Raw genomic sequence first — 70,059 nt, 5'->3', positions numbered from 1 at the left:
AAGGTCCTACTTTATCATAAAGATTATAAATATATTTAATGATTTTTTTTTTTGGTCAGGTAGTTTAGTGGCTAAAAATTCACTTTTAAAGTGAATAAGTGGGGTGTCTGGGGTTCGAACCCCGACCCCTGCATATAATAATGCATTATCCCTGCCAACTGAACTATGCTCACGGAGAGAGTGATTTTTTATTATTAGTAGCATAAATATTTTTATAAGCAAAATTATTATCAAAGGAAGTAAAGATGCTTTAAAGTCCAAAACCACAATATACAGTCAGAAAAGCAAAAAGATTTTAAATAAACAAATAATACATTCGTGAATGGCCTATATATAGGTGATAGAAAAGTGGGATAAGTCCAAAAAAATGTCTAGAGTCGTAGGGTGTATAATTTTGGAATACATCCAACTTTGTTGAACTTTCTACTTGCAGCAAATGATTTTGATGAAGAACGTAGTAGCACCAAAAAAGCAAAGATGCTTCATGTTTAAACGCAATTGGATTTGGAACGTCACATCTTTCTCGTATTTTATTTACAAGCCTATGCAGCTATCTATACATTGCTTGGGATTTATATGCCTTGCCCAATTATGTTAATAATCAGCTCATAGTTTATACCAAGGTTTTTTCATCGTGAAATTGGCCTCAAAACACTTATGTGATGGACAAAAGTATCAACGGCAACCAATAACTAAATATAGGATCAGAATTTGGTGCGGTAAAAAAGCATACAGTTTGGTGTGTAATATATCAAACAATACTAGTATATAGATTTAATCTAGCACCCTATATGTAAAACAAATCCACGGTCAAAGCAAAACAACAAGATAAAAATAATAGGTTTGATTTTAATTTAGTGAATGTTAATACATCCTCTTTACGGTGCAAAAGATGAGCAAATCAATAAAGTTAATACATGAATGATAAACTGGTGGTAGGTTTAATTTTAATTTAGTGATATGTTGCAATAAATTTTCAAAGCTTCTTCCCCACTAAAGTGTTGATAATCTTCGTCAATCTCATTTTCATCATCATCATCAACTTGGCCTCCATCTTCTCCATTGATTCACTCTTACAGTACACTCGGCATAGTAATCTCCATGTCATCGACTGTTGTGTTCACCTCCTCACTCAAGTCAAAGTCATGTTGTTGGCAAATGTCCTTGTGGTATCACCGTAATCATTTTGATTGAGAATAAGCAACATTTTACTATGTTTTGTGGCATATAAGAAGAAGAAAAAAAAGATGATAATGAATATTTTCATCTGTCAAGCAATAATAGAAAAAACTAAAAAAAAATAAAATTTGTCAAGTAGTCTGGTGGCTAGAGCTCACACAATTTAATTGTGGAGAAGTGGGGTGTCCGAGGTTCGAACCACAGCCGCTGCATATAATATGTAATATCCCTACCAACTAAGTTAAGAACACGGAGATAGAAAAAACTAAATTTATCAATGTCCTTATATATTAACAAAAAATTGCTGCAGCTGTTTTAAATATAAAATAAAGATTTATCAATTATCGTAAGGTGTGTACTATTATTTGGACTCTTTCAATACTTTTTTCTCTCTCTCTCTCTTTATACTTGCGATTATTTCTTTTTAATTAAAGTGTTATTATTATTATTATTATTAATTTATTGTTGTTGTTACTATACCATTAGCAAGGATGATAATAGATGTCTATGGATATATATAGTAGTTATCTCTCTTTGTTTGACAAAAAATGATATTTATGTTGTTCTCACATTTGTATATGAATATTCTCTTGACGAGTATTAGTTCATATTAAGGTATTTACAAATATTAATGTGTAAAATGATTTTTTTTTTGTACAAAAAATGCATTTCATATAACTATTCCACAAATAGTCTCATGGAATGCATTTTTATCAATATAGACATTCCCTCCGTCAACTATTGACAACACACAATATGAACCTTCAAAAAATTGCATTTACAACTATTCCATGTGAGACTTAGACAATGTCTTTTGAAGTTATAAAGTCAAGCACTCACCACTGAGGTGACACCTCTTTTCTATTTTGATAAGACAAAAATATTATACCACACACTTTCACTTTGACAACAAACTAGTAGTAAAATAAAAATCATTAATTAAGAAATTCATGTATATTTAACTTCATGACGAGAATATTTGTATTTAAGTACCACAATAATTGTATAATTTTAGTAATTTAATAACAGGTACGGATTTATACATATTCTATGTGTTAATAATTTAGTAATTTTAGAAAATTACTAAAATTTTAGTAATTTTAGTAATTTACTAAACGCGGTTAATTTCATCCATATGTGTATCTATTAATGTATGGGTACTTAAAATATAGTTTATTTTATTCTATTCGTGTGTACCTATTAAGATATTTGATCTGTATCGGTCTGGGGTGAATTTTAATAACGGATACCATACATGCAGAATTTTGATCATCATTAATCATATGTCTAACCCGAACTACGCCGAGTAAATACACCGGTAAATATTATTAAAATAGTAAAGAGAAAGGAAGGGGAGCATTGAAGAACATGATAACATCATTCATCCAACGGTTTAGAGAACTCATCCACCGTGAGATCCTTGCTTCATTAATCAACCCTAGCATCCACCTTGACAAAATAGTAATTCCAACGTAATTCCACTGCTTTGGAAAATACTGATCATGTGGACAAATTAAAGTCAATGGTTACTAGATTTCCACTGACGTACAATCATATAGACAAATTAGTTAATTTCTTTAAAAAAATAAAAAACAGTTCCCATAGAAACTTCATTTTGGGAAATATTTAAAACTCCATTTGTGCATCCATGCATTTAGTTCCTTTCAAAACACATTCAAGTGCCATTTTACGTGCTAAAGACAATTACATCCAATCTTTGCAATTAATTACTTTACGTCACTACATTTTGCTATTAATATACAAGCAAAGATTTATCATCCGATTTGTAACCATATATAGAGCCAACAAATTAACTCTCATTATTTTGGTAGTTAGCCATATAATTTACTGGTATGAATGGATGAACTATTCTTATTTCTTAAAGCACAATTTGTGCTAAATTAGGAGTGACAAAATAATTATAAGACCACTTTCACGTAATTGATGTGTTCCATAAACTAACGAAAACAGTGCAACGACATAAAATTGGTGCCGTGGCTAAACTAGTCATATAGTATAAACAAATGCATCTTTTTCATGATAACATTTGTATCAAGTTAAATACAAATTGAGAAGCAAAACATGCATAATTGAAGGGTTTAGATTTGATTTGTTGCAACACAACACATTCAACATTGACGCTAAAAGTCTCTGAAGGAAATGGAAAACAGAGCTTTCGTGAGAGGCTTCTAGGGACAAGGTTGGGGATTCGCACGTGTGTTTTGCATGGAGTTGGACCGTCCTATATATAGCTAGAAATTAGTTACTACATATCTTAAATAAAATCAAAGACTTTTTTTCTTCATATTATACTAATCTTTGAGTGTATTTATGCTTTAAGATATAGGTTACATACTACATTTTAGGGGGACCGAACCAAACCCAACAAAACTAAGCAAAACGATAGTAGATATACCAAACTTTATAGAAGTTTCATTATCTGATTTGAAAATTCAATTGATTTACTACCTCTAAAAAAATTCAAAGAGATTCATTATCATTCGTCACCGTAAGTCCATAATAGTATAGTATAAAATACACTTCCCTCATACCCAGTAACATGAAAACCTTTTAACATTTGTCAATAGAATATGATATGTTACTTATCAAAAATCACATAAGATCAAATTTGACGTCTCAAACATGTCATGATGAAAGTCATAATATATTATAAAATCTAAATACAAATTCAGGTTAGCTTCAATCTGAAACACCAAAAAAAAATCATTAAAATAAAAAAATAAAAACAAATTTGGTATATGGGAATGGGTAGATATTTTGTGTTTTACGTGTTGCTTATGTGATTTACGTTTTACTTTTAAGTTTTGCGTTTTAGCTAATGAAATATTGGGGGGGATGAAAATGATAGTGTTGGGTTGGGGGTGTGAAAATGAAATGTTGTTGGGCTGTAAAAAAACGTGCAACGGTTGATGGGTTGAAGTCTTGTAACCGTCTGGGCCCTCATTGCTTTTATTGCTATATATGCCCCTTTTAGATCAAGTATTCCTATATACGCACCCTTTATAAAATAAAATAAAAAAAAAAAAAATTTGACCCCTTACAAGAATGGATCTTAGGCCGCCGTACCCCCACCATATACCTAGGGTCGGCCCTGCGAAAGAACCGAGCATTTCTTCCAGGCCATATCACCCACATGCATGTTAACCAAATGAGTTGAAAAGTAGCGCAGATATTTTTTGAGAACCCACCTAAATTTTCAAATTGAAGATAGTGGACTACAACATGTGCAAGGCGTACTGAAATCAAGCCAATTAGAGATACCAGGCCAAATTTTTAGAAAAAATTCGCAATAGAGAAAAAAGATGATCAATATCATCCATTATGCCACAACCTTCCCCACAAAATTGGACATTAGGATGAAAAACATGCCTCCTGATTAAACTATATGTTGTTGGTAAATGATTACGAAGCAAACGTCAGGCAAATAGATTGACCTTCATAGGGACCTCCTTATTCCAAATTACGTTAAGAGACAAGATAAAATAAATGTATCATATATTGTCTCAATACTCAATGTTTGATGACAAAATAGAATTGATATGTAAATCCTGAAACTTATTTTTTTTATTCCTCAATAATTGCAATTTTTATTCTAAATATGAGTTGTGTTAGAAATCAGCACGATATTATAGCTACGAGTTGTGTTAGAAATCAACAGGATATTATAACAATAGATAAAAGAAATACACCATTTTAGGCTGGATTTTTTCCTTCTATTTTTAACCTTTATTAAAACTATTTTAACATTTTAATATTATTTAAATTATCAATTAAAAAATCAGTTGAATCTCATTAAAATAGGAACAATCAACACTAATATGAATAATAATATTGAACATCCTTTTCCGTCAATTCTTTTTTCTTACAATTTTACCCTTTTTGATTAACTCTTTTTTCTTTGTTCCATGCCAACTAAAAGCGGAAAGACATTCACATTAGTGTCATCTTAACGTTAGTGACAATAAAATAATATATTGATTTTTTATTTAATATCAAAATAATTCTTTTTTATTGGAAAAAAATCAAGACTGCAATGAAAAAAAACACCGTGGGTGGATCCATGTTGATGCATTTTCCCTCCCTTGTCTTAGTTTGAATCATTTTTTTAGGGAGGTCGGTTAGTTTGAATATTTTTTTTTTTTTGAGGGAGGTCGGTTAGTTTGAATTAATCATTTTGATTTGCAAATAACATGATTTATGATTTTATATATTTTTTTTACTATTATTATCATGGATAACATTTAAAACTATGGATTCTTCACGCTTCATGGCTTAAAAAATGACTTAAGTATCACGTTCACGTAAAAAAAGCAAAGCAAAGCGTTATTTAAGTTCCTAGGTTAAAATTAAATGAAAAGAAATGTAAACTATGATAGATAGGGTGTTGACCAGTCGTTCCCATACATGTGGGATACAGATAACCCTCGTGACTGCCACTCGTACTGTGAGCTTTTATTTCTGTGGTAAAGTAAAGTTGTAAGTCACGTGTTTAGCCTCATCGCATTTAAATGCTTCCCTTGGTTTAACTATGGCAGTGGTCCCTTTAAAAAAAAATCATGGTACTGATATTTTAGTTGATAGAGACCGTGCATTGTAATATATAAAGATTGAAATTTGAATTCGACACTTCATTTATTAGTCTTATAAATAAATTATTGTGTCTAAAAGTTTTAGTTTAACTGACAAATGCTGAAATTGTAAGGTCGAATGTTGTGATTTGGATTCGAATCCGGGATCTCACAGTTGTGTGTGAGTTTATTTTCAGTGGATTATCACTTAATCTAAGACAAAAAAATAGGTGTTTATGGAGCGATTTGAATTGATTTTGAAGTAGGAAAATTTAAATAAAAAATAAAAACTATCTACAGTTTAGTCTACTCTTTTGAATTTTTGTTTTGATTTGATTCAATCAAATGCAATTTAATTAGATATGTTTTTGTATATTCAAAATCCAGTTGTTAAAAATTCTACTAATATTAATTTCACATATACACGATAGAATAATAAGTTTGATGTAAATTGTAACATAAAAATTATTAAATATTAATATTATGGAATGAAAATGATTGATCATATTTAATTAATAAGTGGTAGTAAAAATATAGGTTAAATTAAATTAAAAAGGATCATTTTAGAAAATTATAAACCAACAAGCAAGAGAATAATGCAATATATAAACTCTTGTAAAAAAAAAATACAACATACCACCCCTCTAGATCATTTTCTATTTTCTTTTTATTTAAATAAGTGATTTTCACATGGATTTAGTTCTTCCATTCATGATTTCGTCGTCTTAGTATGTGACATTGTTTTGATCGTTGTCTTTGTGTATCGCTTATTTGTTTTCCCGTCTTGTTATCATCGTCTTAGTGTGACATTGTTTTGATCGTCGTTTTTGTGTGTCGTTTATTTGTTTTCCCTTCTTCTTATGATGTTTGTTCAATTCAAATTGTTAGATAAACTTTAATCAAATGTAGATCTAATAATGACCTTGACGTCATCAATGTTGCATATCCATAAACATAAGTATTTCCAACACTTGAATATAGTCATATTTATAAGTTCATGTATTTCGTCATTTTATGCTATTAACATGAATGGTAGGAGTAGAGTTGTCAAAAACGGGTCAAGGCAGACCATTAACCCATAATTCGGGTTTTTTTTCATCCCACTTGACTAAATTTGAAAACGAACTAGGATGGATTGACCCATCGGGCTTCAAACTTGTCCATTTAAATTAAATTTAAAAATTAATCTTTGTGTAATTAATCCTTTTTGATGTGTGTGAAAATATAGTTGTGTTGTACATTTAATCATTTTTTTAAACAATAGTATATGACTCGGGATGGCTCATCGGGTCGCATAGCCCAATCATGTTTGGGTCAGGCTCACATTTGATAGTCCACGATGTAATCGGGGCAGTCCATTTCAATTCATTTATAAGTGTTGGTCTATTGCATCTGGTCTGACCATGTCAATTCATTTGACTGCTCTAGTTGTGAGTATGCTCACAAATTTATCCTTTTAAAAGTTTTATTGATTTTGAGAAGTTGAATCAAACATGTTAAAATTGCTAGTTTTCATTTTTGGATCTATTAGAAGTGCACCAAACAAATGCTCAAACACCTTGAGTGATAAGTCATGTATAGTAAATAAAATAAAATAAAAAACCCTTGGATTTAAAAAGTTTTCTTTGATAGATTTTATCTTTTGGTAAGCTTTCCCGTGAACATTTGTTACGGCTACCTTAACACCACCACCATCGTTGATATCTCCTCCTCTGGTAAACAATGAACAATCAACTCTAAATATCTTTTTCGCACATGTTGTGACTAATATGGTTGGTATACATATATTCATCTAAGGCAAATGCCTTGTGTTAAGGGTGATGTGAACTCAATAAAAATCACCGAAGAAAATAGGCTAAGGTAAATGTTTCTTTGAATTCAGATTTGCATCAATTGATGACCTTCAAAGAAAATGGTACTTGTAGGAGGTTGAAAGCTCAGGTATGATATTATATGTATATCTTAGTGGACAAATGATTTTAATCCCAACAATAAAATCAAAGGGCGATATATGTGTAACCAAAAAAAAAGGGTGATACATGTGCAATTTTGAATTAGAATCATGACTCTTCCCTGAGAATATTGACGAATGAAAACACTATTTTAAGTTATGTAGCAAGCGACATCGGAACTCCAATGTTTTTAGATGATACAGTCTATAATTATTGTTTGTCTCCTTTCAGACATTTTGTAGATTTGACCCGTAAAATATTGACGGAATAATGGTGATACATAAGCAATTTTGAAGGAATCATAAATCTTCTCTAAAATATTGGCGAATGAAAACACTATTTAAAGTAGCAAACGACATCAAAACTCCAATGTCTTTAGATGATGCAATTCATAACTGTTGCCGGTCTCCTTTCTGACCTTTTACGAGCCTTATCCAAAACGTCAAAAAAAGACACCTTCACATAATACACAATAATCTATTTTTGATAAACTATGAATGAGACATATATTATATCTGAAACTTAGAAGCATCATCTAAGGTTAAATAGAATACATAATTTTTGACATTTAATATTTTAAATTTAATGAGTGAAATGAGAATCCGATAAAATTGGTTTAACATGTATAATTTTATACATTTTTAATTAAAATTCAAACATTGTTTCATCATAATATGTGATGTGAAAGTCTAACTCTTTAAGAGTTGGTTGGTAGGTGTGACTTATACAATTCAAGTGTGTAAAACATACTGTAATTTAAAAACGTGACTTAGTTAATAATAAAATTGAGATGCATTGTCTTCACTCACACTCAATCAATGAAGCGTTACTTAGTCAACATAAAACTAACCTCAAAGTCTAGTCAAATAATCATTTCTTTCTTTAAAACAAAAACATTTTTTATATATTAATTTGTTTGTTACTCCAATGTTGTTTTTGAACCAAACCCACATCCCGCTTCCCCTCTCCTCTCTGTGACTGTGACTGTGACCCTTCATCTCTCTTCTTCAACAATGGTGGAGCAGCTCTCAGCATAATTCTCAGCTCAGGTAATTCTTCATGCACAAATCTCTTTAACAAATGCCACATTCTTCTTCAACACTCTTTTTTTGTTGTTGGGTTTCTTGGATTTGTGATTATTTTATCTGGGTCCATGAGAAATTGTTCTTAAAAGAGAAGAAAATTATAAAGATTGAATCTTTGATACACATTCTCAAATGGGTAATTTTTACAATATTTTTATATGAACATTAATGGCACTTTTTGTTTCTTGTTCTGCATTTGAAGATTGTTTCTGATGTAGAAAGAAAAATGGGTTTAGTTAAAGTAATCTGAATTTTGAATTTCACATCTAGATACTTTTGTTGCATGATTAAGGTTTGCCAATTGCATGGTGTTTGATTTTGAATAAAAGTTGTATTGTTGTTTGTGCATTTCAAGACATGGATTTGGAGATTGTTGATTGCATCAAGGAAAGTGTGTTTCTTGGATGTTAGGTTGTTGATCAATTCAAAATTATAAAGATGTGTCTTTTATGTATTGTTTAATTACATTTTCTTGTTTTTGGTTCTTTGATATTGATCCAATCTATGTTTACATTTACTAATGTAGTAAGTAATGTACACTACTTTTCTTGATTCCTTTCATTTGGCTCATAACTGGCTATTTTATTGCAGAATTCTCACATCAAGATTTTGTATCCATTGCTTCTGGATCTTGTAGAGATGAAGAAAGATAAGAGTGTCAGTTCGAAAGCTGGAGAGGTCCCGGTTAGATTAACTCGCGCACGAGCTGCTGCTTTAAGTGCAACTGGACAGTTGCCACCATTGAAGGATGTAGCACAAGAAAGTCAAAAGCATCCGCAAGGCGCCAATTCAGAAAGAGCAGTCTCTGATGATACATGCCTTCCGCGTAAGAAGAGGGCAGCTCTTGAGGATGTCACTAACATTTATCAGGCTAAGAAAACAAAGCTGACCAAGCCGGATCAACTCAATGTTTCAACTGAGGTTCCATCCGTTTCTTTCGAAGACAATGCACCTTCAAATCTGATTGGTGGCCAGACATCTGAACCATCTGCTCAGCCTTTGATTTCTCAAGCTAAAGGTTTTTCTTCTACTTTTGTCCAACAATTTTGTAATATGAGTTTCCTGCATATTGTGATATCAAACACTTTTGTTTTTATTAGTTGATGTAACTTTTGTGTTGCTATTTTTGGGTTCAGCGGCTTCACAAACTGATGCAGCTAAGAAAGATAGTGATTCCAAACTTCTGAATGCGCCCAAGGATCCGGATATTCCTAATATAGATGCTGATATTGAAGATCCTCAACTATGCAGCTTCTATGCCGCTGATATATATGACAACTTGCGTGTTGCCGAGGTTTGTGTTGTAAATGCCCTGTCATTATTGTGTATACTCAGCATTCAACTGACTCATTTTAACATCCCCAATGGTATTATATACAAAAACAGAAATGTCCATTCTTATCAATGGCTATATAAACAAAATTTTGAGATGTTGCAGCCCCTAAGAAAAATTTTCAACTTGATAATTTTCTTAGATACTTGTTATCCCTTTACTGTGATGAACTTTGAGTTCAATTTTTTTCATGTGTCATGCACTCAATAATACTCTAATTTAGTTATGAACTTTATAAAATGCATAACAATCAGTAAAGAGCATATATTGAACTGAATCATTGCTTTGATACTTCACCTTTCTGCAACCGTTTTTCTTTGATCTTGCCTTTTATGCTGTGTTGTTTGCCAAACATTTTATTTTTCAGCTGTCAAGAAGGCCTCATCCTAACTTCATGGAAACGGTACAGCGAGATATAACTCCAGGCATGCGTGCGATACTGATTGATTGGCTTGTAGAGGTTTGCATTACTTGACTTTCGATATGAACTAAATTGAGTTTGTGAAGCTGCTCCTTCTGATTCCCCTCTGACTTTGATGTTTAGATGTGTATTGAGTCGATGAAATATGAATATTACAATTTACATCGAATTTGCTTGTGTTGAACTTTGTTTTCAGGTTTCTGAGCAATTCAATTTGCAAGCAAACACTCTTTACCTCACTGTGTATCTCATAGATTGGTTTCTCTCCAAAAATTCCATTGAAATAAAGAGACTTCAACTGCTAGGCATCACTTGCATGCTAATTGCCTCGTAAGTTCTCAAATTCAAGGAAGTTGACTGCCTGTGTTTTCATTCATAGTTTCACATTCTCTGGTAGAGCATATGTATTGATGTTCACAATATGAAAATGAAATTGTTTTTTTTTTTTTGGAGTAGCTGTATCATTTCCAATATACCAAAAAATTCCATTATGCTTACGCTGAGAAGAAAATATACTAGAATCCTTGTTTTTTTTTTTGTTGATAAAGCTAGAAATTCAATAAAAAGCCAGGTGATGCCTGAACCTCATACAAACAATCCAAAACAACAAAACAAACTAAAACGATCCCAAAACAAACAGGGAAAGAGAAGAAAAAATCAAGTCATAACAAGTCTAGAGTATGGTAAACCAAGCCTACCCCTTAAAAGAAGAGATGATAAGAAAAGAGGTGGGGCAGGCCACCACTGTGTGGAGTGGAGAGATAGACCTTGTCCATGTTTTGGCTAGAGCATCAGCAACCCTGTTGCCTTCCCTAAGGATATGAACACAAGAACAGGAAATGCTTTGACAAAAGCTCATGCAGTTCTGCCATCTTGCTCTCATCTGCCAAGGAACTCCCAGACCTTTGTTAAAGGCAATGACAACCTTGAGAGAATCAGTTTCTAAGCAAATATGCATTAGATGCATCTCCTTTGCTTTTTCCATAGCTAACATGCAGGCACTGAACTCAGCTTCTAAAGAAGATGCATGGCCAATGTTACTAGAAATAGCCCCTAGAAAGTTAGAATGAGAGTCTCTAAACACAATTCCAAGGGAACCACAAGGATGACTGCCAATGGAGGAGCCATCACAGTTAAATTTCACTATGCCATCAGAGGGAGGGCTCCAAACAATTTCCTGAGAGGGTCATTGAAGAAAGATGGATTTATCTTATTCATCCCCTGGCAACATATAACTCTATTTGCTTCTTCCTTCTTGTTCTACAATGTAGCAACTAAGATAATGTTTAAACATAATATCATTCAAATTCTTATAGTGTGACATTTGTACTTAATAACATTCTTTTGTCTTCTTTCATATATGATTGAAGGAAGTACGAAGAAATTAATGCCAACCATATTGAAGATTTCTGCGTCATGACGGACAACACATACACAAGAGAGGAGGTGTGTCTCACACTTTCAATGATAAATGTTGTGAAACTTTTGTTATTAGTGGATCCTAGATATTCATAAATTATGTGACTGACAGGTACTAAATATGGAGATTCAAGTGTTGAAGTCATCTGCATATCAACTGTCCGCTCCCACAACAAAACATTTTCTCAGGTACTTCTTGGAATTTTCATCTTTTTTAATAGTCTTCATTAAAAAGAAAAGGAACTTTTATGTGTTATTTGGAGATCCTCTTGCAATTATCTTAGCACATTCTTGGTTTCTTAGGAGATTTCTTCGAGCAGCACAAGCTTCATACCAGGTGAAAAGTTTGATCCGCGGCAATGCTGTTTACTCGAAGACATGCCAGATTTGTATTGAGTATGACTAATCACTTGCCAACTGAAAAACTTGCAGAGACCTAGCGTTGAGTTGGAGTACTTGGCAAATTATCTGGCTGAATTAACACTGATGAACTATGGTTTCTTAAATTTCTTTCCTTCTATGATTGCTGCATCTGCCGTGTTTCTCGCAAGATGGACATTGGATCAGTCAAGGCACCCATGGGTTGGTGTTTATCTTTCATGTTTTCCTTCCATACAAAGTTACATTACTCAAAGGAAACATCATGATCTTCATTTATACGAATACTTCTTTTGCAGAATCCAACTCTTGAACACTATGCCTCTTACAAAGCATCCGATTTGAAAGCCACAGTTCTTGCATTACAAAATCTACAGCTGAATAGCGATGATTGCCCTTACCCTGCGATCCGTACAAAATACCGACAAAGCAAGGTAAGGCACAAAGAGAGGTTTTATGTTTCCTCACAAATCATGGTTCTGTACATTATGATCATCATGGGAATTTTTGTTGCAGTTTCATGGTGTAGCAGTTTTGTCTTCACCAACACTACCTGAAACAATGTTTTGAAGATGAAGATGGACACGTGAATGCAAGGGACGGGCGGGACCCCTAATTTGTAACTGATATATGATGATCTGTACAAGTCACAGAGGGAGACTTCATCATGTCTAATCTAATCTTCCTTCCAACCATTCTTAAGTTGTATGTCTATTCTTTGATATCTTTTGTATATACATTTTATGACCTATTTGTTTAGGGTTCTCACTTAGTTGTCTGATATCGACTAAGCACCAGAATGAACCATTTTGCCAAGAATGTCTTGGATTCATTCAGATTCAAATGTTGTAATTGTTTAAGCAGTGAGAATAGATAGATGTCTTAGACTAATATAGTTGCTTCCTCTGTGAGTTCTATAGTTATTAGTATTAGCCGATCTTCTATTTAACTGCAATTTTTTTGCTATAATATTTCACTGGCATATTGTTTTCAACACTCATGCATAGATTTTAAAGTAAACTATCTTCAAACCAAGCAAAAATCTATCAAGTTGAACAGGCGAATATCACATTTTTTTTTTCGGGGAGTAGCTCAAACCAGTTTAAAGCCAAGGGTTAAAACAGTTTGAGATCCCAGATTCAAATTCAGACAAGGAAAAAAACTAATCTAACAACTAAAATACTAACATCGATCGTTGATGAAAAAGATATCACATTTTTCTCAAGTCCACCATAAAATCCTGTTATGTTTAGAGGATAAAGGTTTATTCAAAAATACCAGAATTTTGTGAGAGACACATCTTGAAAAAAAAAATCTTGCTGATATTATCATTTGTCGGGGTATTGTGCTCTATTTGGGTTTTCAAAATCATGTTCTTGGATGCATTCTTATAAAATGACTTGAACTATAATTGAGATTAAAAATTACATTTTTTTTAATTTAAACATTAAAAATACATTTAGAGATCACACCATTAAACTAGTGTTTAGAGTTTTACTTTTTTATAAAAAGATTTCAAAACCAATATTGATTGGACAATTTTCTCGCAACCCAATTTAGTATCAACAAAAAATAATATCAAACTAGTCTCTAACATTTTTAAATTGAGTCAAACTAATTTTTTGATATAATGAGTTGGGGATTAATTAGTACAGATTTCTCTGTATTAAAATGTTACGTACTACTGCCTTCGGTTATTAATATAAAAAAATGTTCCAAAAAAAAAGGTTTTTATTATAAATAAAAGTCATAACTTTTAAGGTACGTTTATTGCGTAAAACACTTTTTTAAATTTTTATTTAATGTTTATCTTTTTAATATTAGTGAATATAGTTAATACTTTACAAAATTTTCCGAGGGTATATTTCTAAAAACATTTAAAAAAATGCAAATATTATTAAATAATGTTTTTTTTTTGTTTTTTTTTTTTTTTGCTTTTCTTCTTATAATAAAGATCAGACAAATAATTTGAATATCATTTCTCACTATAAAGAACTAAATTGAACCTTTCCTCAAAAAAAAAGAAAAAACTAAATTGAACCAAAAATCAAATCTTTACTCTATAACAATAAAGTCAAACACAAAGAGTAAAACTCCAGATCTCAAAATCTCCATCTCACTTACCATAAATAAGTTCCAATAATCCTACTTACTAGTATATTATCATATCTCATGTCATTTAGCAAACTCGTGGGTCCATCTTTTATTTTACTAATACTAGTGTTAGCAAGAGGCTATCCAACTTTTTGTTCATGATTTATTTTGGAGGAGAATGCTAACCATTGTTTTTGGGACATTTGATAATATGATAAAAATAGAAATATAGCATTGAAAAATGATGAAAAATGATAAATTTAATTTTTTAAAAATTAAAATGTTGTTGAAACCAATACAAACATATTATTTTGGCTTCTTTAACCGTTGTCCTGAGAGTAATGGTTAGCAAGACTAATGAATAATTCACATGAATCTCATTAGCTTGAAAATGTGACACCTATACATAAATTTCAACCAATCAACTGCATACAAAGTGTTGCAGAAGTAATGTCAGAAACTGTATGTAGTACATTTATACATTAGTTACACTTCTCTCACTTTATTTTATTGAGTCAACTTAAAAAAGTTAACTGAAAAGTCTAGTCCAACTATTTATCTTTCATTTATTTATTAAATCTGTTTTTTTTTTTTTTTTGTTCTTTTCTTACATTTAAACCAAATAACTATCCCGCTTTCACTCACTCACTCTTTTCTTCATATCATAGCTGTTTTCAACAACAACAAAAAAACTTTTTTTTTTTTTTTCTTTCTTTTTTTTCTCTATGTGACTTTTTATCTTCCTTCAATGGAACTGGTGAAGTTTGCAGCATAGATCTCAGGTCATTTTTTCGTACCCAAATCTATCAAAGCAAAGACACATTTTTTATCAACTTTATTCTGGGTGGGTTTCTGGGTTATTCTGATTTGGGTTTGTGATAAAATGAGCTTAAAAGATAAAAAAATAATAAAAAAAAAAGTTAAAGTTTGAAACTTTAATCTTTGATACATATTTTAAAATAGGAAACTTGGACAACATTTTAAGGAACAAAAAAAAATATTCTTTTTGTTTCCCATTTTTATGTTGCTGAAATGAAGAGACGACCATGTATGTATGTTGTAATTGTTTGTCTTGTCTTGGTTTTTTTGTTATTATTTTTGGCAATGTTTGTTGTGTTCTTTCCAAAATTTGACATCCAAACATTTTTTTGTCATGTTTTATGGTTTGTCAATTTCATGTTTCATCATTTTTAATTAACATAAAGTTCAAGGGTTTCTATTGTTCTATGTGCATTTGGAAACATGGTTTTGTATTGTGATTGCTTCAAACATCAAGGTTTTTATTAAAATTGATGAATGCATTAAGGATAGTGTGTTTCTTTGATGTTACTATTGTTGGGTTCTTGATCAGCTTAAAAATGTTGTCACTGATTGCAGATAGTAACATAAAAATGGCCCTTTTATATTTAATTTTTAATTTTCTTTGTTAAATTTTATTGTTGTTGGTTCCTTTCCATTTTCTGTGTTTAAATTTAGTTATGTACACTTTTGTTTTCAAGTTTCATGATTTTCTCTTGTGTTGCAGAATTTAAGCACCAAGATTAAGTATCCAAAGTTCTTTTGGATTTTTAGATCTTGTAGAGATGAGGAATAATGTAACTTTGAAAGCTGGAGAGGTTCCAAGTCGATTGACTCGTGCTCGAGCTGTGGCTTTGAGTACAACTGGACAGTTACCACCAATGAAGGAGGTAGCACCAGGAACTCAGAATCAGAAGCAGCCCCTAAGAGCCAATTCAAAAAGAGCAGTTTCAGATGTTACATATCTTCCTCATAAAAAGAGGGCAATTCTTCAAGATGTCACTAACAATTGTGGCGAAAATACAAACATGAGTTGCTTAAATCCAACTGAAATTCAGGTTGATATATCCAACATCAAATGGTTCTTGTTTTGGTCTTGAAATGTAGTCGATCGGTACTTTCTTTTTTCTTCCCATACTAATGATTCTAGGACTAATCCTGTAACTTTTATGTCTGCTAGGCTAAGAAAAGGAAGGTGGCTAAGCCTGCTCAATCTAATGTTTCAAATGAGGTTCCATCAGCTGCTGAGCTACCGCCGTCCATAGCTGACTCAAAACCAGTGAGTTCGTTGGAAATGCGGCTTAGATCATCAGAAGATTTCAGGTGCTTAGATGATTTGGAAGACAGTGCATCTTTTAGGATGAGTGCCAACCAGTGTGGCACAGACAATAATCTGATTCAGAGCCAGATGTCTAGAATATCTGCTTGGCCTTCAAGTTCTCAAAAGAAAGGTTTTCCTCTATTTTTGTAGTACATTGTTCATGCATTGCTTTAGTACTACCATAAAAGAAATCTGTTCAAGAACTTGATAAAATAAATGACTTTTTAGTTAGTTGATGTAACTTAGTTGTGGTTATGTTTGGTCTCAGCTTCACAAACTGTTGCAGCCAAGAAAGGTAACATTTCTGAACTTTTGGATGTGTCAAAGCATCCAGATGTCGCTGACATAGACGCTGATTTTGAAGATCCTCAACTATGCAGCCACTATGCTGCTGATATATATGACCACTTGCGTGTTGCTGAGGTTTGTCTCGTTAATGCCCTGTCATTATTGTCTCTACCAATGTTGTTTTATGGCACATAGTTATGAACTTTATAAAATGCATGGTATAGGTGAATCAAATATTCAACTGACGCATGATTTAATATTTAGTCTTTCTGTCAACAGTTTCTCTTTGATTTTGCCTTTTATGCTAAGTTGTTTGTGTAACATTTCATTTTTTCAGCTGTCAAGAAGGCCTTATCCTAACTTCATGGAAACAGTACAGCAAGATATCACTCCAAGCATGCGTGCGATACTGGTTGATTGGCTTGTTGAGGTTTGCATTATTCGACTTTCTCATAGTCATGTTGTAACTGCGTATTCAAACTTCCAAGTTTTGCTGAACAATATGAACTATAAGTTTGTGAAGCTGCTTCTTCTGATTTCTTTCTTACATTGATGTATATTTCTTTTGAGCTACTTTTCAAAGTACTAAAAGAGATTGATATTAATGTTTATTAGATACTATAACCTTGATGTATATCATATTAGTTGATTAAATATGAATACTGCATTGATTTCCCATGTGTTGAATTCATGTTCAGGTTTCTGAGGGATACAAATTGCAAGCAAACACTCTTTACCTCACTGTATATCTCATTGATTGGTTTCTCTCCAAAAATTGTATTGAAAGAGAGAGACTTCAGCTGCTTGGCATTACTTGCATGCTAATTGCCTCGTAAGTTCTCAACTTCAGGGAAGTTGGCCTCTTGTGTTCCATTATGTTTAGTAATGCTCATTTGTCTTCTTTCATATGTGATTGAAGAAAATACGAAGAAGTTAACGCCCCTCGTATTGAAGACTTCTGCTTCATCACAGATAACACATACACAAAAGAGGAGGTAAGTCTTACTCTTTCAACAATGAATGATTAGTGCTTAAATGATTATTACTAAAGTGCCAAGGAAAGCATACATCAAAACTGAAAGTAGCAGATTCATATGGATATAACAACACGAGAACGTAGAATCTCAAGTACTAATAATATATCCTCTAGTCATTAGATTTCATTTAGAGTCTTAAAATGATTTTTAACTATTTATAACAATATATATGATGTTTTGTAATGTCAAAGTATGTGGTTTGAAACTTCTCATTCTTATCAGAATATTTCAATGTATTGATTGACAGGTGGTAAAACTGGAATCTCTAGTGCTGAAGTCCTCTTCATATCAACTATTTGCTCCTACTACCAAAACTTTCCTCAGGTGCTTCTTGTCAACCTTTCTTCTACCATTCAGTAGTCTTTACAAAAATATGATTAATTTTGAGATCCTCTTGCAATTATCTTAGTACATTCTTGGTTTCGTAGGAGGTTTCTTCGAGCGGCACAAGCTTCCTACAAGGTAAAAAAGATCGATCTGGGACAATGCTGCTTATTACAAGACATGCCAGATTTGTATTGAGCATTACTAATCACTTACCAATTGAATAAAACATGCAGAGACCTAGCATTGAGTTGGAGTACTTGGCAAATTACCTGGCTGAACTAACACTGATGAACTATGGTTTCTTAAATTTCCTTCCTTCTATGATTGCTGCATCTGCCGTGTTTCTCGCAAGATGGACATTAGATCAGTCAAGCCACCCATGGGTTAGTTCTTTTCTTTCATGTGTTCCTTTCATATGAAATTACTCAAGAAAACACAACCTTAATTTCTACTTCTGTTTTTAACTTTTTTGCAGAATCCAACTCTTGAACACTATGCCTCTTACAAAGCATCAGATTTGAAAGCTACAGTTCTTGCATTACAAGATCTACAACTGAATAGTAATGATGACTGCCCTTTACCCGCCGCCATCCGCAAGAAGTACATACAAGACAAGGTATGTCAGAAAGAGAGGTTTTATGTTTTCAAGTTTTGTTTCCATATACATATTGATATTTTGTATAAAGTAAACCTGTTTACTTTATAACATAACTTTCAAGATGATCGTAATTAGTTTTTTTTTTTTTTTTGTATGTAGCTCAATTGTGTAGCAACTTTATCTTCACCAAAACTGCTTGAAACAATGTTCTGAATATGATGGACAAATGATGAATGCAAGGGACCCCTAATTTGTAACTGATATATGATGATGTGTACTGTGTCACAGTGGGAGACATGTTTCAAAAGAGCTCATCATGTCTGAACTTTTTTTTGAGCACATGTCTTGTCTGTCTATTCTTTTTTGTATATACATTTTAGTGACCTATTGGGGGGGTTCTTGCTTATTTAGTTTGTGTGAACAGTGAGATGAAGAATGTTGCCAAGAATGTCTTGATTTCGGATGGTTTAACTGTTGCATTTGTTATTAACTGATTGTAACAGTGATATGATATTGCTTAAGACTTTTTTTTAACCAAATTCTAGAAAAGTGAAAAAAGGGATTGAGGTGAATTGTGTATTCAAATTGATAGCAAAATAATTGTGTTTGATTTAGTGTTTATTTATTACATTTCTTTTTTAAAAATAATATGCGTGTATTACTTTCTTTTCATTTAACCATTGAATCAAAATAAAGTTGCTTTCTTTTTTTTGTTAATAAAAATATTCTCCATTATCCAAACCTTGGATTTTCCATTAAGTGAAATTCTAACCATTAGATTACTTGTCTAAAAAATTCCCTCTAAATATAACTCAGTTGGTATGAACATCGCGTTATATATGTAGAGGTTGGACTTTGAACCTTGAATTTTTCAATAAATAAAATTCTAGTCATTAGACTACTTACCTAAAAAAATAAACGTTCTCGCTTAACTTATTCAATAAATTCCATCCCCGATTAAACTTTAATATAACAAAGAATATTGTAAATAATAATTAAATACCATGTTTAATATGGTAGTTTCATATTTATCTTCATTATTATTTTTGAAATATTATATTTAATGAGTTACTTTTTAATGACAAATGTTCGTAGTTAATTTGTAAAATTAATATTTCTCAAATTCAGATCTCCAACTATTTTTATGTATCTTTTATTATTTTCCTTTTTCTCTTGTGAGCCGTCACACAAGCCCTAGTTTCTTCTCCTTCATCCACCAAAGAGGGGTGATATATGGTCAATTTTTGACCCAAAATCACCCCTCTAACTCGTTTTTCTATTTTCCTTTAATTGAAATAAGTAATTTCACATCTATTTCGTTTTTTATTTTGTGATTTCGTCGTCTTCGTGCGACGTTGGTTGTTCGTCGTCTTTGTGCGACGTTGTTTGTTTTTCTTGTTTCGCTCAGCTATTTGATCGCTTCAAATTGTCAGATCAGCTTCAATCCAGTGCAGATCCAATCAATGACTTTGACGTCATCCACGTTGCAGATCCGGAAACATGGTTATTCCAGAGATTTAAATATAGTCATATGTGTAGGCATTTGTACTTTGCCGTTTTATGCTATTAACATGGATGATGTGAGCCTGTTCACAGATTTATCCTTTTTGTTTTTAGCGAATTTGCATTATATCGATGTACTCTTTCAATTGAATGAATGAATATCTTTTATTTTGTCAAAAAAAAAAAACTATTTTTCCCTTAACTCAAACCATTGGCACTAGGTATCCCTAATCTTCTTTTCACTGTGAGTGTTGTAATCGTTAATTAAATGTTTAGTATGTTAGTTTTCATTAAAAAAGAAGAAAATTTGTCAAAAAGAAGAAATTTGTCCTAGCCTGCTTGTTGTTATTGCATGAAAAACCATTCTACTTTTTTTTTTAAAGAACTATTCTTATTTTTTTTATAATATCCATATTTATTGTTGTGATTATTATAAAAAGAAAATAGAATACAAATCAATCTAAAATCTAAACATTACATATTCAGCATATCAACAAACATTTCCTTGATTTATGTGAAATAAAGTTTAAGAGAGATAGAGATGAAAAAATATTTAGAATGAGATGACGGTTATAATTTATGATACCTTGATTTGAGTTATCAATTCGATGTTCACTTAGCTAGCCTCGACTCTCAAGAAAGTGATTTGCAAAGAAGAAATAGATTGAAATTAAGAAGATTATTTCTACTCAATCACCATGGATCAAGGTAAACCTAATTTTCATTTGAGAATCATAAATCAGTTTTTATGGTTTTGTTATTAAAATACAATCTTAGACATGGTTTTTGCCGAATACATAAGAGGAACAATGTCTCTTCTATGAATGGTGTGTTAATTCTAAGAATTGTCTTGTTTTTTCGAATTTACGGTCTTTGTTTTTTCACGACTTTTTTACCTAGTTTACTTCTACTTTTTTGTGTTAACCTCCGATTCTTAATGGAAAAGAGCTCTAGAAAGATGTATTTTGTTTTTGTTACAAATAGTTTGAAGTTTGGTACAAATTGTTACGTGAACCATATGAAAACAAAAACGTACATACACTATTAACTATAGATATAGATAGAAAGAAGATAGAATAGAATAGAATTGCATACACAAATTCAATATATATAGATAGAATAGAATAGGTTCTCAAAAAACAAAGAATAGAATTGTTTATGTAAATATATTATTCTATTTTTTCTGGTGCAAATCTGTGGTTGGTTGGGCCAGAGAGCAAGAATAGGCAAAGATTACGTGGCGGCTAAGATCCTTTGCTGACTTTTTTGTTGCAAAAGTAGATAGAAACAGAAAAGAGAGACACAAACATGGCTACTTTGAATGTTTTCTCTCAACCATTGCACCCTACAACTATTTCATCTTCTTTATGTTCTTCTTCTTCTTCTAATTCTACTTTTTCATGTCACTTTTCTCTTCTTTCTTCTCACTCATCCCCCACACTGTCTAAGCTCTCTAATCATGTTCACACCCACTTCTCTAAGTCAGGTACATTTTTGTTCAACCTTAGTTAATTCAAATTCATATTTCTGATGAACTAATTTGTATTTTTAGTCTTTTTATATGCATGTGTTACTGTTATATTAATTATTACTTAGATAAGTTAAAAGGTCTTTGAATTGAATATTTCTCTGCTAGTTTTGAGCTTGTTTGATGATTGATGCATGTCACACTACTATGTCTCTCTGAGATAAGTTTTGGGCCCTTGTTAACTTGGTAGAAAATTCTTATATTTGGTCTTTTAAGTCATAAAAACAATACTAGTAGCTATGTTTTCTTGTTTAGAAACTATATATGGTAGATACTTAGGTCCCTTAAACATTTGGTTTGAGGTTTAATCCTGTCGTGTGCGTATGAAAGTACACTTTGAATGAATTTTAGTTAACTTTGAAGGATTAGTCTCTGTAGGAGTTTGGTTCTGTGAGCATTAGGATATTCATCCTTTTGCAGTTATCTTTTATTTTCTAAAGTAATATACATTTGTTTTCCTATTATTGGTCTAATTTCTCTGTTAATTGCTACCGTGTGAATCGAATTGGCATCAAATTGGTCTGACCTGCCGGATGGGAGTTCACAAGTGGTAGTCAGAGGCGTGCAGAAAATACAGAACTCGTTCTCCCTTTCACTGCCACTGAAACCACCAAGACAGTGGACCACTAATCGCAACATTTCAACGGCTGGTCCCACCACCAAAGCCGCCAGATACGTTGGCACTGATCGGTGGCTCACTGTCGACAGTCCCTCCTCAATCAGAACCTTTAAGGACCACCTTGGGTGTGGTGGTCGGAGAGCCACATATAGCACAGAAGCCGGTTGCTGCTACACTTTCTCATTCTGTTGGAATTAGGATTAGAGTTAGCAATCATTTTTTATTTTATTTTGAAATTGGCCTAGTGGCCAACACATACTCAAATAAACACACACACGGAGAGGGGGAATGTGGTGACCTGAGATTCCACATAAAATGTCCTCGCAGTGAAACCACTAGGTTATAACAATGAAGGCAGTTGGCAATCATATCAATTAGACATTTATTGTATTTACCGCCATCCTCTTATGAATGCACTGCGGTCTTATTTTAGACGCACATAGAAATCACTATCTCATCTTATATCATCTAAATCTTTAATTTACACTTACAATACTTCCTGCAGGCAATGGAAGTTCATGGCTGCAAAGTAGTTCCACCGCTGACAGCATTGCGCACAAGAAGGGTCCTGTATATTCAGTATTTCCTTCATCACCTGCCCAAGTTTCATCTGTCCAAGATCTGTATGAATTTATTTGCTCAGGACCTTTGCTTTACAAAATTGGTTTGACGCCAGAGAAGGTGGCCGAGTCTATAGATAAGTGGTTGTCTTATGGGCGGCAACTATGTCGACTGTTTCAGCTTAATGAATTGTTCTTGACAGAGCCTCAAAAAGTTAGGCTTTATCATTACTATATACCAGTCTTCCTCTGGTGTGAAAGTGAGATTGCTCAGCATCAGGCCAAATTCAAAGATAAAGAAGATATTCCTCCTTTAGTGGTACATATAAATATAGATTTCTTCCTTCAATAAGCTTTAACTGTAAATATAACTATAGGATTTTGTAAGGGAAAAAATGTTCAAGGGCCTCATAATTTTTTCATTTTGTATGACTCAGATTGGATTTAGTGCCCCTCAAGGCTGTGGAAAGACGACCCTCGTCTTTGCTCTTGATTACCTTTTCCAAATGATTGGCAGGTATGCTTTTAGCTTTGAAGCAATATTGATCGAATTTATCTTTTATTTTGATGACTACATAAATTTTCAGGAAGTCTGCAACAATATCTATAGATGATTTTTATTTGACAGCTGAAGGCCAGGTATACAAAAGTGTTTTCTAATATATTTTTATCAATTGATACTCCCATCTTTTTCGTTTTCTTTAAAGATGACAAAATGTGTCTGGATTGTAGAATAAACTAAGAGAGGCTAATCCAGGAAATGCACTTCTTGAGGTATTTACACACGTATATGAGAAGTAGCCAATTAAGTATAATCTGAGAACATTGCGCTAATGAGAGCTGAAATATGTTTTCTTTCCAGTATCGTGGAAATGCTGGAAGCCATGATCTTCCTTTTTCTGTTGAAACTTTGACAGCTTTAACCAAAATGTCTAGAGAAGGTGGTTATTTGAACTCTCTTTTTTCTTCCTTTATTATCTTGTATTTTAAGTATAATTTATTTTTATTTGAAGTATCCAGGTACCAAGATGAAGTTACCAAGATATGATAAAGTAAGGGCAAGAATTTGCATATTTGTACTATTTAAACACTTTTGAATTTATAGTTTCTAATGTTGAATTACCTACTATTTGCAGTCTGCTTTTGGTGGAAGAGGTGATCGTGCTGATCCTTCGACATGGCCTGAAATTGAAGGCCCCCTTACTGTAAGAGAATCTTTTAATTTTAACTTTTAAACTGCTTTTGAAATGTTAACTTCAATTGGCAAAAAAAATGATACAGCAGAGACCGTAAAAAAGAGGGGGGGGAATGATATGACTGAAGTAAGTCTACTATTTTTTTCTTACTACGAAAAGAACAAAACATTAACTTTATGAGTTTCTTTGAGATAATCCGCCTTTGAAATAATTTGATTTGCTATCAAAATTCAATGTGTAATGAGGGAGGGCGTATGGAAAAGCTTATTTGGGCTTATCTTGTGAAATGAAGACTTGCGTATGTCTTCGAAAAAGCTTATAAAAATGACTTATGATATTCCTCTTAGCTGTTTTTAACTTATTTGGATAAGCTCTCTAAGATAGTTTATCTAAACCACTTCATGTGGAGCTTATTCTCATTCATCCCCAAATCCTATTTTTATAGTGAAAACAATACCTGAGAATGCTAATACCTCTTCAATGTGCATATCCATATTTAAGTAGCTTATTAAACATATGCATTTACGGCATAAGCTTTCACACGAGAATCACTTATTCAATAGATATTTAAGTTGTTTGCTCAAATTCCCCAAGATAGTTGGTAATGTAGCATTATTCTTGACATAAAAAATTGGTCCTTTACCTCATCTGAATATATACTTTCATAAACAAGTGTTGACCCTTCTGTTAACAACCACGAATGATACTTTTAGGTTGTGTTGTTTGAAGGCTGGATGCTTGGTTTCAAGCCCCTTCCAGTTGAAGCTGTAAAAGCTGTTGATCCGCAGGTTAGGATCAGTAAATTACTTTTTTGTTTCTTAATATACACCTTGTGTTTATGTTGCAGAATTACTGGTTATGCAAATTCTCTACCTTTTTTTTTTATAAGTTGAGGAATTGGCAATGAATTACGCTTTTGTATAAAGAAATAATAAACGGTTCTTAATTTGCAGCTAGAAATTGTAAATAAAAACCTCAAAGCGTATTATGATGCGTGGGACAAATATATACAGTCATGGATAGTCATTAAGATTAAGGACCCAAGCTGTGTCTATCAGTGGCGCTTGCAGGTAGGGTTTTTTTGTATTCTCTCTCAGAAATTACAAAGTTTGTGATCAGAACCTGGTTGTAACATCCATGCGTGCATCGTTCCATTTAAATTGCAGGCTGAAATTGCTATGAGGGAGGCAGGCAATCCTGGAATGTCCGATGATGAGGTATGTTGCTCGCACGGTTTATGTTTTTATTAAATATGAATATATGATGATTTTTCATCGTTTGTGCTTTCTTCAGGTGAGAGATTTTGTTTCTCGCTACCTGCCAGCATACAATGCATACCTTCCTACTCTTTACTCGGAGGGTCCGAGTGGATCAGACCCTCAACATCTACTAAACATCGAAATAGATGAAAAGAGGAACCCTATCCTAGGTGTCTAGTCTCACAAGATGATATGACATTTCTGGCTTTTCAATTCTTTTGAGAGAATTGGAATGGCCCTTTCCAATCAGTTGCACCATCGGTGGAGATAAGTAAATGTATCAGCGCTATTTTCGTTGAAATGTATAGAGGTTATTTTTATCAGCACATAACAATGCCAAATGCTTTATGGTTTTTCATATGAAATAACTGGATGTAGGAACCACAGAAAATGTTCATTGCGCGATTTATTGAAATTGAAACATTGTTTTCTAGTTATTGATAGATAATGTATTGTTAGCAACATTTTACGCAGAAACGAAAAAAATCCTCATGTCAAAATAAAAACTAAAATTTATTGAAGAATACAAAGATTATTCCTTAATGGCTCCCAAAATCATCAATTCATACAACAGCAGAAAATGAAACATAAACTTGTATATGTATCTTGGAAATTAAGCAATCTAGCGACAGCAACAGCAGGTGCGTTCCGAGCAGCACCGGCAACAGCAGGTGCGTTCCGAGCTGCATCGGCAACAATCATGGAAGCAAAAAAAGCAGAAGAGTCCAAAGAAACTGAATAAAAGAGTCAATTGATCAGTGTGCTGTGTGTAGCAAAGAGAGAAATTTGATAAACAAGAAAGAAAATAAAGAGAATTAGAATCTTAAGATCATGTATACATACAAAGCATAAAATCTTCCTTTTTCTTTGGGACGTGTGCAGACATGATCATTATATTGTGATTTCTGCTGCTCTGCTGGTGGTGTAGACCCCATATTATCTTTTGGAAAGAGTTGAATCTGATTCATGTAACAGCATTTGCCCCTATATATATATATATTAAAATTGATATCAAACTGATATGACTTTTTAAATGCTTAGTAGATGAACATATTTAAGGCTTCCTTAACTAACTACTTTCTCCTGTCCTTATTATAGAAAAAAATTTAAAAATTATTTTAGTCTTATTTATAAGAAAAAGTCCCAATTTGATGTATTACTTAAAAAGTTTTGCAGCTCTTAATTAATGTTTGTATTTTTTAATATTAGTGAGTATATTTAATACTTCCTAATTTTTTATGAAGTTATACTCCGTAAGTATTACTTCATCCATATCGTACTAAAATAAGTCAAAAAAAGTCCATATATTTGGACCAAATTTTGAGCAAAACACATAAATTTGTTTGACTCATTTTTACTTATATTTTATAATAGATGAAGTATTTGTAAAAATATTTAAAAATTATGACGACTAATGACTGTTTTGATTATTTTATGTTTTTTTTTTTAGGAAAATGCGAACAAATACTCCATCTCTTTACTTTTTTTTTTTCTAACCAATTATTGTTGTTAGTTGAAAGGAAATGATTGAGGGAAAGGGCACATTGGCTTGTCAATTTATTAAAACCAATCACATGACAGCATTCTAATCGGTTTGGAAGATGAGAAAGTGTCATAGTCACTCCAATTCAAACCTTTCATGTTTCTTTCCCACCCTCAATTTATTTCTCTGCTCTATGACTTCTTTATAACCACCCTTTAAATAAAGAACTCAACCACTTTTAATCATATTAGTTAATGTAGGTTTGCTTCTATCCATTCCCTAGTATACAATGCTCATCGAAGCTTGAAATAAGTAGAACAGAAATGATAAATGTCTTGCAAAGTCAGGAACCATTCTAAATTTATTTTGGAGGTAGTATTTCACCATCATGTTATTAATTTTCTCTAGAGTCTCCTCTAAAATTAAGAGTGCACTTTAAAAGATAATAAAATGCAATAATATAGCCACTGATTGATTTGAAAGAACTAAATTAGATTACAAAATGGTACAATTTCTACTCCAATTTGTTTGCATGATTTTTATGAAAATGATCGAATGTTGAACCTAGTGAATGAAAGATAAAAAAATCAACATAATCTAAAATAAAATAAGACACCAAATTACTATTATTCATAAAAATTATAAGTAAATTGAAATTGATAACAATGATAGTATAAAATATATATTTTTATGTTGATAGATTCCTCATAGATACCTGTAAGGATGTGCAGAGATGAAGATGGAAAGTGTGTGATGGGAACAGCGATGAGAGAATTTTTGAAGGGTTGTTATGTCGAGAGAGGATCGCGCCTAAACTTTCCTAGTAAATTCAACATTTTTTTATCTAATTAAATTAATCATTTTGCATTTGTTATTAGTGTCACTTGTTTAAAATCTTTTCCAACAGGATTGATAATAGAATTTTTTTAAAATAATATATTTCAAAAATTATAATTTTAAATAAGGTTTAAATATGTTTTTGGTCCCTATAAATATACAAATTTTTCGTTTTAGTCCCTCTAAAATTTTCCTTCAACTTTCAGTCCCTCAAAAAAATTTCATCTTCACTTTTGGTCATCTCTTAAAGTAAACTTATATGTAGAATACATATTTTTGAATAAAATTGTGCAGAAAAATGCATAATATTATAAGAAACTCTCCCAAAAAAAATTAGATTTTTTTAACAAAACATGAATTTAATATGAATTTTTATATGTTTGACGGTTAAATATTCATAATTAATTTATGTTTTGTTAAAAAATTCTAATTTTTTGGGTTAATATTTTTTATAATATTCTACACATTTCTGCTCAATTTTATTAAAAAAAATACTAAAATTAACTTAAAAATAGGGACCAAAAGTAGTGATTGAAAATTTTATAGGGACTAAAAGTTGAAGAAAAAATTTAGAGGGACTAAAACGAAAAGTTGGTATATTTATAGGGACCAAAAATATATTTAACCATTTAAATAAATATTATATACATTATATATAAATATGGAGACAATTGAAATCATTATAATTATAACCAAACTATATTAAATGATATTATAAAATAAATAAATAATAATAAAAAATTAATTCGTGCATTGCGAACATGAACACACAGGTAAATAAACCAAATCAAAATAAAAACAATTGACAAAATACGAAAGAACACCAAATGAATCTATACGTTCACAAAGTAAGACAAGTAGTTAACCATTTGGGTGCCCGTCGATGATTATGGTATGTCATTTTGTTGAGCATTGTTTGTTAAGGTTTTCTCGCAAATGCAAATTCACTCGTTGTTGCGCTGCAACATCTGAATCAGGTTTTGATACGATTGAAAATACACAAGGGTTAATACACCTAGTGTTACACTGAAAAAATCATAGTTTTTTGTACCTGTCTGGCCATCTTGCATGATGACTATATCAGCAGCTAAAAAAACTGAAAAACACAGTTCCAATAATTATTGTGGGTTTTGATTCCATTTTTTTGGGTTTTGATTCATTTTGAATTATAATGAAACCCATAGAAGAAAAAAAAAAGTTAAAATTCAACCCGAAACGAAAGAATCAAAACTAACAAACTTTTTTTTTACAAATTCAAATTAAATCCAGAATAAAACTAACCAACTTTTTTTCAAATTCAAATTAAAGCCAAAACAAAAGAATCAAACTTAATAAATACTTTTTTGAAATTCATCCCAGAACAAAAGAACTAAATTAACAAACTTTTTCTCAAATTCCACCACCAAGAACAAGAGTAAAAAACAAAAATCAACAAGATTATCCAAACTTTGATGGCTCATCATCTAACCAAGATGGTGGTAAAAAACAACAAATTCATTGAATTGAGAAAAGTCAATTCATACGTCCTTTTCCTCTTTGATTTCAACTTCCCGGTCTCTTTGATTTTTGCTGATGGTTATTTTGCAAAATTTAATTTTATGTGTATAATGGTCATTTCATATATAGCACTGTCACTTCACTTTGGCTCCCATGTGCCTTGCTTGGCTGCTTCTGTGTATGTTGGAGCAATTCACTTGACTTTGGAATATAATAAACTAGCGTGAGTTAACTCATGCGGCGTAACTTAAGTCGCACATGTGTAAAATTAATTCACGTTTGATTTACACATGTGTTAGTTAACTAGTACATGGGTATTTTGGTCAATTTGGTTGGGTGGGAGCGAAATTTGTTGGAAGAAGAGAAGAATTCCAATTTCTTTAGTAGGTATCATGGGTGCATCTGGCCTCACAAAACAAGTGAGGTACAATTTTTTGTAGGTATGCATCAATGGCGGAGCCATGAGTAATTTTTTGAGCGACAATTTCTTTAGTGTATATATATCATTTCTCATAATATTTATTCATAAAAAAATTGTAGGTATAGTTGTACATACTATTAGAATTTATGTTAGGTATTCCGGTTCAACAAAGAATCTTCAAGAAAAGAAATTCATCGTGATAATTATGGTCTTTGGCACTCTACAAATCATGAGCGGTCATCAACTTTTTGGTCCAACAATGAATGAAACCAAATATACTTACTTTTTCATTTTATACAATTACTAAAATATACAAAATCATAAAGAGACATCATATTTTTGTCAATTTTGTATATTCATTTAACATTTACGTTGTATTTAACAATTAACAATCATCGTATAAGCCCGTAAAAAAATTAAAAAAAAATCATCACATAAGCCAACATCTATTTCATGTGGATTTTTTTTTTGAAGAAACTAAATTAGCCCATCCGAATTGGCATCAGAAAGAATCGAATATGAGACCTTGAGGAAGAGTGCATTCCCATATTTCATGTGGATTTAGTTTCAGTGTAGACCGACAACATGTACCTAACACATCTGAACCGCTCGATTAAGACCAGACAATGTATAATATAATTTTTCTTAAACCTAAAACCCAAGTTTAAAATTAGAACCATCGATTTTGATCAGACGAATGCAGTGCACACTCACAGAAGTCCAACCAGGGTCGGTTCTAAGATTTTTGCTCTCTTGACGAATTAATAGAATTGTGTCCTTTTAATTATTTGAATATATTTCTTCTTGTAATTTTTGCTGCAAAATTTCATTCATAATCAAGTTTCTCTAAAAATATATTTCTAATAGAATTAATCAAAGCAAATTGAAAAAATATATTTATATAGTATCAAGTACCGAAAAAAAATAAAAATTTAATGTCTTTAAAAAATTGGTGTCCTGATCAGCCTCCCCTTATGCCCATGTTCCATACTGCACCGATACGTCGATACAGAAAAATTTCAAAAATCAAGATACGATACGGCTGAGAAACGTTAATAAAAAAATTATATAATTAAATGTATAATATAATTATGACCATTTTTTTAATATGCAAATATATTAACAAACAAAAGAAACCAGTCATAGGCTCGTAGCACATCAACATAAATATAAATAATATTGACGATTAAAAGAGTGATGATTAGTCAATTACATACACAACATACCCAAAAAGAGCACCACAAGTGTTATACTATATCCAGAAGAAACATTGTTAGTTCTATATTATATCGATCCAAAAAAGAAGCATTATACTCAAGAGTTAAGTTATTTTAGTTAACATTAATTGGGAAGTATTGGGTCAGGTATCGGTGCAGGATAATTATCGGATACCATCCTGATACGTATCAGGAAGTATCGGATAATTATTTTTTAAAAAAAATAAAATTTAATCTTCGGATACTCTCCTGATACGTATCGGGAAGTATCAGACATGTATCGATGCATGATACGCAGGGGATACGATATGTCATCCATTTTGAAGTATCGGGGATTCATAGATCATAATGTGGAGTAGTACATGTTTTTTTTTTTAAAAAATAAAAAAAAATGATGATCATAATGTGGAGTAGTACATGTATTTAAAATAAAAAATAAAAAATTGACCACAAAATGTAGAAGCCGGGCTCTCTTGAAGTTATTTTTCAAAGCCAAAACCAAAAGTAATTAACAAGAGGTGCAGTATCAAGCAACAAAGATATACTATATGCTAAAATTTCCCTATATTAACTACTCTAATTGGAGCTTTTGCACTTTGAAAGGTATCCTAGTTAGAATATAACATATTAACAAGTGTTTATCGACTAAGATCATTAATCACACTAGCTATAATTATTCTTCTCACTGGAGGCCGTACATCTGGAACCTGCAACAATATTAGTAAATCAGGGGGTCAAGAATCAAACTTGTGATATCAATCAATCCTATAATTATATTGTGTATAAAAACAATAGTAATAGTAAATAAAAAATGTACAAACCAAAATCAATATTGTCCCCCGAGCTAATCATAAGCCTTATCCTCTTACATGATTCAACAAACATCCTAGAGGAAAGGAAAGAAAAAAAACAAAGAAATGAATATAACTAGAACGAAAGATATAGTATAGTATTGTATGAAATTTGATGAATATATACTCTTAAGGTTTCAAAATGTAAAAAATATATAGTTTTATAAAAATAAAAAAAATAAAAAAAATAAAAAAATAATAACTAGGTGTAGATGGAATATATATGAACTTACTTCCAGGGTACATCCCCAAGCAACATCCAGTCACCATCTTTATCCTCATAGGTAGCCAAATATTCATTCGTATTTTTTCTAGAATCCATGAATTTCTTCTCATTCATCAAATCGTTACCTGCAATAATTAATTAATAATAGTTGGTATACAAAAACAAAGCAAATTACTCTCATAACACACAACATATATTAATGAAACATAAAACTGACATGGACACAAACACAATATATCATTGTTTGATGATGAATGAATACGTACGAATAGTGAAGCAATTAGTAGAAAACATGGTATTCAATGCAGTGAGAAGATTGTCATAACATTCATAAACTTCAAGATCCACTTTTCTTAGATATGGAGCTCCATCAACCGCAACTTTCACGTACTTGCAAATACTATTCTTCATACCAATATTTTTCCTGCTTGCCCTCACCGGTGGCCATCCCACATAATTCGTTAAAAGAATTAAAAATCAAATTCGTCCTAGCTAACTAGCTAGCTATATATGTACGGTTCTTACTTTGATGTTGTTGGGAATTTAGTGGTATTATTATAACTTGGTGAATTATGATGATGAGAAGTACTAGAAGTTGAGGTGGCAATATGAATATCAAGGTGAGTTTGAGAGAAGCTACGTTTTATGCCTGCAGTTTTGGTACCTGGAAGACCAAGGGTAAGCTCAGTCTCCTGAATAATATTCTTCATCTTATTATTGGTACCACTCATTTGTGATGACATTGTATATATATAACTCAATGTGGTTACGGTGCAGTTTTAATAATTTCAACGTTGAAAGTTGTGTATATATTAGGCTTTGAGAGAGGGTGCTATTTAATTTGGGAAAGGGAAGTTGTTTCCCATGATGGAAAAGTTGATTTTAGCCATTTGATTAAATAAAGAGTACACTATTATCATGTTCTCACAACACCGAATTATTTTGACACTCTTCTCCAACAATTCTCTCCCCTCCGTGTCTCCCTCACCAACCAGTACCACAACCAGCAACTTCACAATGTATTCATCTTCCATTTCCAGATCTTGGTCTCTGTTTAATTTTAACCTCTAAGTTCAATTTGAGCCCCTCTTGAATCAGAATAAATCCATTACAAAGAAAACCTTCAATAAACTAAGATCACTTGATGTTGTTTGGATAACAAACACACTAATTGGATCTTTGTCTCATCTTTCGTTGCTTCCTCTTCAACCTCCTCATATGCTTCTTCTTCCACTTGGCACGCATGGTTGTTGAAAACGGATGAGAATTTGATGAGAGAAATCCATATTGGATTGAACATTACCATTATTATTATCAATAATTGGTGGGTTTTTGTTAGCAAAATTTGCAGCAACCTCTTGAATTTGTTGTGAATCAATGGGTTTTAAAAAATTAATGGATTTTGAGATCTGGTCGCACAACAAGAGTGAGAAAACTGGATCTTGAGCCACTATGGAGAAGAGAGGGGAAATATATGGTGTGGACAAACCATCATAAAATGTGTGCACCTCTTTAATTTAATGGTTAAAAAAAAACTTTCACATCATGGGAAACAACTTCCCTTTCCCAAATTAAATGGCACCTTGAGAGAGATATTAGAGTCATGTGCCTTATATTATGTTATGGGTGGGTGAGGTGTGCGAGTGTAAATGGTAAGCCCATGTTGACCATACCAAACATGACACGTAGTATATGTTAAATACCGGCTTCGATTCTTCCACGTGTGTGTGCGTCTATTATATGACTGAACGGACATAATCATTCTCATTTCATCCTCGTGTGTTCTAGTAGTTTGGTCCCTCTCTAACTTTTGCAGCCTCGTTTTTATAATGTATTTTATTTAAGATCAACATTTTAGTACACTAAACTCATAATTTGAGTTCTTGTTAGAAGAGAAGAAGTCAGCAGCAACGATTGCAATATGAGTTGGGGGTACGAGCCGGGTGACACTCCAATTATCAAGTAAGTAGGAAAACAAAGAGTGAAAGGTTTAAGGATTGATAATTTGCACTTTATAATGAGGATGAAATCTTTTATAGCTGTGAACGAGGAGCCTCACAATGATGGGGAGTTGTTACGATCGACGTTCAACAATGGTATAATAACATCTGTTGGGAGCCTTTCACGGTTATCGAATCAGATAATCTAATGCTAACTGTTGAAGTATATTTGAAGTATATTAAGTTGGCCTTGTTGTGATCTGGCCTAACATATCTGGTCTTGATAGGAGGAAGAATGATACGTTTGTGTCAGAGTTGTACTTGGATCTCTTTGTGATTGGGCTTCTGTTCGACATAAAAATGTCGAACATAGCTCTTTGGGCGCTTCGGAAGAGACTTTTGTTGACTATCGTCAATGAAAGTTGGTTTTTGGTAGTTGACTCGTATCCCGTAAAGACGTGGGTTAAACCTCTAATGCTCGGTGTTAAGTAGGGGTTGTAACTTTTCAGTCAGACATAGCCACGATTTCGCCGCCCCTCTTAGAGCATTCATAATACGAAGTTAATTCCTTGTTAAAATGTTGAAGTGGATCTTGTATGTACATGTACACCTTATTTATAATTTGAGTCTGAGTAACAAATGACTTAAGAACATTATTAAAATACGCCCAAAAAGAAATTTTGTTTTGAAAATACAAGCCAAACATATATAAAAATTCTACTACACAATTTATAATGTAAAAATTACTATTTTTTGGATGCTTAAACAATACTCTATCGAATACTTATTAGCATTCTCCTTATAATTTTTATTGTTATTACATAATAAACACTCAATATTAACTAGGTATATAATATATAGTTTTAATTATGCAATGAAGTGACCTGATTTAGCAATGAAATTATACAACTAGTACATCTTACGTACTCTAGTTTCTTAAAGTCTCAAACAACTTGGTGAGTGAAAGAAACGTTGGAAGAGAGATAGAAGGTGAAATGGTACTAGCATTGGAGAGGGTAGGACAGGAGAGACCCACATGTTTGAGTATATAGAAGTAAAGGTCAAGTTTAAGACGAAGTCCGTGTGGTTGTAGACAACTCATTAGTTTCAGGTAGCTATGTCCCCCCACCTACACATGTGACCTTGTTTCTTTGTCGATTACTTATTTCCACCTTCTCATCCCATGCTTCATCCTTCGTACTTGCTAGCTTATCCTTGCTTGGGGACCAATTTCTGTTTTTTGTGTTTAAATAATTTTATAACTACTAGGTTTAACAAAAACTCAAATACTTTTATGTAGTACTACCATTTTTCCTTTTGTTTTCAACAAGTGTCCTAATTAAACTCACATGAGTTGATCTAATGGTAGAAACTTTGAGATTTTGAAGTATACTCTTCTCAAAGTCTCACGCTTGCGGCCTTATATATCCTAATTCCAGTATCGAAACCTTATCTTAATTTGAGTGTTACCATCGACAAGTGTATCCAAATTCATAACTAATAAGTAATGCTAGCAACACTCTTTGTTCAACATTCTCTCTAACACTCACTTTTTATTGGTTTAAATCAAGGTGGGTCTCACATTTTAAAAATAAGTTTAATTCAAAGGAAGCGTTAAAAAACGAGTGTCCATATCATTGCTCATCTTCCGATTCCCAATTGTTCTAGCACGGTCGACATAGAAAACAAGAGCCTTGGTCAAAATATTATAATGACATTCTTCGATTATGATTTATCCCATGTTTCACACATGATCTTTTTGTCCACATCATTCTTCGTACATGATGAAAAACATCAAAGTAAAAAAAAAGAAAATGTTACATAAACACCTTTTATTCGCATACACCCTTGTATATCTCATGCATTAGGAAGAGAGAAGAGGAGATGAAAGAGAAAGTGTGCTTGTGTGGGATTCACTACATAACCACGTGTCAGATTTTTTTTGTAGGTGTTAAAGAGTGTATTGTCACCTATAGTTGTCTATGTATCATAACTAGTAAAAAAATTAGTATAAATCATTCATTAGGGTAGATAATTTTGTCCATTGTATTATTATTCTTGCAACATCATTCACGTTTTGAATAAAAAATTCCCTGATATATTGACATTAAGCTTAAATTTTTTGTACCTTTCAAGAAAGAAAATCATACACTTAATTTTATGTACCAAGTTCTACATATTGATAAAAAAAAAAAAAAAATGTTAACTTGTGCCTAAAGACATAAGTTGATGAGCTAAATATAGAATTTTTTTGTTATAACCCGTGCATTAAATTTAATTTGGAAAATATTAACTTGTGCCCTTAAGCACAAGTTAATGAACTAAATATAGAAAACATTTGTTGTAACATTGAATTTAATTTTTAACTTTTAATTGATTGAATGTACAAGTATTAAGGGAAATATATCTATTTTTAGGGTGCTTAACAAGTGTCCTTAGGACACAAGTTAACATAATAAAGTAACAATTAATTTATTACATCAATCTTATAAATCGTTGGTGTTTTTTCTTTTTCATTTTTTTTTTTTGGAAAAGGAAAAGTATTGGTGTATTCTCACGGAGAGAAATGGAAAATGGTGAGATATAATAACTATAACTTGTGAGTAGTAGTAGTATATTTGGGCCTTGGAAACCTATTAAACATTATTATTATTACATATACTCAAATCTTATAAAACATTATTATTGATATTATATGTATACAGACGGATGGTGGTCTTGGTTGGACTCAGATTATCCACCCAAAACCGACCGTATCAATCCATCCACAATCGGGTCTACTAACCTATCCAACCCACTTTAACGATCCGTGCCTACAGGACGTTTGGAGCAGGTGGTTTGGACATGCAGCCCTACTATTATCTCATTGAGTGGCACTATGCTTTCTTGCATAAGATATGAGTTCTATTTTATCTTTTATCGATCAATTGAAAGTGGAAAGTGTATTGTCCATGAAGCATGTTACCGATAATTCAAAGCAAATGGAGAAAGGGATTGCCCCTACAATAAGGGGCAAGCATAACTCAAAAGTCTCTTCCCTAAGGAGAGGCAATTGATGGCATAGTGGACCCTTTCTTATTATATGGCATTTTAAAGTATCATAATACTGAAATTTGGCTCTCAGTCTCACGGATTCATATTGACATATCCTTGACAAACAACAAGGGTTTATGGTTAGCCAAAGTTTCCATAGACATGGTTGGAGAGAGAACATGATCAATGGTACCTTGTCTTGCCAAAAAGCTATAAAAGACATCTTGCAGTTACTTCCATCGTTAAAAGTCTAGCTAGCTAGCTATGGCCCCGTGTTGTGAAAGAAAAACTCTTCATTAATTCTTGTTGTTAAAGGGCACAACTTGTTTTCCACACACGTTTCAAAATTTATTTTGTATTCATATATAGAATAATAATAGAATATCATTAACTAAATTGTTTTGTCAATGCATGTGAAAGGTCGATCTATATTTTCTCTTTCTCCTTAGTAAAATAAAACTTCATTCATCTCACAGTAACTCATCTCTATTTGTAAAATAAATTTGTCAAAAGATAAATGCATTTTCAATTTTTCAGCTGATATTAATTATTATTCAAAAAAGTGATATTTATTATACTTTTTAATTGTATACTTTATGTATGTAATATTACATGTAGATAGATATTCAACAACATATAAATGTTAACGCTTTTTCCTTTTCCTACACGCTAGCTGTCACAATATTTTTTATTTTTGATTTACTAAAGAGGAATGATTTATGGTCAATTTTGACCCGAAACTATTTGAATCGTTTTTCTTTCTCTATTAGTTAAATAAGTGATTTTTCACATATTTTTAGTTTTCTTTCTTTGGTTTTGTGATTTCGTTGTCTAGCACGGCTTAGTTTATTTTGATTTCACGTCTTTGTGAGGTGTGTTTTTGATTTCCTGTCTTAGTGCGATATTTATTTGATTCAGGTGGAAATATTAACTTTCATCAATAAATGATTTTTGCATTTTCAACGTTGTAGATCTGGAACATGAGTATTTCAGTATCTTGAATATAGTCATATGTACTCTGACGTTTTATGTCATTAACATGGATATTATGAGTTTCTTATAAAGAAAAAGAAAAAGGATATTGCGAGTTTATTCGCAGATTCATACTTTTTGTTTTTAGTTATTTTGCATTTGTATTGTATTAATTAATGTACTATCAATTTGAATGAATGAATATCATTTATTTCGTTAAAAAGAATGTTAACAAAAAATAAATTTATACTAAATAAATTGATGTAGTAAAATAATTAATTTATCTCTTGTATTTATACATTTTTGTATATATGTGAAATGATGAAATATGTCGTTATTGTAGAGTATTAGCTCGATGGTTCATGGAGACGTCCAATTAAAAAAAAAAATCTTATATTATTTATAATTTTAAAATATCACTACCACATTTATTAATAAATTTAAATAATATTTTCACATTATTCAGTACTCAACATAATTATTTCATTCATTCTTTTTTATTTTATTATAAAAGAGGGAAAAGAACAATTTTTTGGCGCGGTTTAATTCCCGCTCAAAACAGGAACGAAACGAAACAAATGAAGTAAACGGTGGTAGCTACTTGAGTGAGTGCGAATCGCTGCAAATGCAATCAAAGATCAACCGTTTTTTTAAATCTCCCGCCATTGTTGCCGACAACAACGTCGGCAACGATGATCTGTCCAATTGGGACTGGGAAAACAAAAAGCAACATTCTATTTTCAACACTTACGCCCGAACTGGTCGGAACCTTCACTCAATTGCTTCACCTTCCACCGTAATCCAAAAACCGATCATCGAGAAGAACAAGAAGATAAGCTACGATCAGTTGCATTTGGATTTCGTTCAATCTGATTTCCTCTTACGCCCGTGTTCTATTTGCGGTGTTCGGTTCACTCCTGGAAATGTAGAAGACGAGAAATTGCACGCGCAGTTTCACAAACGTTTTACACAAGGAATCCAATTTAGGGTATCTCATTTAATTTTCCACTTTCATAATCTCCATTATTTGATTCCTACGTTTTGTTTTTGAATAAACTGATTTTGTAAAATTGATTTTGACTAAAAGTGTGTTGAACGTGAATTGATTTTGATTTTGATTTTGATTTTGATACATTTATGTAAACGTTTGAGTTGAACTATATATTTGATTTTAAAAATCAATTCTATAATAAAAAACTTTATGTTTGGTTATGAAAAATTGAAGGTAAAGTGATTTGTGTTTGAATACATTTATGTAAATATGAGCTGAATGATAAATTTGAGTCTGAAATCAATTCCAGAATCAAAAGCTAAAAGTTATATCTTTAAAGTTAGAATCAGCTCTAGTGGCAAAATCAATTATAGTCAAGAGCAACCAAACATGTCAAAATCAATTACTTCAAAAATGAAACCAAACATATATTTATTCATATTCTTGATTCCGTTTTTCTGCAGTGTTGGAATAATGAAAGGGTTATTTCTTCTAACAAGAGTGGTCGGATTGTTTTGATTTTGGATACTGATCCATCTTCTCATAGAAACAAGGTTATTTATTTATTGCTGATTAGTTCTAAATCTGTTTCTTATGATTCGCAGCGTTGAACAAGTTCTTATGAAATTGGTGTTATGACAGGTTGAAGAAGTTGTGAAGATGATGGAAATTGAGTTGGGAAGTGGATGGATAGCTCATCAAGACTGTAAGGTGGATAGTGTTCTACTTCACCTCAAAAAAACTAATTTGCAATTTAGATTTTGATTGTAGTGCAGTTTAGAATCTTTAGATTAGCTTTTAGACTATATAAGTATGTATTTGATTGTAGTGGTACAAAATTGATTATAACACAGTGCTCGAGTAGAATTGATCTAGTCTCTAGAATTGATTATAACTTGAAGTTAGAGTTTAGAGCTTTTATCTCCGCAATTGATTTTTACTTTCAAATTTATTGTTCAACTCACTTTTAGATGAATGTTTTCAAACCTAAACTACTTTATATTCAATAAACTTTTAGCCTTAATCAATTGTTGTCACCACTGAATTCAACATGCATACATTTAAAGTTTGTTGATTAAAACAAGTTTATGATTATTCATTTATGGAAAAATGTTTTAAACTTGTATCTATTCATGGAGATATCAAATGAGCAAGCTTCTTAAATAAATAACATTAAGATGCAAATGTTGATTTCTGCTTATTATAAGCAATAAATATCTGTTACTACTTTTCTGAAAGTACTTGTAACATTTATGCTCTACATGCATATTATTTTAGGCTGTTTTATATATTATTGATTGGCATCGTCATACACATACAGGTCTATTTATTTGTTTCACTCCAGAGGATTGTTGGGTGCGTGGTTGCAGAACCAATCAAAGAAGCATTCAGAGTTGTGTCTTGCTCAGATACTGGGCATTATGATAATGCAAGGAAAAAGGAAAGGAAGGTGTGTCCAACCACCCTCCAGTTTGGGAATATTGTTTTTCAAAGGGAAGTTGAAAAAAGATCCGTGAATGCGAGTGATTCTGAGGTGAGCGTTGGTAGGGCAATATTCTGTGAAAGCAAACCTGTTGCTGCTGTTTGTGGCATTAGAGCCATTTGGGTCACTGCCTCCAACAGAAGAAAGCACTTTGCTAGCCAATTGCTGGATGCTGTGAGGTAAATTAAACTTGCTTTAGTTGTGTTTCTAATTGAAAACTAAATCATACAACAAGAGGACCCTGCATTATCTTAATAGTGCATAGATTTAGCGAGAGTCAATATTCAATAACAACAAATAGATTCAATTCAACTAGTACACAGATGATGGAGGATGGCATCATGTAATCTTACATCTTTTAATTATTTAATACTAGCTGTGTTGGATTATTGTTAATTGGTTAATTATTCCTCAATCAATTTCCGTCTTGTTGATTCATTTTCTTTTCTGTGCAAAATTTGAGGCAGGAAAAGTTTCTGCACGGGCTTGGAGCTCGAACGCACTCAGCTAGCATTTTCTCTGCCAACCTCAGCTGGGAAGGCATTAGCCTGTAGTTATGTTGATACTGGATCGTTTTTGGTGTATAAATTAGTGTAATTGGGGAAGAGAAACAAATGTGGAATCAGGGAGTCTCATGTCATTGTTGAAGCTGGAAATCAAGTGTAGATAGCACGTTCTTCTCTTTCTGTCGGGAAATGCTTTGGCAAAACATTTAGTACCTGTGGTGTAGTGGCGGGTGAGTAAGAGATTTCATATGCACTTGAAATTGTATTTCTGTGCTTTTTGTATATTCAGTCATGACATTTAAGTGTTAATTATCGTTGATGCTGAGCCACAATCAATGAGAATGCTTGCTATTTGATTATTCCCCTGTAGTATTTCATGCTGAGTCAGGTTTCAACATTCATTGGTCATATGTTATCTGGGCATTTCTGAAGGGTGCCATATAAGGTGAAAGCAATTGATTATGTTTATTGTTTACTTTTATTTCATGAAACATTATCCTCAATGTGAATCAAACTCGTTTTACTAGAATAAGAATTATGAATCATACCCTTTTTCAGACTACCTTTACTAATCATGCTGAGAACAAAAGATGCATTAACTTGGTGTATTTAACTACTCAGTTAAACCATGTCTTCACTATAAGCACATTTGACAGGAAATCCCATACATTTGCAACAAAATAGTTTTCCCTCTATCCAATTTTAATTTTCAATATTTATATGGTTTATAAAAAGTTGACTACATTATGTGTAAGTGTAACAAAAAAAAGTCTATGCTTTTTGTCATGAGTTACTCTTGAGTGACCCCTGATATTCAAGAAACCGGTAACCCTTGAGTCAGAAGAAAAAGACGTTGGTAAACTTTCAATCATTTTTTTTATAAGCGGTGATCCTTTAACCTATGCTCTTGTTTCTTATAATTTGAGCATAAGGCAACCAAAATTAATATACTTTCACCTATCATCCTAAAGAACACAAAAGGTTCTTTGTAAGTGGTAACCCTTTAATTCAAGCTTTGGTTATTCTTTTGAATGAATGAAGAGTTTCTTCATTTTGTACAAGGATAAAAATGTTGCAATTTCACTAAAGTGTGTAAGAAATATTGTTTGAGTAGACCAATGCTTCTAAGAATGGTCTCACCTTTTTTGCCTTTTCCTTGACAAGATTGTTATTATAAGTAGTGCTGGAATTGAGTCAGCTGTGTCAAATTTAGTTTAGCTCAACTCAACAATGATTAGTTCACTGAAAACTCAACATATGATCCCTGTTTTTGAGCTTGAACTTAACAGATTTAAACTCACGAATAACTTGGTTCAGCTAAAAATGTTATAATCTTCATAACTAAAAGGTGAGCTGAATTAGAATCAGGTACTTACTTTGCACACTCCATACCAAATATGTCTAATTATGTTTTTCATATTTGCAAGTTTGAGTTATTTTAGGCTTTTTGTTTCGATATGATTTATGTTTTTTATGTCAAATGTTTCATGTGTTTTTTCCCCTGAATGAATTTTCTTTTTCTTTTTTTTGTAATGATGCGTTGTGTGTGGTTGCTTGACTTTGAATTAAAGTTTTCAGAGTTTGAGTGTTACTTAGCTGTTTGTAAGCATATATTTATTATTTCCTAATGTCATCTTTCTTCATATTATATCTGTTTCTTTTTATGCTGAACTCAATGTCTTACTTATTAGACATCTTTTGGCATTACATTCAAGTCTGGGGGCATTTTCTTTAAGAATAAGATCTTTATAGATTGTTATAAACATGTTTTATGATTAGGAAGTAACAAGATTTTTAATGTATGAATTATAATCTTTGCTGTTTGTTACCTAATGAGGATAAGAAAAGTTAAAAATCCCTTTCAGGGTATGGTGCAAAGTTCTACAGAGATCTTGGTACATTTGGTTTTGTATATTACAGCTGATTTATAGGCTATTAGCAATCAAATAAGAGGAAAGTAATCCTCTCAACCATCTCAAGGAACTTCTGGAATTTATCCTATAGAGCGTTCTTATACCGCCATCTATGTTTCTTGTGTTTCAGATGAGGAGAATGGTGGTGCTACCAAACCAGCTCCAAGAAACACTAATCCCCGGAGCCTTTTAACTTTGTCTTGTTTTCCTTTTAGCAGTTACGTTTCTTTGCACTGATGATGTCGTGGAAGTAAATATTTTTGTTGCAAAAATTAGATAATAACGCCTTGTTTCCTAAGGCTATGATGTCGAATTCCAGTATGTACAAAACTTTATCTGGTTTAATCCATCTAAGGAGAGAAACTTCTTGTTAAATTACAGGCCAAGTAAAATTTCTTGCAAAGCTTCTTCTCTATGATGATGGGGGTAGATGAGGGAACACCTTACTTTATTTCATGGTCACTTTATTGAATTTCATATTCAGCTTGGCAAAAATCTCGACACCTTCCCTAATTTTAATTTTATCCATGTTTTATTGCCAACTGTAGTGCTCTAAGCAAATTTTAATCTTACACTCACTCTTTAAATTCATAGTTAAAGGAGTTGTTTTTTGAAGAAAAATATTTTTTTTTATCATTTATGATTATAATAACTAAATCTTATTCATCAAAAGTGTCAACGAAATAATTTTTATTTTTTTTTAATTTTTATCGCTCATAATTGATAACATTCATTATTTTTTACGATAATATGTAAAAAAAGTTACTATGATTCTTATAAACAATTAAGAGTTTTTCTATTTACACCCCATGTTTTTCTGGTTACACCTAAATTTTCTTAAATTTTTTTTTATAATACCAAAATTGCCCTTTTATATAAATTTTCTTAAAACCCTAATTTTATTCATTGTCAATGAGTTTCACCCTCTTTCACCCCACAAGGCGATCGATCAAACAATTTGATGTTCGATATCAATCTCCATAAAAATTAAAGAGTGAATCAAAATATTTTTCATCCATACTCAATTGGATATAAGTAAGTGAATTTCTTCTTCTATTTGCTAGTTTCAATTTTTTTCCTTCAACTGCAATGATGCACTGTACGATTACGGTTTTAATTTACATTGGCAAGGTTAACTTAAATTCAGTTTAAGTAGGTTCATGTAAACTTTTACATGAACCTACTTAAACTGAGTTAACATGAACCTACTTAAACTGAGTTTACATGAACCTACTTAAATTGAGTTAACATGAACCTACTTAAACTGAGTTTACATGAACCTACTTAAACTGAGCTTACATGAACCTACTTAAACTGATTTTTTACAAAATCGGAGAACTGTGAATCGCAGAACAAGGAAAACACAAAATCAGAACTGAGAACCCATAACAAGAAAAACACAATCGATTGAAGAACAACACTTGCTAACCTGATTTGCTTCAAATTTTCTTTGAAATCATGAATGGACGTGAGAAAGTATGGTTTTGAAAATCTTCGCATAACACAATCGATCGATTGGAGAATTATGGTTTTGGAAGAAGGGTTTTGGGGTGTAACCAAAAAAGAAGGAATAGGCTTTTTGAAAATCAAATTTTATGAAAGGGTAATCTTGTCATTTTGGGGTGCAACCATGATTAACTAGGGTGCAAGTAGAAAAACTCAACAATTAAATGATTTTTCTTATGAAATGATGTTCTATAAAATATAAATATTGACAAATAGCTATTTACTACATAAAAAATGATCGTTTATTTATAAAATAAGAAACAGGAGTACCGGTACACCTCATTTTGCATGGATTAGTAGATGACACATAAATAGGAAGGAATATGACTCATCTTTCAGTTACAATAAGCTTGTTACAATAAGCTAACACAAGGAGTGATAGGAAAACTCTATTTCTAACACTTGTAACAATGTGTTTGGTTCAACGGTTGCAAGAATTTATTTTGGTGAAACTGTTTTTGGTTAAAAGTTAGTTAAAATTGAATTAATTTATGTTTGTATACCTAAAAGTGATTTTTATTGACTAAACTTATGTTGTTGGAATCAAAATTGATTTTAAATATATAATTATTAAAATGAATATAGTATGTACTAGTATTTTGTTTTGACTGAGGTATGTATGTGTATTTTAATTAATACAAATGAAATGGACTCCATCTTCTCCAAATCCTCATAGAATTGAATTCATGTTTGATGTGGGAGGGTTTCATAGTATTTTATTATTTCAGCCAAATTTTATTAGTTAATTGTTTTGTTTTTGGTTTGTTATTTTTGGTTCATTAGGGTTTTGTTATTTTCCTATTTTAAAGAGTTTTCTCAATCTAGCTTCCCTACCACATATTCCACCATTTTCTCACGTTCCCCTCTAAGCAAAGGTCACATATACTAACCTCACCAGCAAACCCTTTTCCATTTCTAAAACAACTCTTTCAACAGTCACATTCGGGATAAACTTCTTTCACCCTTTTCAAGCGAATAGGAAAATCACTCTCAAAGCAACCATGTACCGTTTCTGAAACTTCTGGTCTGATGGATAAGGAAATCAAGTCCTCCAATGCGGCTGTTGCTATCACAGATGAAAAAAAAAAAGATTAGCAGCAACAACTATATACATGATGATCTTGCATTCTATGTTCTTTCAAAACTGCCAATCAAATTGAAGCTTTTTGGATGCGTACGCAAATCATGGTCCATCTTGTTTGAAAACTCTCATTTCATGACCATGTACCGCAACCATTTCATATCTAATAATGACAACAATTCTGATTCTCATGATGATCGTCATACATCATCCTGAACTGCCTGACAGATTTGATTATCCTTACCACGCAGAATTGCGTTTGCTCTCTAATGAGAGGATTGAGAATAGCTTCAAATTAAATTTTCCACCTCCATTTCAAGAGGATGATGGTAATCTTCGTATTTTGGGTTCCACTATTGTTAACGGCACTCTTTGTCCTCAAGCAACATAGACGAGTAGCAGATCCAAATAAGGTCCAATTTGTATTGTGGAATCCTGCTACTGATGAATTTGTGCTCATTCCTCTTGCCCCTGACGAGTTTGGAGCAGGACACCCTGACCGATACGATACACCCGGTACACAAGGTATCAATTTAGTGGGTTTGGTTATGACCAAGTTAGAGATGACTTTAAGGTGTTTCAGTATGTAACATATGACTCTTTGCAACCAAACGATGTATCTTATGACCCATTGTTTGAGATATATAGTCTAAAAAGTAACTCTTGGAAGATACTCGACATCGATATGCCTATCTTGTATTATGGTCTGTTGGAGCAAGGTCTCGACGTGTACATGAATGGAATGTGTCATTTCCTGGATACTACGGATAATGAGCAATGTTTGATGATGTGATTTGACTTGAGCAACCAGGTGTTCTTTACAACACCCGTGGGATGAAAACCCTAGTTTTGGCTTCAATTTGAGATATTTGGTGGTGTTAAATGGGTCAATTGCTTTGATCTCAAATCATTACGGCAATACTCCTTTTAACATATCAATTCTAGGTGAACTCGGTGTGAAGGAATCATGGACCAAACTATTTACTTTTGGCTCTTTACTTTCTATCGGGTGGCCCCTAATTGGAGTTGGGAAGAAGGGATATATTTTCTTTAGAAAAAGTGATGAACTAGCATGTGTTGATTTGAGCACCCAAATAATTGAGGATATTGGTATTAAAGGAGAGCAATTTTGTTGTCAGATAGGAATTTACAAGGAAAGCCATTTTTCGGTAGGAGGATTAAATAATTAGTTATTTTTCTTGTTATATGACTATGGTTATTAGAGTTTTTACCTTTGTATACAAAGTGATTTGTCCACTGCTCAAATCATAATTATTATCAAGTATTTGACAAATTGCTTTATCAATTTTATTTTCAACGTTTACTCTTTTTTCGATTTGCAAACTGATCTTGTTTCTACTTCAATTGTAAGAATGATATTTTTTTTCTTTACTGAATGTGCTCTATTTTTAGCTTGTATTATATCTCTTTTCGAACTTCATTACATTCTGCTTGAAATATACATACCAATGTGTATAATAATATCGTTCTTTAGTTTTTTCGTTAACAATCCAAATCAGTTAACACGGCGCGTACATGCTTAGTAATTGTTGAGCTTATGAATTTTCAGTGGTTTTGCAAACAAAAATGTATAATACCCAAGCCTGCTTGTTTCAAGTATGTCTTACTATTGAAGTTTGATAAGTCTATGTGTAACCTTCATTTTCTCTCAATAAAGAATTTCTATTAGAGCTGTGGAACCTTGATGCAGAGAAACTTAGCAACAGTACAAGGTTGGTTTTAATTTCACATGATTTGTTTTGTTTTGCAGTAGACAAGTATGAATATATATTCAGTTTTCTGCTTGATGATTTTCCTTTTGCTACGCTCAGTTTCTCTATGTTTATGCACTTTAAGGTGATTTTTTGTATGCTCGTTATGGTGGTCGCTCGGCCAAGACCTATTGTGTTCAGATTTATAGTCTTTTACCACTTGGGTTGCAGCAAGAAGTTTATCAATTCAAGAAAGACATTAGTTATTGCACGTGTACTTGGATCAATACATAATTAATTCCTATTATTATTATATATATAAATCTCTAAAGTGCATGATGGGAAAAGGAATTCTGAATAAGGAGGATAAAAGTAAACAAAACAGATCAATCATGATCTTGTTGTGAAGGAGATTTGGAGCAAAAAGGGTGGTCACACATTGAAGAATCATGAGGTTCATGTGCAAGTGATTCAACGTGAGGAACCAAATGTTGAAAAACCAGTGAAGGATCTTCTGCATGAACAACCTAGCTATTACTGTTTTTCTTAATTTTCTTTCTCCTTTTTTAGGTAAGGGTTTGGCCCTCCATTTTTTGTATTTTTACACTTTTTTATTAATAGTATATGAGTGTGCTGCATATAATTATTGTTTCCTTGGAGTATCAACATAGTTAGGATGTCAAATAAACAACATGATGATTTTGCGTGCACTTTGTTTACCTAAAATGGATAATTTAGTTTATTTTTAAAGAGTCTCTGATACTATGCTAGTATTGTGTGCGATCGAATTGGAGAGTGTTGAACACGACACGAGAAAAAATGAAGTATTAGTGCATCATAGACCATAGCTAGCTATTGCATGTCATCCTTTCTTTCTTTGTTCTGCATTTGAGCTAAGCAATCATCAAATTAGTAAAGTTCAAGAAACGAAATTAATATAAATTAAGCCAAGCCCTTTATATTAGATAGATTATAATCTGATATCAATACACATCTCCTTATAGTAATCAATGCAGCGGCTAGCACTCTCATGTCATGGTTGAAGTTGGAAATCAAGTGATAACATTTTGTTCTCGCACTGTAATGTCGATTGGAAAATGCAATAACATGGACTTTTTTTTTTTTTTTGCTTTCGCACCGGTTTCCGACCCACCATTGGTGGGCGACTAATCCGGCTCGTGCGTAGAGGCACGCGCACTGGCCAAGCGTTGTTCCCCCTGGGAATCGAACCCGGTATTCCCCAGATGCATCCTTGGAAGGAGTTCCTCACCACTGGAGCCCAAGCAACTTGGTTCAATAACGTGGACTTTGATTGCAATATAAAGAATAACTAGTGATGATTTTTGCATTTATACTCTTTTACATTTGTTTTATTTTTCTCTTTATAAACTATCAAAACGAGGAAAATGACTTAAATACTACAAAATTGCGATGTAGGCAAACCATGTGGGATGCACGGTGTTAAATATATTCCCGTGTGGTTTAATTAACAAGGGAATTAGCGTATGCATGCAAAAATGTTTTGTACCATTCTATGTCATTCATTTATACTAGTGCAAATATAGGTGTTCACGATTGTAATATGGTTCAGTTTTGAGGTTATAAGTCACAAAAATCGAAAGATAAGCAATTTAAGTTGGTTTGATTGATGTAGTTTTTTGCGAGACAAAACAGTTTTTCGTTTTCAGCGTTTAAGTTCATGTTAAAAAGCTAAAACACAACTTATTTTCATCAATGTTTTCAATAATGTTTTAAATTTTATTTCATCCAACAATGTTTCCACCAAAATAAACCATATTAAAAAAGTTGATTAAAAGAACAAAATTTCTATCGTCATTTAAATGACATATAGGTCAAACAAGGTGAGTTCTCTCTTACGGTACTACCCAGGGATCAAATTGATGACCATTTATGAAGGAGTTAAAGTCTTTTATCACTTAATTAATTAAATTTTGTCAAAGGGGTTAATATATTTGACAAAAATGTAATTTTTCCCAAAGGGTTGGGAAATACAACAACGCGGTAAGAAACAACATTTGAAAATCAAATTGCCTCCTTCCACTGTGCCTTTTATTCCGGACCGGACAGTCACTCTTACCAAAAGACAATATTGCCCCTTCCACCTCTTCATATTCCTTTATTATAGTTAAACCCTTTTCTTCTTCATTCTCTTTTCTTTCTTTCAATCAAGGTATTCAAAACTCATTCTTCTACATTCTTTCGCTATTCATCTTTTCAAATGAATGAACCTTTTTTTTTTTTTTTTTTTTTGCTCAAGAAATGGAAATTCTTAATGATTTCATTTTTCGTCTTTTAAGATTTTCTGCTATCATAAAAATGTTAACTTTTTGAATTTCTATTGAAAAATAGCAAGTGGGTTTTTGACATTTTTGTAAACAGTTGCATTTTTTCTGTCAAAAAAATGAAAAGTTTAATTATTTTTTTTGTGTGTTGAATCATTGTGTGTAAGCAGATGGCAAAGGGTTGTTCCACTACCAGTAACAACTATGAAGCGGCTAGAGAACAAAGACTTGTGGAAAACAAGAAGAGGTTTGAGGTAATCACCACTTTGTTTTAAGATAATCTTAATCAGTAATTATCATTTCTTTACCTTAATCATGGCTTAAAACTGTGATTATGCATGTGTAAAATGCTTAGGACTTTCATGTTGATTGAAATCGAGGTTTTTAAATAGCGGTTGTGTTGCGATCTTTGATATTAAAGAAATAGTTTTCAAAAAACTTGACAAATATCAAGGTTTTCCATGTTTCTACAACCGCAATTGAATCTACATCAACCACATTTGACAAATATGTCTTGCGGTTTTAGAAACATCAAAAACCTTGATGGTGTGGCCTAAAATGTTGTTGCGGGTTATTTTTAAAACCTGATTGAGTAATATATATCAAAAAACTCGATCACTTAAAGTTTTTGAGTAGTATATATGCTTGTTTAAAAATTCAAGATTTCCGTGTTGGTTTAAGTCATGGTTTTAAATTGTGGTTGTGTTGCAATCCTTGATATTGCCAACATAGTTGTCAACTGTGGCTGTCGTGGTCAGCTCGCAGAAACATAAAAAACTTGATGCTGTGGCCTATATTGAGTAGTGTAAATGTCTGTGTAAAATATTCAAGAGTTTCATGTTGGTTTATATCATGGTTATAAATTGTGTTCGTTAAGTGATCCTTGATATAATGGAATTATTTGTCAAATGTGACTGATGCAACCTCAACCGCGTTACAAGATCATAAAAAACCTTGAGGTTGCGGCCACACTTCGTAGTTGGATTCTATTACAATGTTGATAGTAGTTGTGATAATGAGGTTTGAACCTATAGATTTATGCACACTACCTGTGTCCCTCACCACTACCATAGTCTTAGGCTTTGTTTGGGAGTTTGGAGGGGAAGGGAAGGGAGGGCTTTGGGGGTTTGAAAGAACAGACTAATACTTATGATTAATATACTTTTAATTTTAAGAATATTATAAGAACATAGATTGAATTTGAAAAATTCATATAAACCCTCCATAACCCCCCAAAACCCTCCCCCAATACAATTTTTGAGTTCCTTTTATTATGAGTAAAAAATTAACCTCCAAAGCCCTCTCCTCCCAATGTCTTCTATTTCTTCCATTTGCTCCTTCCTTTTTTCCAAAACCCTCCCCTCCCCTCCAAACTCCCAAACAAAGCCTTAGTGTCTTATATTTTGTTCTGTTTTGATGATTGCTTATTTTACATAATATCCCCTTTTGTTCTCAAGGATTTAGGAATCTCAAAAATTTCCAAAACATTGACTGAAATCGCAAGTCCAGCAAAGAAATCCACGGTAAACTTGCAATGTTTTTTATTTGGTTTTACTCTGTAAAGAACCAACATTTGGTCTGGCTTAGCTTTCCCTATTTCTCTGTGCAGAATCGTCTTTTCAGACCAAAATCAAAGACTAATGTTGTTCTGGAACCTAGACGCTCTTCTCGTGCCAGAAACTCAGTTCCTTCGTATGCTGAAGAGGTAAGCGGTGTTGCCTTGCAAAGTTCAAACTATCATTATGCAATGAATCAAACATAAAGTGTGACTCTGACTCAAGAAAGAAGATCGAATCACCTTTGTATAGTGGAATATCTAAAGCTAGTATGAATGGATGTAGTAGAAAAAAAATATATACTAGGATTATGTGGTTGAATTTTTTTGTTCCCCAAGACAAAAGAATCAGTGTTGTGTGGTTTTTTTTTTTTTTTTTTTTTTTCCTTTGAGAAATCCTTGATTCTTGAATTCAAATATTCAGCATTGTTTTCCAACATAATAGTTTTGCGGAAATATCTATTTGACAGTATATATTTCACTTTAATACAGTTTGGCACAGACCTTCCACAGTTGCGGAGGAGGGCAAGGTCAAGTTCATCATGGGGAAGGTGGTTAACTAACTAATTACTCATGACTTGTCTTTATTGCTGATTGAAATGTTAGTGACATGGTTATGGGAATCTCAGTTACGCTTATGCTGCAAGGCCACTGGATGAAATCAAAGTAGCTACAGCTCAAGAAAGAAAGCGTGCTTGGGATGCGGCAGAGGCACTCCAAATCAATTTGCAGTCTTCGAATCCAATATTTATCAAGTCAATGCTCCGGTCTCATGTTTATAGCTGTTTTTGGTTGGTAGGTTTCAGCTCTTACATCTTTATATATTGCCTGCACATTGTTAACCTTGTTGTTCATTCTTCAATGTTAACATTATTTATAATCAATTAATTTAACATATGATGTACTTCCTAATATATATTATCTTTATTTTGTCAGGGTCTTCCCAGTAGATTTTGTGTGGAACATCTTCCAAAGACAGATTATACAATGGTTTTAGAGGATGAAAAAGGCTTGGAATATGATGCTGTTTACCTTGCCCGTAAAACTGGGCTTAGTGGTGGCTGGAGAGGATTTGCATTGGAACATAAATTGGACGATGGTGATGCAGTAGTTTTTGAATTGGTTGAAGCAGCACGATTTAAGGTACTTTATGTTGCTGATTATCCAACTCTCTTATAACTTCAAAGGTTGTTATACTTGCCCGATCAATCTATTGTGATAGACAGAATAATAACTAAAACCAGCTTGGTGAAAATGTTAGTTGATGGTCAAAATAATTAAGTAATTAACTTATTTTGGTAGTTGTCCATGATTTGTTTTTGACAAAACTAAACTGTGGGAGGAATACTTTCAAATGGACTACCACTAACGAACTTTGATATTCAGAATTCTGAAATTATTTATAACACCCGCCTTTGATATTGAGTTTCTTCTTGAGTTCAAGGTTTTTCCTTTTTGTAATATTTTAAAATCTTACAAGACCAAATTAAAAGGTTTTATAAATATATTTATTGAGCTTCCACATCAGTTAGAGACAAGACCAAATTAATTCTTACAAGGGTTAAGCAATTCCTTACCTATTTTCTCATGTGCTAGCTTTTGAGGTTGAGTTAGGCCAAGTTCCAAATATAGTAATGACCTGTGAATAAACAAATAGGCAAAATAATGGTTACCAGTGAGGGGAAACTCTCATACGTTTGAACATAGCTTTTGTGGGTTCAGTTAGACCCTTCTAAATTCTAAAATGGTATCAGAGTTTATGTCATATGTGTTGCTGAGCCACCACTTATCACACCACCTGTAAAGGTCCTAACTTGCAACATTCATGCTCCAGATGTCTTGTCTTGAGTGTGAAAGGCGTCTGTTGGAGATCTCACATTTACCAGTGATGTCCAAAATAATTGTTATAAGTAGGAAATAGTGTTCTTCCTATGAGCTAGCTTTTGGAGTTTACTTTTAGGTTTGAAATTACAGTCAGGCCAAATTCTAAGTAGTTAGTCTCATTTAATTTTCTCAAACTAATAAAAAAAAGTAAATGTATTTTCCAAATTGACCATCATGGAAACTTGTTCTATAAGAAAGGTTTATTGAAAAATATAAATTTATTGAAGGATAATTTAGGTATAATAGTATTCAATATGAAAGTAGTGGACATTTCTTTATATTTGAGACCGAATGGAGTGTATGCTTGCTTTTTTGTGTGCAATGTTCTCTAAAACTGCTGGCCAGGCCCTTTTTTTTTTTTTGTTTGCAAATGTTCTCGGTAATGAAATGACACATATTATCTATATGCTTGCTTTAATCAAGACATCCAGTAGAAACAAAAAGCATTTATATGCAAGGTGGATCGAATGATGATATCGTGTCCTAACAGAATTCATATGGAAGTAAATAATATTCATGACAATACATTACTGCAGGTTTATATTGTTAGAGCATTTGAAAATATAGATGAAGAGGAAGAAAAAGAAGAAAGCGATGCTTTGGTGGAAGATGGAAATATGTGCACATCCAAAACAATAAAAAAATCTGAAACTGTGAAACCAAAGGAAGCTACAAAGAAAACTAGAATGCAAAAGGTATCTAAAGTACCTACACATGAGCCAAAGTCTGAAACTGTTAAATCAGAGGAAACTTCTAGGACAACAAGATCTTCTCACAAAAAGCAAAAGATATCTGATGTATCTACTGCAATTGAGCCAAAAGAGGATGCACACCTAGAAACAGTGAAACCAGAGGCAGCTACAAAGTTGCCAAACAAGAAAAGGAAGGCAAAAGAAGGTGATGTATCTAAGAAGATTCTTTTGGAAGATAATGCTAAAGCAATGAAGACTGACTCAGAGAGGAAGGAAGAACCTGTTGAGGATGTTGATGTTGAGCTAAAGAAAGTTAAGCTAGATGATAAAGCAAGCAAACCTGCTGCAGAAAAACCTCGGAAAATTCGAGCTCCAAAGTTTTTCAGAAAGAGAGGTTAGTCTTGGAGACCAGTTAAAAGGTTATGAAATACTGATCATTTTAAGGTTGTTTGAAATACTGATTGGCATAAGAAGTGAGCATCTCTTGTTCCCTTGTTATGGGTGATATTGTTTTATTTTATTGCATTTTAGGAACATGAAACTTTTATTTAGTGGAGCTTCTGTTTTGATATATGTAGCAGAATGGATTTTCAAAGTTAGTATAATTAGTATTCTCTTATTTCTTATCACTAAATTCCTTAACTACTCCCACCTAGTCAATCTTGGAGTTACTTCTTATCACTAAACTCTTAAATCTATATAACATACTTTTAAAAATGAATAAGGCACTTCTTCAAATCTGGGTGCATTTAGAATGGGAAAGGTAAAGCAACAAATGAATATAACTGATTAGCTTTTTATATTCACCTATTTTGGCTATGCAAGATTTCTTTTAGAAGAAAAGGCAAAATTATGCAACCGTCCTTTAAGTTTGACCACTATTTTGGATTGGTCGTGCAATTTATTTTATTTTATAAATTGGTCTTTTATGTTACATTTTTTTTGCATCGTTAGACCATAAACTTTGCTCCTCTTACACTATTGTCATTTATGTTATATTTTGTGATTGTGCGGATAACCCATGATAGAGATGAATTATTGTTTTAGGTTTGTGAATGCTTCATAAATGAAGATACTGCTGTATAAAATTAGATACTCTGGTTCTAAGGATTTTGGATTTAGTAATTTATATTTAAAGAATAAGTGAGAGGAGAAAGAAAATGAAAGAATCTTACATATCTACATGAGTTATCTCAATATTAAAATGTTATTCGTTCTATTTTTTAACCTAACTTGTGAAAAAGATCAACAATGCATACAACAGAAACGACCAATTTAGAAAAGAAAAAAAGTAATTAAAAGACCGATAAAAAAAATTGTCGAAGTGTAATATAAATTATATACAAAATCCAAAGTTTATCTATACTTATATCTTAATGAAAACGGTGACATTTTTCGAAATATTGGTATGAAGGCTTTTGTTTAGATTGGAAAAGTAAGTGCAATGTTAGAATTTAAAGAATGAACGTGAGAATGATTTTTGTGAATGTTTGGTAGAAGTGAAAATTAAAAGAAACAGGTGAAATTTTCTTATTTGATTGAGTAAAATGAAAGACAAGAGAAAAACACAATTATGTAAAGACTTGAATTGAATTAAAACTATTTTATCTTTTGTGTCATTTAAAAAATTTATATAGCTCAGTTGGCAGAGACATGCATTGTTATATGCAGAGGTCGGGGTTCGAACTCCAGACACCCCGTTTATTCATCTTGAAAAAAGGTAAATACTAACCACTAGGCACTACTTGACCAAAAAAAAAAGTTTTATATAGGTTTGATTCTATTTTTGGCTTGGCCCATCAAGTGTCATGATCGTGTGTTTTTAGTGTCTTACTATTTTTGGAGCAATTTTACCCTTAATTTTTCCTCTTTGCAGTTTCGAAGTCTTCTACCTCAATTTTTCCTGGTATTATGCGTATGTGGCAAAAATAAATGACATGGCAACCAACTCTTGTTTACATTTTTTTCAACTCAACTCTTGTTTATATGTTGAGTTTTGTTTGAATAAAACATAAACAAAAATTATAAAAAGAATTCTTGGGGAACCATCATGAAAATCTACAAAGGAGAGTATGCATAAGATTTTCATCTTTCCTAAATTTCCACATGCCCAACCAGAGATCAAAGAGCACGTGAACACTTTTATACTCTCCTATTGTACAAATTGTGGGATGAGAAAACATATGAAGAACTTGAATATTGACTGGCATATCCCGATTCATAACCGTTAGGTGAAGAATTCATGAGGAAAAATAATTGATGAATATGAGAAGATATAGTAAAGAATGAATTTGATTTAGGATTTCAATTCTAGGATTTCATTTGTGCCCTCATATTTCTATTTTTTCCATGTAATTTAAAAGAAATGGACCATGAAAATAAAATTTGGCTGTCATAGTATTATTTATTTTGGAACATCTGCACAAAATAGAGGGAAATTAGGCCGAGGACCACTAAAATGCAAATGGGTGCCAAAAAAAAAAAACTAAAATCACACAATAGTAATACTTGGGTGCCAAAAATGGAAATAAGTCTTTATTTTATCATAACTCATTACAAATCTGCTAGAACTCAACCAACGGTTTCACATAAATTAATGTATGATTTCTAAGCCAAAATTTTCACATAATTAAATATTTATACACGATAAAGAAACTAACAAATGGAAAAGTACAACATGCTCTCATGTATACTGGCCGCCGTATGCAGGACCAGAAATTTAAAATTTCAGTAGCTCTCCCTGCTACCTAGGACGATAAATCCATTGACCCTGCTCTACCACATCCCTCGAGAAAAGAGCCGATCAAATAAAAAATTCAACCCTAAGATAAAATTATACACATTTGCAAATGGAATACAAATCAGTTTAGAGGGAGAACTTGTGCAAAGAAAATATATATCGCGACTTGTTCCCAAAATTTGATATAACCTGCACCAAAACTCGGTGAGCTGGGAAGTGGGAACTTCTACTTTGTTAGATAGTAAGATCTTTAAATGATGCTAGTTTGCCGTTTGACGTGACAGATTCCACAATGTTATCACCCGGTGAATGGCTAGAACTACCATTTATGGTGGTCTTGCATATTTGATTGAGAGCAGAGTTGGGCGAGGCAGAGCTTTGACTACCCTCAAAGTATGTAGAGTATGGGAAAAACTCAGCACATCGCACTTTCCATCCTGCAAGCAAATTTCCATGGATGGATTATTATTTTGAGGAAATGAGAGGTTCTTGTGATGCATTACAAGGTTAACATACAGGGCAGGTACACAAGTTTAGAAACAGCTAAAATTTCAGTAAAAAGTAAAATTACACTTCAAATTCTTCTTTGCGGGGATAAAAGCAGTCAAATCTAAAATGTTGTCAAAACACAAACTATAAAATTGCATAAGGACATCAATCCAATACATGAATGACAAGATTTAAAAATAATAGTATGTTTGTAGCAAACATTTATTTTCCTTTTTCCTTGTTCTTTTATAAAAAATAAAAAAAAAATAAAAAATCTTGTTCTCCCTACAGCAGTTACTGATTTATTTTAATCTTGAAAAGTAACGTGGACCCTTAATATTAATGGAACATAAATAAGAACTGATCCAGATTGTACTTACTCAATGCAGCATCTTGATCATCAAGAACTGATCCAAGAAGTTTATGAACTGCAATACAGTCTTTAAGTGTCCATTCTCGGATTGGTCCAAGTGCTCCATTGCTATTAGAATAAAATATTGCATGATTAATATTACCATTAGACATATTAGAAAACTAAACACGAAACCAGACAAGAAAAGTAAAAAAGGAGAGAATTATGGAAAGTTTTTTCTTTTTTGCAATTAAAAATTACACACAGCAAAGCCCCTGAGATATAGAATAACACATGTTCAATATGTTTGAATGATCCGTTTTCAATTAATTTAATCATTTTTCAATTTTTTAACAGTTATTTCTCACTAGTTTGTGATTTATTTGATCTTATACTAACTACCCATTTGCCAACGGACACTCTTCCTTGTTTCCTTCCCTCAACCTTTTAGCAATAGGGAATTTTTCAAATAAAAAAGTAGAAACGGGGAAGTGGATTGTTATTTAGCAATGAAGAGTAGAAAACTAACTCTTCACATTTGTCTTCGTCTCCAAGACACCAAATCATCTCATGTACAATCATTTTCTAAAACTAACTCTTCACATTTCACTCATTGTTTGGGGACTCGTGAGATAAGTACAGCTCAGAAGAACCACAGATAAGTAAGGAAATTAATTACAATAAGCTGATCCATGTCAAGCCATGCTGAGCTATGATATAGGAAACCTTACCAATCAAAATATACAGTTTTGCATCACATGCCAATGTCATATGAGTTTGAAGATAGAGACAGATAGAATATATTGAGTAGGGTACTTTATAGCATGATGAAGCAAAAGATACTGAACATTACCTTGACACAGGGTTATTTGTTGAGCCTTCAATCAACTTGACAGCCTCGGCTCTCCTATTGGGATCTAAAATGTACATCATTTCTCCAAAAGCAGCTCTATGCATCATAGAACCTGCAAACAAAACGGGAAAAAACACAAACTTTCATAATCAGGCTTAAAACATCCAACACAGATTCACTGACATGTTTTCATAGCATATTGAGTATGACCTTCATGTTTTTCAAGGAAAAGGCTATTTGCCTCAAGAAGAGATTTCCCGTGCAGCTGACTGCTTACAAGTGAATAAAAGAGGAAGTTAGAATTGTTGAAATTATGGCATGTATTAAATCATCAATTAATCTAAAAAACTGTAAATATGATTGCCCTTAAAGACTACACAAGAAAGATAAAATGTGAACAGTCGCGTTATAGAACCTTATAGTTTGACGCTCAACTTCTAAGACACTCCAAACGAGTTTCTCACTGTCAGTCACGGGAGCATTCATGGATCCCACTTTATGGAAGAATTTAATCTGCAATGTATATACTTAGAAATTAATGACAACAGAAAGATAATCCATTTCCTTGGTGGAGAAAGGAACAAAATCACAATAGAGAGGATCATAAGAGAGACAATATATTCTGAAAAAATGGGACAAAAAAGAAGGGGGTGAAGGAAAGGGTGATTCCAAATTCAATGAATACAGAAGAAAACATACCAAGCAACGATGAGAATCAGGGTGTTCAGCATCCAATCTTAGTAATTGCTTTAAAGCCTACAAATAGAAAGATAAAGAACAATGCATGAATGACTGGCTTATATTCAAAAAATGGCAAAGTGTAATATAAATTATATAAACTAAAGATATACGAAATAAATAAATAAATAAATAAATAAATATTCACTTGATAAGCATAAAATCACAACAAGGAGCCCCTTAAACTCTTTAAATTTAAATTTCTAGGAAAATGGTCTTATTAAATTACTATAAGTCAGAGATAAGATGCTTGACAAAAAAGCTAGGCACCATGTTTAACAGATTAATACCTGGAAAGCTAGCAAAATCTTCTGTTTTCTCATGTATAATTCAAAGGAGAGCAAGTGTGTCTCCAGTGAATCAGGTGAATTCTTCAGCAGCAACTTCAAGTATTTTGTGGCTTCCAACAATGGATCTTCAACCTATGCAGGGAAAAGTTGCAAATTGAACAGGATAATATCAGTCCTAAATTATGATAACAAGAAGTGTTTATCAGAAAAAAATTCAGATGTATCACATGATTTTTGTTCACTAAGCATTTCCCTGATAAAGTTGGTATTCGACAAACCAAATTTTTGAATCCACTACACTGATGTTAGGTCTTAACAGTTTAGTTATGACATGTTGCATAATGATGATGAAACTGTGAAAGCAGTTTGTCTATTCAACAGGTAGTAGGTTTCCAAAACAACAAAGCACAAACAAATTTTCTCAGAATAGTATCGGAATGTTGTTTGAGAATCCAGCTTTGGAATAAGTGGGATTAGTTACATATATCATTATATTATATAATAAATTTAATCATGGATCTTCACCTAACATGGTGGGTTTTGTGGGAGAGAGCTTAACATGGTATCAGAGATGCCATGACCAAGTCGTAACTAATCATTCTTGTCCCCCCGTCCTAATTGGAAAGAGGTCAACTTAAAGTAGAGTATGCATGAGCATTGTCTGTAGTATGCACTTAAAATGTCTAAAGAGCTTTTGCATAAGGTCACATGTTAGAGACAATCTAAAGCCTAATTAACTCATCTCAATATTTTGGGAGAATTGGTTGATAGGTGAATTTACAGAGGAAAGTTTGATTTTGTATAATTATGAAGTTTAAAACAGGTCTCCATGTCGAACATGGAATGCAAATATAAGAATGTTAATGGGCAATATATGTACTGAAATTTAACCTGTAACAACTTTTCCCCCCGAGGATCTGGATCAACAGGCTTTGTATGACGTTTCCCAGATTTTGATATCCCACTAACACTTGATTCTTCATTTTTCTCTTCTGCCTCCTAAAAAGGAAATAAATCAATACCATGAATACTTCTGCAGCAACAAGTTCCATATAAGCTACAGAAATTATTATTACTTTTTTAGCTCTTGCTTCTGCCTTTCTCTGTTTTTGCTTCAATTTCTTTTTCTGAGCAGGAGGCAACTTGGACATTTCATCATCCTCCTCAGCTGTTGACTTTGGAGGAGAATCGTGCAATTTTATATAACACCTGCAGTGGAAAGCGTTATATACATGCGATCAAAGACAAGATCAGAAATAAATTCCATTTGTTTATACATACTCCAAATTGGACCGTTATGGAAGTCCCAAAAAGATATTGCTTTAAGCCACAAAATTATGAGCGCATACCAAATGATATGCAAATTGCAAAAATAACAAAACTCTTAAACTTTATGAGAACCAAGGCAGAGAAACTGTTTGAAATATAATATTAATATATTAATGTGTATTCACTTAATAAACTTCAACTTTTAAATAATTAGTTTATGAAGTGATATCAAAGCCTCTATGACAAGTGGTCTAGAGTTTTATCCCTGTAATCTACACCTTTCTAGTAAGTTGAATTTCTACACATGGTAAGTAGACCAAAGCATTGTCCATAATTCTAATTCAAAGGCCTTTAGTGTGAAAAGGCATGTTAGAAACATAAGATAAAGCCATTTGTGTCTTCACTTAATAGCTTAAGCTTTTGAGACAATTGGTTCATGACCGAAACAATTGGGGGAAAGTTTGCTATTCAGTTCTAGATACAATTTGCAACTCAAGTGTAGGAATAAAGATTAATGCACGAACCCAAAAAGCACGGCATAACTTTAATTAGCATATAAAACAACTCATACAGTAAACCAATTATATAAAAGATAACAAACATTCACCTGATAGCTCCAGCAGCTGCTTTACGAAAATATGCATGCGAATGCAATCTGTCTTGAAATTGAAGCATTTCCACATATGTACGCAATGTCATTTTCCTTAAGCAGTATGAATGAAAATCAAATTGGTCTTCAGTAATATCTGCATAATGCTTCTCCACTGCCAAGAATTTTTTGAGAGACAGCCCAAGATCCCCTTGGCGGAAGTAGCTTTCAGCAGAGGCAAGCTCATACCTTCGTAAGATAGATGATAAAAACAGTGTTACACATAATGAAACGTCTACATTGCAAAGACAGAACAAAATGCTATGCATCATTAAATACAGACCACATGCACTGCATGTCATGGAGGTTGTTGTGTTGATCCCCGTCTTTTGTGAATAGCACGGCAGTTTTTTCTGCCAAAACCACCTGGACAATAAGGGAATTTTACACAAAAAACAAAGTCAGAAAAAAGCAACAGAGAAAGCTACCAAAATTACAAAGATCAAGTTCGAATGAAAATCAAAGAAATAGACAGAAAAACCTGATCAGCCTGCAGCATGCGTTTCACACAGTCACTATTAACATAACGATCACCGAGATCCATACACCTAGCTTCATCTGCAAATGCAGCAGCAGCAGCCAAATCACCAGCATGCTTCAGTATCCGACTCTGTATTCAAAGACATGCAATGATTATTCAACAGTTTTCTAGTATGTTATACTGTCAGGGTAAATCACTGATCATCACTAAACCCAACCACATCAACTCGTTTTCACTCTATATATGAAACACAACTCTTATTAAATCATCCAACCTGCTTCCTTTTTCTTGGTAATAAAAATACAACAAAGTAGTCTTCAATAAACATTTTCAACTTTTAGAACCCGTTTATTAGCCATGAAACTATATGTAACCTTTCAAATGACTAGAGAAATATATAGAATGTGTTTGTCTAAGCTTTTGAAAAAACAAGAATTAAAAAAAAAAGGATATTTTTCGTAAACTACTTTAAGTAGTTGATTGAGTAGCTTCTAAAACTAAAGCCATAATTACAACTATCTTTTAAAGTTAAAAGTGAGTTTTGTAATTCTGCCAACCGAACAATAGTTTCTAAAACTAAAGCCATAATGTCAAGTTCATTTTCAGTAACTTACAAGAGAAAGATAATAGAAACAGTTTAGCCCAAAGGTTTTGAAAAGAAATGCATATCGAAATGCAATATTTCACAGTAACTGGTGATTTAGACTTCTTAGTGTTGTGAGTCTCTGTAAATTATTTATGCTACTTACACTTGCTAAAGATAATTAGGAAAACCATAGTTAACAGTGTTCTTTAATTAAAATATTTTCTTGACTAGAATATAAAGATATACACATACATATACACACAGACAAATATAGCAAGAGCATATTTAAGAATGAAATATTCCTGAAACAATCCGAAAGCAAATTATAAATAAACCTTGGCAGAGTATAGATCAATGACAGTAGGTGTGTGTTCTATAGCCTCATTAATTTTAGAAAGTGCTATTTCATATTGGCCACGCCTGTCATAATGCTGCACCAATAAAATTTCAGAGTAAGAAAAACAGAAAATGGAAGAACACAAAAAAAATGTATCATATGAAGTCCCCAAAAATAGTCACAAACCTGAGCCAACAAGAACAAAGTCCACAAAAAAGTTGAAGGGGGCTCTTTTTCCACCCTGTATGCCAAGATAGTTAATGGTTAGTGATCCAGCACAAAATACAAGTTCAAAAGCAACAAAATTTCCGTGTCAACTATAAGGTCTTTGCTAGTGTTGCAATCAGATAGAATTTTCCTGGGATCTTTCCACCACGTATAACTTTTTAGCCAATTTGGCTTATTCTCCCACTAGATGTGCATTATTTCTTCTTTTTCTGAAAAGTTTTCTGCTATCATCAAAAACTATAAGGGCCAAAATTTTGGTTGTTTCAATTTAGGAGAATTTACTGGGAACCACAATACATATGTGACATGTAAAACCATTAGATGGCTGCATCAATTTCCATAATTCATACATACGTATTACCATCCTGGAGGTGGGCAGTAGAAACAGAAATTGAACCTGAACCTAATGGGAACCCATAAACATTATCCAAAATAGATAGGGTTTTACCTATTAAATGGGTCTGAGAGACCTACAGTGAGGAATTACCAACAAATTTATGGTTATTGGTGCAGGTAGCATGGGTACTATAGAACCAACTCAATCCACATCCGCATAATGTGTGTTATATTTTAAATTACAAATATTCTTTAAATTAAGATGGTGCACTTAGCAATGTGTTTTTCAGGCTGATGTTTAATACCTTAGTAAAATAACATTGTTGTTTTGCAATAATATCATTAATGCAAAACTCGTCTAATCCTTCTGAAGGAAAGAATTATTGATTTTACATAAAACATTTTGGAATTAAAAATTGTGAGAATAAATGAATTCAGAAGAAGTCTCAGATAATATATTAACATATAAGTCTCATAATATATTAACATATAAGCTTTCCCTTGTCCCACATGAACACGGTAATCGTAATTCTTGTGCTAGACACAGGCGATGAATGACTGATAGTAATTGTGTATATCTTACCTCCCAGGGTATTGACCGGTCGTCCTAATAGAGTTCTCTAACTCAAGAATAATTTGTTCCAAAATGTCTGCCTGGAAAAAAATCAGAACCCGCAAAATAAGCAACGGTATTTTCTACCCACCATAATATACAGTATTACAATAACAAGACAAAATATTTGAACAGTCAAATTTAAGTAATTAAACTAACCTTCCCAGGGTGATTGTATAAAGAAGAAAGATCTGAGAATAGAGATGGAACTCCCTAGAAAGGAAACAAAATGAAATCACATTTTGATTTTGAAGCTTGTAAAATAGGAAGAACATTATACCAAAGAGGATTTGTACATACCTTAGTCAGGAGAGGTCTAATATAACTATCTGCTGCTTCTCGAAATCTGTCACCTTGAAGAAAATCTAATGGTATTCTCTGATAAAAAAATAATAATATCAGATTAATTTCATTACAAAAACTTAGGTGAGGCGGTCAAATAGCACTACTTGCATTGACCAGCAAAATTCATAAATGATGTCGCAGCAAGGATCAGTGAAAAGATGCCCCCCCCCCCCCCCCCCCCCCCCCCGAAAAATACACCGGCTATGCTTATCAAGGTATACCATCCCAGTTTACCCACATTTTTGGTTTAACAACAAAATCCTTGCCTCCTTTTGGGGGAGGGGGGTTGCATGGATGATATGGAAAAATAATAAAGTGATGATTGTTATGCATGAAGATGAAGGCAGGCTATTAAACTTAAAAAATTATATAGAATACAATACAAGCATTGATTGCGCTACCTTAACAGCAGATGACCGCTTAAATTGCTGCCCAAGTGTTTTGTACAGGGTATCTAATCGATCTATTTCATCAGGAGAAAATTGACCATTTTCTGAATATAACCCAACACATCGTTGAAGGCCTTCATAGTATCTGAGCATCAACATGAAGAACAAATAATTAGTCATCTTTCTATAATAAGGCAAGACAAAAAACAATACATACTACCTGGAAAGGAATTATTATGCATAATATCATTAAAATGACCTAAACATTCTATAACAAAAAACATTTCAGAGATGTTTAAACTTGTGTCTCTTGCTTCTATAGGTCAGGCATTATCAAAGACAAAACCAGATACACATAAAAAAATATAAAGTCACAAAAAGGAGCCAAATGAAACAAATGTTAAACCATCCGAGCTAAAGCTATTATGCTTCTAGCTAATGCAAAAAGGAAACAATAAAAGTAGGAGAACATAAAGAAGAAATACATCTAGACATGCATTGCAATCGAGACATTAGCCAGAAATTTCACCTATAATTGTCTGGATTCATGGAAAGCAATGCCTGGTACAATTTCTCGCCTTCTTCTAAGCGACCAAGCTTGACTATTAGTGAAACCTCTTGTTCTTTATATCCAAGCTTATCAACCTGAAAAGATATAATCCGAAACAAGTAATGAAATCATGTCTTTCAAGCATAACAAGTTCATTATCAAATTATCTCAGTAAATAAAACTCATACAATTTTTGACTCCTTCTTCTGCAACTCCTCAAGACCTCTTTCAAAAGATCCACATTCCTCTAACAAAGAGACCTGAACAGAGATGATTTATGCAGAAAAAATATTAATACTGATATTTGAACAATATGAAAGACATCATATCCCTAAACAACATGCACAAGTAACAGCAGAATGATAACATTCAAACAAAATATTATTTGACTAGAGTCAGCAGAGAAAGCTTCATTTTATAGTTATCATGATGCATAAGGTAATCATCGACATTTACTAAAGCTCAAAAATGGCAAAAGCCAATTCAAAATCCTATCATCTTATAGCAAAATCTAAGCATGCATAAGTTACATCAAACAATAAAAAAAATGTAAAAAGGACTTGTGCAATCAACAGGAAACAATAGTAGAAATTAGCCAGAGGAAATACCTTATATAAAATCATTTCACCATGCTCAATCCGTTCATTTTCTGGAGGATAATCATCTTCTAATGTCCCTTCATATGCTTCCAGAATTTCAATAGCTTTTGATGCACTGGTTTCATATTTGAAGTTCAGAACAACAAACAACCAAAATAAAATTTTAAAAGATTTCCATTTCAATAACACCCACCAATGTTACCAAGGCCAAGGTACTGACATGATAGATTGAAAAAAAGGCATTTAAACCTTTCTATGCACCATTTATGCATATAAAATAATGGAAGGGAAAAATCGAAAAGAAAATAAAAAACGGCGTTAGAGGAAATAGTTTTCCCCACAATTTGACCACTGTAGTTTATGATTGATATCTGAAGATAACTATAAAATCCTTGAAAATTTTAATATAGTTTTCTAACTAACACTCTTCACACAATAGTCAATATCCCTTTGTACTGAAATTTCAAATAACATCTCTCTGTGGACCCCGTTACAATATAAAGGAAGGAGAGGTGACTAAGATGTGTTTGATATTTTGGTGATCCTCTCTACCCCATTATCTTAGGTCCACCGTAGTATTTACCATTAAAAAACATGCAAATAATCACATAATATATTATCGCAAAAGCATCAACAAATTAAACAACAGAAATTTTGGCAACAAACGATGGTCCTAAGCTGCTAGTTATTATAAAGGCAGCTCAAGCAATCATCACTAGGAAAAACAATTTACTTTGATGTAAAATAAAATCATACTTAGAGTTCAAATGATGTGAAACAGCAAATCCAATCCAGTTCATGCGATGATTTGACTTAAGAGTCAGAAGTTGTTGCCGCGTCTCAACAAAGCCAGATAAATCTCGCATTTGAGCCTGTCAATGAGGTAAATAAAATCATATCACACATAAGAAATAAGTGCATCAGAGAGGAATCCATTAAGTCTGTGGTTGTGCATTATGAAATGTGATGGTAAAATGTCATTGCAAAACATTTGTTAGCTACAGACTCCCGTACGTGATGAGAGAACCCCCCCATTGTATATGACTCCCTTGCTTATGGATTGGAAGATTACAATGGGAAAAGATTGGGGAAATTTTTTTCCCGCCTTTATTGTTAATAATCCAGCATAAGTTCAATTACATATATCATTCTGGAAATATTCTACAAGAGGTTTATCCTGAACTCAAAATGAATATAAGACAGTAGCATTCTGATTTCTGACTTAAGTACCCACAAACTTCAGAGACAAACAAATTTAGATAGGAAATTGCAGTGTCATAAAAGGAAGTGTCATTTCTAGCAATCATGTTGAACAGAGTTCTTTAAAAAGTTATTTCCATATCAAACTAACCAACACCAACATGAAGAAACATGTTTATGTTCGGGAAATGTCCAAATATGATGCTTGTGGAAGAAAACTCGCACCCAAGTTTACTCCACTGTAGAGAAAGCAATGACAAAATTTCTATATGTATGACTGCTAAAGTAAACCAAAATAGAAACAAGAATTTTATGTGTTACCTGCAAGAGAGATAGATCACGTAAGATTTCAATATTGTCAGGATCTATCCTTAGTGCATTTCGATAGCACTTGATTGCTTCCCTGTATTCTCGGTCGGACCGATAGAGAAGACCATAAACATGCCAGCAAACATGACTCTTAAGGTCATTCTGCAGCAGAGTAAAAAATTAAGCTTAGAGAATCAGATGATAAAAAGTTGAAAGATTGATAAATGGTGCAAAATCGAAGGCAACGTACCTTCAATCCTTGGCGAACCAGTTCATATGCTTCAGATTTACGATCCATGCAATTTAATGTCAAACCCTTCATCGATAAAGTTTCTATCAACCAGAAGGGGGAAACAGAAACATAAATAAGAAAAACGCCCAATGAAACATGATAATTAAGATATGGAGAGAGGAGCGCTTGTGTAAAACAAGATAAGTGTTTTGTGTTATTCCAACATATAACAAAGAAATAAAATATTCAAGACAGGCGCATGTTTGAATTGGCGGTGAGTTTGGCATAATTATGTCAGACCACCACGATTTTCACCGAAGCTACACTTTGAAACTTCAACAAAATCACGGTGTCAACGTGATTTCATATAACTCCTCGAGACACCAAACATGCACGAAGAAAAAGCATGCAGAAGCAAGTACCAAAAAAGCATACCTCCATGATCTGGAAACTTTTTCAAAATGGCATCGGCCGCTTTGAGACCCTTTTTGTATTGTTTGGTTTCATAGGATTTCTGCAACAACACCAAAAAAAAAAAAAAGGGAACTTAGAGCCCCACTAACAATAGCATTTCACCACTCCTAAATTCCCAATAACAATGATTATTAAATTAATCACAAAATTATAAGCATTCATTTGATTTTTCTTTTCCTATGGGGAAAACCGAACCCCAGCCTAACACATGTCTATTAGAAAACACGGATAACCCTGGAGTTAAATCATATAACACGGTAGCTATTTAACTCTAAAACTAAACCCCATTCTTCAAATGAGACATTGCACCTGTTTGGATTGGCTTATTTGAGCTTACATGCTGACATAAGTTTTGTGAAACTGTTTGAGAGAATTTACATAAGCAGCTTATGACATTGTTCATAAAAAAATTTGAGCTTATTTTTATACGTTCTCCAAGATAGATTACGAAAACAGCTTATAACTACGGAAAAAAAATTAACTTTATTTTATCTTTTACTATAAAAATAACTTATACATAAGATAAGTGTTTGTGTTGTAAGCTGCAAATAAAATGCTTATCCAAACAGAAGTACAGAACCATAGAAACAGGAAGAAAAAAAACAATGACCAATAAATTCAAACATCTTATTTTCATTCTATTCCCTTCCAATTTCAATAAAAAATAAAAATAAAAAAAAATAAAAAATTTCATAAATTTGATAGCATAGCTAAGTAATTCATTCATAGCCAAGTAATTAATTCATGTAAACTACAAACACATTGATAAAGTGATAAATATTATTAATTTAAATAAAACTATGAAATTCATAATCTCAGAGAGAGCGGTTGAAATTGAATTAACACTGAATATCACCAATTCGATTAATTTAGTGGATTATGAAGAAGTAAAAAGTAAGCATAAAAAAAAATCTAGGGTTTATGAAAAAGGGAAGGAAGAAGAAGAAATTGGATCTGGCGAAGAGAAAGGAAGCTTACAACAATGAGTTTGAAGAGGTTGGCCTCTTTAGGAGGAAGAGAAGCACCCATTGTCGTCGTCGTATCGGAGTGAGTTGGGAGGTGCGAATAGCGAGAGAAACAGAGAAAGGGGTTGTGACGAAGAGATGAGAATAATTATGAAGTGAATTGAATTGAATTTGAGAGATTCTGGATTGCGTTTTACTTATAAACTGCAGAAAGAGACAGCAGCCAGCGTGCAACCCTACTTAAGTACTCTTCTCAACTCCAACCCAATGGAGAGGAATCTACAAACTAGTAGTCACTTGCTACTTCTTGGGTCATTCATACTACTTTTCTATGTCTATTTTTCCTTTTTATTTTTGCTATAAATCTATTCTATACATATTTACATTTTGGTCCCTTAATTTTATTTCATAATTTTATTTTTAGGTAGACAACAATGGACATCTCAAACTCACATGCACAATTGTGGGATTTTAAATTCAAACTTTAGTGAAAGTGTTTAGTCTAGCAATTAGGCATTGTTTTTTGGTTTTTTTTAACTCAATATATGGCCAACTAATTGGAGGGTTCAATCTGATCGTCCACTTTTGAGGTCTACAAAGCCCTGAATGGACCAATCCATCGAAATTGGTATCGGGAGACTTGAATTTACGACCTTGAGAGGAGCGCACTCCAAAGTCTCGAGTAACACCGTCAGACCAACTCAAGTGGTTTACGATATAGGGCATTATTACATATGTTTATGAGGTCTAATTCAATTGTCAATGTTGCTATTGTTGTGGTTAAAGTTGTAAACTTGTTTTGAACTAGGGACTTAAGAGTTGTGTGTGTTAGTTTAAGGTTATTTGTCACTTTATCTAAACAATATTATGGTCAAATTGATACAAACAGAAGTGTTAGATGATGAGGAGCATTCAGTTTTATTCATACTTGAATCATTTGCCCTCTTTAACTAAGTTAAGGTTCGAAAAACCTACTTCCTCATAAATTTATTTGGTTTATATAAGCCTAATCAACAATATCCACCATGTGAGCTTCGTCTTCATCGTCACTTTTGAGATCCTCAAGTGATTGATTCTCGTTTCCATCTTTTTCAAGTTTCATGTCAATTTCACTTGATGTTTTGGCTAAGTTGTGGTGATGCATATTGAATTTTCTCGGTATATCAAAAGAATATTTGCTTTGATGCATTACATTTTCATCTTATGTTCTTTGGAATTATATTCCCAAAAAGCAGGATAATGTTCCTAAATCGGTCATCTTTGACCATTGATGACTTAAAAGTTGCTATAGCATTCTCATTGATTCTAGTATCTAGAAGATCATCTACATATATACAAACTAGTAACGTACCTCTATATGACACGAAAAGCCATAAACTTTCTTACCAGAGACCCTTGGTGCTTGCTTCAAACCATACAAAGTTTTATCTCTGCTTGTATACTTTTAT

The 70,059-nt window shown here is 32.6% G+C and overlaps 7 protein-coding genes and 1 long non-coding RNA gene across 9 annotated transcripts; 5 read left to right on the top strand and 3 right to left on the bottom strand.

Annotated features, from left to right (window-relative positions):
* Positions 1-8,615: 8,615 nt before the first annotated feature.
* Positions 8,616-13,279, top strand: LOC11430006 (cyclin-A2-4). Its single transcript, XM_003597760.4, has 11 exons — positions 8,616-8,769; positions 9,397-9,823; positions 9,942-10,099; positions 10,506-10,598; positions 10,756-10,889; positions 11,930-12,005; positions 12,091-12,167; positions 12,282-12,315; positions 12,411-12,560; positions 12,656-12,790; positions 12,873-13,279. Exons 2-11 carry the CDS (start codon positions 9,445-9,447, stop codon positions 12,924-12,926), a joined length of 1,290 nt encoding a protein of 429 aa, XP_003597808.2. The 5' UTR covers positions 8,616-8,769; positions 9,397-9,444; the 3' UTR covers positions 12,927-13,279.
* Positions 13,280-15,071: 1,792 nt separating this feature from the next.
* On the top strand, positions 15,072-19,391 carry LOC11430005 (cyclin-A2-4). The gene is made up of 12 exons (XM_024777223.2): positions 15,072-15,232; positions 15,976-16,306; positions 16,429-16,699; positions 16,838-16,992; positions 17,195-17,287; positions 17,556-17,689; positions 17,777-17,852; positions 18,142-18,218; positions 18,323-18,356; positions 18,455-18,604; positions 18,697-18,837; positions 18,979-19,391. Exons 2-12 carry the CDS (start codon positions 16,034-16,036, stop codon positions 19,030-19,032), a joined length of 1,458 nt encoding a protein of 485 aa, XP_024632991.1. The 5' UTR covers positions 15,072-15,232; positions 15,976-16,033; the 3' UTR covers positions 19,033-19,391.
* Positions 19,392-21,426: 2,035 nt separating this feature from the next.
* On the top strand, positions 21,427-25,921 carry LOC11436362 (D-glycerate 3-kinase, chloroplastic). The gene is made up of 12 exons (XM_003597756.4): positions 21,427-21,808; positions 22,975-23,348; positions 23,467-23,546; positions 23,617-23,668; positions 23,762-23,803; positions 23,892-23,970; positions 24,050-24,081; positions 24,166-24,234; positions 24,939-25,013; positions 25,179-25,295; positions 25,392-25,442; positions 25,519-25,921. Exons 1-12 carry the CDS (start codon positions 21,631-21,633, stop codon positions 25,660-25,662), a joined length of 1,293 nt encoding a protein of 430 aa, XP_003597804.1. The 5' UTR covers positions 21,427-21,630; the 3' UTR covers positions 25,663-25,921.
* A 57-nt stretch (positions 25,922-25,978) lies between these two features.
* LOC11434773 (uncharacterized) lies at positions 25,979-26,486 on the bottom strand. Its single transcript, XR_003009559.2, has 2 exons — positions 26,328-26,486; positions 25,979-26,218 (listed from the first exon to the last, which is right to left on the bottom strand). It is a non-coding gene; the product is annotated as an uncharacterized lncRNA (long non-coding RNA).
* Positions 26,487-31,331: 4,845 nt separating this feature from the next.
* On the bottom strand, positions 31,332-32,503 carry LOC11436361 (auxin-responsive protein IAA1). Of its 2 annotated transcripts, XM_024776200.2 has the most exons (4): positions 32,283-32,503; positions 32,024-32,141; positions 31,761-31,825; positions 31,332-31,646 (listed from the first exon to the last, which is right to left on the bottom strand). In XM_024776200.2, the coding sequence occupies exons 1-4, from the start codon at positions 32,425-32,427 to the stop codon at positions 31,603-31,605; spliced, it is 372 nt and encodes a 123-aa protein (XP_024631968.1). In that variant the 5' UTR covers positions 32,428-32,503; the 3' UTR covers positions 31,332-31,602. The 2 variants fall into 2 exon arrangements, with proteins under 2 accessions (XP_024631968.1, XP_024631969.1); XM_024776201.2 differs by lacking the exon at positions 31,761-31,825.
* Positions 32,504-38,513: 6,010 nt separating this feature from the next.
* On the top strand, positions 38,514-42,227 carry LOC11432514 (protein CHROMOSOME TRANSMISSION FIDELITY 7). The gene is made up of 5 exons (XM_003597752.3): positions 38,514-38,949; positions 39,417-39,506; positions 39,595-39,663; positions 40,274-40,614; positions 40,903-42,227. The coding sequence occupies exons 1-5, from the start codon at positions 38,587-38,589 to the stop codon at positions 41,030-41,032; spliced, it is 993 nt and encodes a 330-aa protein (XP_003597800.1). The 5' UTR covers positions 38,514-38,586; the 3' UTR covers positions 41,033-42,227.
* Positions 42,228-49,203: 6,976 nt separating this feature from the next.
* LOC11431557 (B3 domain-containing protein Os05g0481400) lies at positions 49,204-54,216 on the top strand. The gene is made up of 8 exons (XM_003597750.4): positions 49,204-49,344; positions 49,627-49,710; positions 50,914-50,979; positions 51,066-51,161; positions 51,504-51,562; positions 51,641-51,806; positions 51,948-52,154; positions 53,432-54,216. The coding sequence occupies exons 2-8, from the start codon at positions 49,627-49,629 to the stop codon at positions 53,984-53,986; spliced, it is 1,233 nt and encodes a 410-aa protein (XP_003597798.2). The 5' UTR covers positions 49,204-49,344; the 3' UTR covers positions 53,987-54,216.
* Positions 54,217-56,094: 1,878 nt separating this feature from the next.
* Positions 56,095-68,930, bottom strand: LOC25487937 (N-terminal acetyltransferase A complex auxiliary subunit NAA15). Its single transcript, XM_024777222.2, has 26 exons — positions 68,625-68,930; positions 67,608-67,686; positions 67,191-67,273; positions 66,953-67,102; positions 66,188-66,303; positions 65,441-65,546; positions 65,021-65,092; positions 64,812-64,927; positions 64,295-64,427; positions 63,849-63,926; positions 63,708-63,761; positions 63,519-63,589; positions 62,558-62,612; positions 62,370-62,465; positions 61,449-61,577; positions 61,251-61,333; positions 60,926-61,156; positions 60,126-60,258; positions 59,941-60,048; positions 59,050-59,181; positions 58,721-58,777; positions 58,437-58,534; positions 58,232-58,290; positions 58,022-58,133; positions 57,197-57,297; positions 56,095-56,764 (listed from the first exon to the last, which is right to left on the bottom strand). Exons 1-26 carry the CDS (start codon positions 68,673-68,675, stop codon positions 56,562-56,564), a joined length of 2,706 nt encoding a protein of 901 aa, XP_024632990.1. The 5' UTR covers positions 68,676-68,930; the 3' UTR covers positions 56,095-56,561.
* Positions 68,931-70,059: the final 1,129 nt, after the last annotated feature.

Source organism: Medicago truncatula, chromosome 2, assembly GCF_003473485.1.
Source record: "Medicago truncatula cultivar Jemalong A17 chromosome 2, MtrunA17r5.0-ANR, whole genome shotgun sequence".
Taxonomy (NCBI): Eukaryota; Viridiplantae; Streptophyta; class Magnoliopsida; order Fabales; family Fabaceae; genus Medicago; species Medicago truncatula.
Note: the sequence above shows the minus strand (reverse complement) of the source record. Positions and strands in the feature narration are given on the sequence as shown.

What these genes read in the sequence shown, in the direction of transcription:
- LOC11436362 (XM_003597756.4), top strand. Translation starts at nt 21,631, where the DNA reads ATGGCTACTTTGAATGTTTTCTCTCAACCATTGCACCCTACAACTATT. An exon ending in TCTATCAGTGGCGCTTGCAG is followed by an intron (nt 25,296 to 25,391) that starts GTAGGGTTTTTT and finishes TTTAAATTGCAG; the next exon opens with GCTGAAATTGCTATGAGGGA. An exon ending in CTGGAATGTCCGATGATGAG is followed by an intron (nt 25,443 to 25,518) that starts GTATGTTGCTCG and finishes TGCTTTCTTCAG; the next exon opens with GTGAGAGATTTTGTTTCTCG.
- LOC11436361 (XM_024776200.2), bottom strand. Translation starts at nt 32,427, where the DNA reads ATGAAGAATAGTATTTGCAAGTACGTGAAAGTTGCGGTTGATGGAGCT. An exon ending in CTTGGGGATGTACCCTGGAA is followed by an intron (nt 31,826 to 32,023) that starts GTAAGTTCATAT and finishes CCTTTCCTCTAG; the next exon opens with GATGTTTGTTGAATCATGTA. An exon ending in GGGGGACAATATTGATTTTG is followed by an intron (nt 31,647 to 31,760) that starts GTTTGTACATTT and finishes ATATTGTTGCAG; the next exon opens with GTTCCAGATGTACGGCCTCC.
- LOC11432514 (XM_003597752.3), top strand. Translation starts at nt 38,587, where the DNA reads ATGCAATCAAAGATCAACCGTTTTTTTAAATCTCCCGCCATTGTTGCC. An exon ending in TAGCTCATCAAGACTGTAAG is followed by an intron (nt 39,664 to 40,273) that starts GTGGATAGTGTT and finishes ATACACATACAG; the next exon opens with GTCTATTTATTTGTTTCACT. An exon ending in CAATTGCTGGATGCTGTGAG is followed by an intron (nt 40,615 to 40,902) that starts GTAAATTAAACT and finishes AATTTGAGGCAG; the next exon opens with GAAAAGTTTCTGCACGGGCT.
- LOC11431557 (XM_003597750.4), top strand. Translation starts at nt 49,627, where the DNA reads ATGGCAAAGGGTTGTTCCACTACCAGTAACAACTATGAAGCGGCTAGA. An exon ending in GTCCAGCAAAGAAATCCACG is followed by an intron (nt 50,980 to 51,065) that starts GTAAACTTGCAA and finishes TTCTCTGTGCAG; the next exon opens with AATCGTCTTTTCAGACCAAA. An exon ending in TTCCTTCGTATGCTGAAGAG is followed by an intron (nt 51,162 to 51,503) that starts GTAAGCGGTGTT and finishes ACTTTAATACAG; the next exon opens with TTTGGCACAGACCTTCCACA.
- LOC11430006 (XM_003597760.4), top strand. Translation starts at nt 9,445, where the DNA reads ATGAAGAAAGATAAGAGTGTCAGTTCGAAAGCTGGAGAGGTCCCGGTT. An exon ending in TTTGATTTCTCAAGCTAAAG is followed by an intron (nt 9,824 to 9,941) that starts GTTTTTCTTCTA and finishes TTTTGGGTTCAG; the next exon opens with CGGCTTCACAAACTGATGCA. An exon ending in CAGCACAAGCTTCATACCAG is followed by an intron (nt 12,316 to 12,410) that starts GTGAAAAGTTTG and finishes AAAAACTTGCAG; the next exon opens with AGACCTAGCGTTGAGTTGGA.
- LOC25487937 (XM_024777222.2), bottom strand. Translation starts at nt 68,675, where the DNA reads ATGGGTGCTTCTCTTCCTCCTAAAGAGGCCAACCTCTTCAAACTCATT. An exon ending in ATGAATCCAGACAATTATAG is followed by an intron (nt 64,428 to 64,811) that starts GTGAAATTTCTG and finishes GTTGATGCTCAG; the next exon opens with ATACTATGAAGGCCTTCAAC. An exon ending in TTAGACCTCTCCTGACTAAG is followed by an intron (nt 63,762 to 63,848) that starts GTATGTACAAAT and finishes TTTCCTTTCTAG; the next exon opens with GGAGTTCCATCTCTATTCTC.
- LOC11430005 (XM_024777223.2), top strand. Translation starts at nt 16,034, where the DNA reads ATGAGGAATAATGTAACTTTGAAAGCTGGAGAGGTTCCAAGTCGATTG. An exon ending in TGGTTGATTGGCTTGTTGAG is followed by an intron (nt 17,288 to 17,555) that starts GTTTGCATTATT and finishes ATTCATGTTCAG; the next exon opens with GTTTCTGAGGGATACAAATT. An exon ending in ACTACCAAAACTTTCCTCAG is followed by an intron (nt 18,219 to 18,322) that starts GTGCTTCTTGTC and finishes TTGGTTTCGTAG; the next exon opens with GAGGTTTCTTCGAGCGGCAC.